Here is a 72,089-nt window from a genome sequence, read left to right on the forward strand (position 1 = left end):
GTAGAAAAGTGTCGATTTTAAGGCTTTGGGTTGAAAGTAATGTATCATAATTTCTGAGCCACACAATTACTAACATAAGACCCTAAATAACATAGTTAGAACGTTTTTGTGGATTTTGGTTTCCAGGGACTTTTTACAATGTGAAAACAATCCCAGCAACGCAGCTGGTAGTCATGATACGGTCATAATGTGCTTGTGTATCAGTAGACAGCAGAATCAGGCTACAGTGTTAGATTTATTTGACTGACAATGCAAGTTGGGGCTCTGCTGTGTTGCAGGGGACACTGGCCAGCCGACAGAGCCTTCCTGACCTGGAGCATACTGCTTTGCACGTGCGTCTGTCTAGCCAACGGCCCACAGCCACGTTTCACTCAGGAGGCCAATCACAACGTCCAGCACAAAGCTTTGATTTCTTTGGCTGATCCATGTTGTGATTGGTATTGTTCTCCCTCACAAATGAGCCAAGATTGAAAATGTATAAAACTAGAAGAACCATGCAGAAATTAGCATAATGGACTATATAGCTGGATGTTTTCCCCCTAAATTAATCTGTATTGTATAATCCTTCTACATTGCAAGTACATGGGTTTCAGACTGTCCTGCACAGCCGAAAGGACTGATGCGTGCATGTCCCCCCCCCCCCCCCCGGTTTTCTCCCCAGAGCTACAACGATTAATCAATGAATTAATTAGATCGACGGACAGAAAAATTAATGGACAACTATTTTGATAATCGTTTTGAGTAATTTTCTAAAGGAAAAAAGTAAAGATTTTCTGATTCCAGCTTCTAAAATGTGAATTCTTTCTGGTTTCTTTACTCCTCTGTGACAGTAAACTGAATGTCTTTAGGTCGTGGACAAAACAAGAGATTTGAGGACGTCATCTTGGGCTTTGGGAAACACCGAACGACATGTTTCACCATTTTCTAACATTTTATAGACCAAACAACTAATCAAGTAATCGAATTTAATATGTACATATATGCATATGTATTATGGACATATATAGCAATTAACTAGATGTATGTTTACATGTATTGATACTATATGGACATGTATGTCTAATTAACATAAAGCCATACATGAATAATAACTATATTGTACATATATATTTTATATGTCATGGAATTGGAACGTTTCATACATGGTGCATACATGTGTGCCCTACATAATTGTATATACATAATATGCATACATATTATATGGACATACAGTATTATGCTGACATAGGTTGCCGGGTATAGGTATGACTTATATTGCCTTTCCGCAGCACGGATGTTCGAACCTGCGACCCTCGTGTTGGGTAGGCAGGGACACTAGCGCTGCACTCCTCAGACACCAGACTCTCCATGTAGTTGAATGATAACTACTGTCATTGGTTTTAGTGCATTAGTAAATATAATGAACGTGCCGTGCCTTTCCAGTCTCCTAATAAAGATGTGAGGAGAACAGAGCTTCTGCACCCCGCTGACTCTATTCATTACTGCTCCACTAATACAACTAGGCAGTCAAATTTACATAGCGAGAACATTAAATGTTAACGTAGACATCCCCAGTGTCGTCCTTCAGGGGACTTTGAGCACACGTTCCCCTTTCAATGCAAGTCACTCTCCTGTAGATTGAGTTTCCCTGCCAAACGCCACGAGTTGAGATCCGTCTCTAATGAAATGCACATGCCTTCAAGAGGCTCGCAGCGAAGTCCAAGGTCGTAATATGGAAAATGACTTGTTATGGATCCCTGGATGTGTCACTTTACTTTCTGTTTGACATGTAAATAGCAAACGACACGAGGTAGGTTGTACCCGTCAACCAGGAATGAACCCGTTTGTCCCCGCTCAACTCTTCACATCAGAATTCATTAGAGACATTGGCCAAAAGCCAGTTTGACACACTCAAGGTTGTATTTGATGGATGCGTGCGTGTGCTTGATAGGGGTGAGGGAGCATCATTACTCTGTTCCTCTCATACGAATAAGAATGAAGCCAGTTACTGTACTTTAAGTTACTCTGAGTTCATTACTGATTCTAATTCCGTGACACGTTTTTCTCGGGCGCAGTCAAAATGTGTGATGTTCAGTGTTGGGCAAGTTATGTTCAAAATGTAATATACTCCATATTACTAGTTAATTTCATTTGAAAGTAATACGTTACTTTACAATATTTCTGTCTGTGTAGAGTAACTCGTTACTTATTACACTACTTTACTTTTGCATTACTGTCACCAAAGTAACAGCAGTAGCAGAATGACATCGCCGCCCCAGAACCATCAAACCGTCAAAAATTCGAAATGTTATCTTTTTGCTTTGTTATTGTCATCTATAGTGGTTATTTGCATAAAAACACACAATTTGATTAGGAAATGATTGTGTCTTGACTTAAATATATGCTTTGATTAAAAAAAGGTAACTCAATTTGTAATTTTTTACTTGACAATGTAACTGGTTTAATATTACTGAAATCCTATTGGCAATAAGTTATATGACTGAGTTACTACTAAAAGTAATATATTACATGTAATATGTTACAGTACCTTTGTAATGAGTTACCCCAACACTGGTGATGTTGCGTTTGCTTCTTTCGCCACTTTTTGTCCCAATTACCACTCGCTACACTTTGTTCGTCAGGGAAAACCTCCTATTCCATGACCATGTTCAACAGTGAAACGCCATAACAAATAACACATTTGAGGGAGGTAAATTAGGAGCGGTGTGTTATTTCAGTGCCTATTGCATAACTTATTTTATCTTTGTTTCCACCCTAAGATTTTGAATGACCCACATCATGCATCTCGACTTCAGGATAAAAGCCATTTCCTTTTTTGTTAATTATAAGGTGGCAAAGCAGCAGGAGTGAGGGAGAAACGCTGCTGAGGCTCTAACCTGTCTTTGGATGCTGACATCCAATTAATGAGAATTCAGCCTGGGATTTGCCCCTCTGTAAGAGCTTAGAGAGGGGGGCAGAAGCCATCACTCTCCTACCTTGGGTGTTCTTCAGTGACAAAGACAGCTATTGTCACAACATCCCAGCCTCAAGCTGCTTTGCTCCACAGCCTAATCAGCTTGATACGGCTGCTTGAGTCTCTTTTACCAAGCTTTTGGCACCATGTTATTCTATAGAGAGCCAAAGTGAACGTCACTTCCTGCCTTTCTCTGTGTACCAGCGTCTGAAAATATAGGAATGGTGGTGAACGGAGAGAGACGTGACTTGTTTTGATCCCGTTTGAATTGCGCCACGGGGTACACATGTTAAATTTGGTGAATTTAAAAGAGAACTATGCATGTCAACAAAGTCACAGTTTGTCCTGAAACTGAAACATGAGGTTTAATTTTGTCAATCGACTACATCTCTCGTGTCGCACAATATACGCCACACCATCAACAACATGGACTGGCGGGAGAGACGTCACTTATGCGACCGGTGTGCGTAGTCTTTCTGATTTATAACTTATAGTGCCACAGTTTTACCACAAACTGCGACTTTCTTGACTTGCAAAGTTATCGTTTACACATTGACAAACATGACATGTGTACCCGCCCCGTGGCACAATTCAAATGGGATCAAAACAAGTGACGTATCGCTCCGTCCATATATTTTCAGACGCTGGTACGAGAAAGGCAGGAAGTGATGTTCACTTTGGCTCTCTATTGACTTCCATAGTACATTTAGGAAATAATGTATTTTGATGAATGCTGCCTATGTCTGATCCACGTCCATGGTCAATATCAGTGTCTCCTTGTTGATGCCATAGGCAGGTTGTTTGCATACATGACATTAGGCCTCGAGACCGTTCCATTTTCAAAATTGTATTATACCACATAGCTCATACTCATTCAGGCCACGCTGCGGGTGGGCCTGATGAAGCCGCACTAGACTCAGCCAAATCTGTCACATCACTAACTTTAAATTGACTTTAAATCGACTTTAAATTGTAAACAGAAGGGAAGACGCTTGTGTTCTGGTGGCGCAGCTCCTGAACTCTTTCGGCATGCTCTGAGCAATCATCATAATGGAATCCAGTAACGTAGGCCTATCTCCGGAGGCATCGCCGCTGTGCATTTGGAAAAGCCTGACATTGTGCGAGCCGCTGGTTATTTTAAGGTGTGCGGGGAGTGGGTGGGATGGGGGTGGCACTAGATCTTGTCTCAAAGCCTTTGTGTCAAAATCCTGCCGTCCTCCTGGCTCTCCTCCGCCTCTCATCCCTCCTTACTTCCTCCCAGACACTTTGGTTCAGTCGAGAGGAGTTCATGGGTGTAGTCTAAATGAGGAGTAGGCGAGCGAGGGACCGCGCCAGCCGAGCGGTGCTCTATGGCCTCCAGCTGTCCGCCCACACCGGATCCTGTTCTTCTGTGCTCGCCCATCCCCCAGCACCCAACTGCGGACTCCTCAGCTTCTATTCAGCCCAACTGTCTCCGGCTGATACCGCTCGGTCGCACAGGCCGATTTCCGCACGACCTTGTGCGAGATGTTGTGTATAATTCTGTCCGCCCCCCCCTCTCTCTCTCAACACGCTGTCTCCTCCCCTTCAAATAGGTGTAATGAACCAATGGGCTGGATTGGCTCTATATGTCAAGTTTGGGCAGTGTCCAGGCACCTCATTGGCCTGTGGCACGGGGGCCAGCTAGTGGAATCGTATCTTTGCCTCAGGTTGATGAAATGTCAAGAGCTGTAATTAAGAGTTGTGCGATTGCTCTGTGGAATCCCTGTCCTTCTTATGACTACATCTTTTAAGCCTCAGGCTGCTTAGTACCGTAATAACTCCAGATGCTCCACTAGGGAGATGCCAGGTACAACGCTGTGGGATCCCTGCAGTGAAACGCGTTGTGTTCATTGTTTTTGTGTCCCGTTTGTTTTTTTTGCAATTTAGGTCTAAGATAAATCTGTACATTATCTGACACAACATGGCTTCACGCAGGACTTTGTCAGCCCAATGAGGCAATAATACCCTCAGTTATAATGCTGAGTGGTGGCTTTGGGCGCTGCTATTGTTATCTTGTGATAGTGAGGCTGTGTCAGCTGCTGTGGGCATGTTTATGTGTGTGTTTGTCTGAGTGTGTGTGTGTGTGTATCAGAGACACACACACACACACACACACACACACACACACACACAGCTGATGTGATGAGCAGTGACACGCGGGGGGGGGGGGTGTTGGAACATGCCTGGATGCTGCACAGAGACTTGTTCTGTTGAACGTCCACCGCTCATTAATGTGTAAACTACAGCTGAGTCCAAACCGGTCTCGGCTAAGACAAGCCCAGACTCTAAGCTAATTACTCTGCCTGTATAGAGGAGATGATGCAGTCTAATTGACAGCTTAGAAGGTAGTGCCCACTTATAACAGCTGTACACCCACTGTGCTTTATTGCTCAAATTGGTGCAAAACTAGCAGATGGCTGCTATTTGTTTTGTGGGTGTTTTGTTCCAGTGTGGGTTAGTACATGTAACTGTACCCCTGGAGAGATCAAAAGACTCGCCGCTGCTTCTCATCTGGATGCCGCACCGAGTGGGCAAATGGGTTTAGAGCTGCTGAACTCCTCTAGTTCCTTGGTTCCCCCAGCAGCAGAATAGAGCAAACTTTCCTCCCGTTACAGCAGCCACTGCCCCAGACAGAGTGGGAGGAGATGTAGATGAAAGCAGATCCCATAAATAGAAGTGTCAATGCATGCTTCCCAGAGAGCGTCTAATGCCCATCTCACTCCAATTTAAACGACTGTGCAGTGGGTCAGCAGACTAGATTAGTTCAAAACTAAAGACTATAATAAACTTTTCTAGTTGAGCTTCAGCCACCTGCCAACATCTAAAAAGGAGAAAATCCCATACTCCCTATCTCTTCACTCTTCTCTCCTCTCCGCTGTCTCCCTGCTCTCTGGGTGTTTCTCCCTCCCTCCCTGCCTTTTCCCCCGGCTGAGGCGTCCATGGACCCTCTGGCTCCGTTGCTTTCGTCAGTGACTTGGAGCGCTCCGAGAACTTTGTGAACTCCCTGCGCCGGAGTGGGGAAAGGGAGAGGGAAGAAGGGGAGAGAGCAGTTGATGGGACGCAGCCTGGCAGCAGTAGCAGTCTCCTCGGGAGACGGTTAGGGACTCTCAGCCCGGAGACGATGCCCGGGGTCATGGCAGCAAGACAGCGCCTCAGCCTCCTCACCCTCCTGGCTCTGCTGGGACTCCTGGTGGGGCTCGCGGACCTCGGCCGCGGCCATGCCGCGGAGGACGAGGATTACTACATGCAGGAGCTGCTGACCAGGGAGCAGTACACCCGCGTCCAGGGAGCAGAGGAGCCTGTGGCCTCCGTGCCGGACAGGCACCACCAGCACCCCGGCCAGACCCCTGGCAAGAAAACAGCCAAGGGAAAGGCAGACAGCAGCAGGCAGGCACATAAAGCCACCACTGGAGCTAAATCAGGTAAAAGCACTCCCATCTGTCAGCGTGATAACTTGAGAAAAATGGTTTTCTTAATATTTCAGTTAGAAGCTCTCTTGAGGACAGTAAAAGTGTATTTGTGCTCTACAAATCTGTCCACAGATCCACATGATTTTATTGGTGTATCAATCAACAGGGTTGTTAAAATATTACGAGTGTGTGTGTGCATGTGTGTGTGTGTGTGTGTGTGTGTGTGTGTGTGTGTGTGTGTGTGTGTGTGTGTGTGTGTGTGTGTGTGTGTGTGTGTGTGTGTGTGCTTTAAGTTAGTATATCTGTAGAAATAGTATTTTACTTGCTGGGAACTTTAAATCAAAGGCACCTAACAGGAGTGTGTGCGTGGCGGCAACTTCTAGGTTCACAAAGCTGTAAACTTACACACAGTCTTATACTGTAAAAGCTAGCCAAAGTTCCCAACTTCTCAAAACTATCTGAAACTTTTGAAGTGACCCTGTGAAACAATGGTACAACTAGACGACAGTGCATGGCTAAGACTTATGACTTTTTATATAGCTATCAGGATACATTTAGATCAAATCTTCCAATCAGACCCAACACAGTACAAGCTGCAAGATGTATACTAACGTGTGTCAAAACAGATGATCAGACAGCTGACCATATGAATGATTAAATATTGGTATGACACACAAAGCTACAAATTGGCCTACTTTCTCCTCAGAGACAGCTAATGCACCACAGACCTTCTTATGGTGCTTGACGAATTCAAACGGAAAATGTGTGGCTCAGACAAGAACCTCCTGATGTCCTCCGGGACTGCAGAGCAGCAGCTGAATTCAATTCACGTGGTGATGGATGTGCAGAGCAACAATAATCTCCTCACCTAGTCTGGCTCCTTACACCCCCCACCCCCACCCCCACACCCACTCCCGCACACATACACATAGATGAGAGCCAGGTTTCTGCGTAGCTTCCATACAACAGCACTACCAACAGCCTCAGCATGGCAGTAGGGTTGTCACAATACTACAATTTCGATACCGATACCCAGGAAAATATTGACGCTCGATCCAATTTTCGGGTACCACGGGGGCGAGTGGCAGCACATCAAGCGGCATAAAAATAAACAAAGACAGATGGATGGATGGACAGACGCACGTTTCTCCATAATCTAGGCCTAAGCCTATCAGAGCACTTTTAGCTTGTTGAAGCAACAGATACCCACCAATGATAGCGAGGGGAAAATCAGTAGTATGTTTGATTTTTCATTAAGAGAAAGCACTGGTGGTATCGATACCAGTTGCAAATGAGTATTGTATCTAGGGGTGGGGGGGGGGGGGGGGCAATACAGCATAGAATCACAATATTTTGTGGGCAATATATCGTATTGTATCGAATGCCAAGTATCGTGATATTTTATTATACAAAATGTCAAGTGGATGCAACATTTATGACAGGTTTTTCTGAAAGTGTTGGTCAGTCTGTCTGCTTGACAATCTCAATGAAGTGAGATGAACAGACTGGAAACTTTATCTCATTAGATAAAACACATGTTGACAAAGTTTTTTTACTTTGGGGACATCATTTGCAGTTGAAAAAAGGTAATAAATCACAATATATCGCAATGCTCAATATATCGCAATACTAGCACATCACAATACTATTGTATCGTGACTCAAGTATTGTGATAATATCGTATTGTGGGGCATCTGGTGATTCCCACCCCTAATTGTATCCGTTTCAAATTGTTGATATATATTATGACATATTGATGACTTATCGATACTATCGATACGTTTGACAACCTTACCGTGCAGGGCATGCAGTAGCAGGTTCCTAGGCATGTAGACATTCTTCTGCCGGACCATCGGAGGACAGTAACAGGCATGATGGCAGGTCGGTCCGGCCAGACTGGTGGCAGGTCGGTCCGGCCCGGCTGGCGGCAGGTCAGTCCGGCCCGGCTGGTGGCAGGTCGGTCCGGCCCGGCTGGTGGCAGGTAATCTGGAGCAGCTGTCTCCAGTGACTTAATGGTTCAGGCATCTGGCCTCACGTGTCTCAGCAGGGATACCTGCTGCAGGTGGGACTGCAGAGGGAATACATGTAGATGACTACCACAACATACACAAGTCACTATTTTCATGTTCCTGATACCGATTTGTTTACCATATACTGTATCATAATATAAACATTTTTTTGTAGGAATCATGTGTAAAGAATAGCAAGGACTTCGAAGTTAAAATTATTTCCAGCACATTAGCTAGTAATAAGACTTGACCAAGCTGACAACCTGACTATAAGTATTAACCATGTCACAACAAGGTCTAAAATTGCTATATAGGGTGGACTCTCCTCAATCACAATCCACTGCAGGCTAAACCAGTGGTTCCCAAGGACCCCTAAACTGACACAAACTAGACCAATGACCCCCGGATCTGATAGGCTTTTTACTTTTAGATGTTTTATTATAGAACGTGTATGAGATCCATGAGCCAAATAGTCATGCAATCTGTCATTGCGTAACATATGGATGGAATTATAGTGAAAATACTTTATTCCCCTTTTTGCTGGGGACCCCCTGAAACTCACTCAAGGACCCCTGGGGGTCCCCGGATCCCAATTTGGGAACCACTGAGCTAAACCACATGCAGCTTTCAGATGTGAGAAGGATTGTTACCACGTGGGGCCTATCCTGACCTGACACTCAGTCAAATAGAAAGCACGTTCCCCACTTCCATCTTTAGTTCCTCCTGGAATGTGAGACCCCCCCCCCCCCCCCCCCCCACCTCCTTATTCAGGACATTTCCATGATTGCTTTGAACCCTTAGGCGGTCAATTGAAGTGCTATCATAGCACAAGAGCGGAACAATATGACCGTCGGCCAGGATCTAACATGAGGGAGCACAAGTGCAAATTGAAATGCATGTTTGGCTTAGCTACTGGAGGTCTCAAACATGGGAGATATGAACTGAATGCGAGGAGCAAATGGGTTAAACGTTCTCAAAATTCTGTGCCCAGAAACAGGGTGGGAATTATATGAGGCCATGAGGCCATGGCCTCCGTTGCCCCTCCCTCTGGCCGTGATGCCCTGAGATCTCTAAGGCCACCTTGGCAGCAGTGCCCTGCTACCAGCCTGCTACTGTCAGTTGCTTTAAAAGCATCAGTGGTCTCAGTTTAATGTAGCCTGCCCTATGCAAAGGATGTGTGTAATTGGCTCATTTTAACACATTTCAGAAAAATCGCTCTTCACGATGTCAATAGAGCAGTGGCCTTTGTGCCCTGGCATGTGGCCTGGTGCCCTAAGAAAATATGTGACGTCGAAGGCCAAATGGTCTTGCCCCTAAAATGACAAAATTCCCACCCTGCCCAGAAATCATCTCTTTGGTTTCATTCTGATCCGTATGTGTGGCCCAGGATTCAATCCAGCCAGAGCTTCCTTCCCTGTGCCACCCTGTTTCCCTCTCAATAAAGACAATACAAGTGGACGACTTCAACTTCACCAGTTTTCCTTTCCTCCCTTAGTGAAAACAGCCCCCAAAAAGGCTGAGAAGAACAAGAAGAGCGCCTTGAAAACGCCCAATGGCATCTCAGAAGGCGAGGGCCAGTACAACTCCATAAAGGAGGGTGAGTGAAGGACCGACGACGTCTGCCACACCACATAACGCATGATCTCATAAAACAATATTCCAGGAAACGCATCTTGCGCTCCGATGTGCAGGAGCTGTCTCGGTGCTAGCTCGAGTCTCGGGGCAGTTAGGACGAGAGAGAGAAACCGACTCTCTCAGTGATGACAAATGTTTTGGAAACGGGAACGCTTCAAAAAAATACAAAAAACACGTTTATTTTCCCTGAGAGGAAAAATCTGGCAATGAAGATGTTGCTCTCAGAAGCGGGGTCAAGTCACAGAGGCACTGCTGTCCTCTTTGCCGATGAAGCATTGTGTTTGGTTGCCATGGCTCGCTGTATATTTACTACACTGAAGCTGCGGGATGCCCCGGTAGCCTTCCTGTATGGACGCTCTCTGCGTAATGCTGCGAAGATTACATATCCTCACACTGTGGTCCAAGACAGATGACAACATAGACGGTGCATGGATTTTGACCTCAACCTTTCCAGAGCATTGAGAGAACAATATATTGCCACAGTCTCCCAATTTTTTTTTAACTAGTAACATTGGTCCACGGCTTAAAAAGGTTTCTATGTCACAATTTCGGCTCAAAAGCGTTTTGTTTTTTGACGTTTTGGGGGAAGGGGGGGGGGGTGGTTAGGTGTAGGGGTTTAGGGTTAGGGTCTGGGTTAGGGTTAGAGGGTCTGAGGTGGCAGACCCCCCGAGGACCCCTCTCCCACGCCCCATGCCTAACCCGAACAATAAACCAAACCTCTCCCACCCCCCACACCTAAACCTAACCCAGACCCTAACCTCTCCCACCACCCATGCCTAAACCTAACCCAGACCCTAACCTCTCCCACCCCCCATACCTAAACCTAACCCAGACCCTAACTCTAAACCTAATCTCTCCCACCCCCCACGCCTACACCCAACCTCTCCCACCCCTCTCAAAACTCCCACCCCTGTAAGAACTGCCATTAAAAAAACACATAAAAAAACAAAACATTTCCATTTAACAATTTTAGAGCCGAAATTGTGAAATAGAAATGTGTTTGGCTGTGGACCAATGTTACTATTTCACAGTTTTCTAAGAGACTGTGTTGGTATTCATTTACACGGCATCAGGCAGGCTCTTCTGGCATGAATGAGGCACTATATAATGCTGGAAGGTAACAAATAGGCGTGTAAAAGGCCAAGTGTGAATTGATGTGTTTATGTTATATAGCTATTGTAAGAACCCGACCAAGAAAGGTAGAAAAGCTGTCATTTTGGAGTTGGCATTGGGAGGCGAACAGGGATTCTGAGCCGAAATTTGGACGGTGGGTCTCTCCTAACACGTTGGAACTCCATGCTGACACGCCTGGCACAGTGGAGGAGTTATGAAGAAACACAGCACACAGTGAAGATCTGGAATAACCTGACGCTGCCAGATGGACGATTTATCTCTTTTGATCTCGCGAGGTTATCCATCTTGCAAGCAAGGTTAGATCTGGAAGGCCCACACTCCCAAATCCTGTTTTCATGACTGTTTTCTGAATGATGTGAAGTTTGCTTAGTGTTCACGCCTTGGTAGCAGCTGATTTATCCGGACCACACTAGGGGGAAAATCAGGAACGGCGTTTTAAAAATGGCGCCCCCCACTTTTACATTAAGTACTTAATCAGCATTCTGTAGTCTTGAATATCTTTTTGCCTCCACATTTCTGTAATTATTCTGCCATTGTCAGAGCGGAGCTGGAGCAGTACTCTGTGATTGCCACATCAGCAGCACATACCAAAACAATAGGGAATTCATTAAATGCTGGATTTAAGTGCAGCGGGGGTTTTCACCATTTGCTTCAACAGATGTTTCATTATTCCCATTCAGCCATAACACTATTAAGAGTAGTGTTAAAACAAGATGTTTCCGCACAGCACAGAGATATCGGCCATTTGTCAAAGGTACACAGTGCAGTTGCAGTGGCAGCTTGACAAAATGCTGTGTGTGTGTGCGTGCGTGCACGTGCGTGTGTGTGTGAAGGATTGGGCCCATGGACAAGCAAAATATCAGAAAGTTCATTGAGCATGACAAACAGGCTTTTGATGTGCAGCTGTTTGCTGGTGTGAGCGAAAAGCAAAGAGCGAGAGTGCAGTCACAATAATTTTGTCCAATTATTTGATTCGCGATTTTTAAAGTTTCCAGGGCGCCACATGAGATTAGACTGATGCTCACTCTGTGTACCGGACAATATTACACAGTGATTAATCCAGGGCCAAAAGTGTTTGGAAGTGGTCTAAAAGCTTACAGCACATAAACATTACAGTAGGAATGAGTCAGAGCCCTACAATACTGCAGTACTGCAGCAGCAGATGTGAGACACTGACTTGTGACATACATAGCCTGAATAAACTTCCATCACAGGCGTTGTTGTTTTGCCATCAGCAGTAACATGGCAAGTGTCCTTGTTAGCAACACATGAGATCCTGACTGTCTGTTTTGTCATTTGCATGGTGGTGCATTATTTTTTATATTTTTTATTTATTTATTCAGATTTTACCGCTACACTACCCTGCATCATGCATTATTGCACAATACTATGCTCCACTATGACTCTTGTAGAGGACTACGTGCAGATGTTCGATAAAATGACACTAGAGCCTGACCAATATATCGGTCCACTGATATTATCGGCCGATATTGGCCGATATCCGATATATCGGTATCGGCCGATATGTTGACCGATATGCCGATATTTTTTAATTTTGTATTTTTTAAGTCATAGACATGTTGTATATATTTGATCTTTTTTCTTAATTCAAGTTATATTTTATATTTGTTCTATTTGTGTTTTTGTATTTCTAGTTATTTATTATTATTAAATTCCCAGTTCAGTTTACTGTTTCATTTGCATTGATGTCATTTTGGACAATAAAGTTTATTGATAAGCTGTAAAATATCCTGCCTACATTACATATCTCAAGGCATATCTTGGTCAAGTGTTTGATATTTGAGGGATCATTGCAAAAACATTGTGTAATATAATGTGTATATTTAATATAAGAATATCGGCCGATATATCGATATCGGATTTTTTTTAACTCCCTGATATCGGTATCGGCATCGGCCTGAAAAATCCAGTATCGGTCGGGCTCTAAATGACACGCACCCATTCCCCCCCCGTTAACCTTGATCCTGTGGTGTGCTGTGAGGGGGCGAGCTGACCCTAATAAGTTGTGATCCCTCCGTTCAGAGTATGCGGACACAGTGTGCCGCTGGGCCCTAGTAGTGGATTTGAAATATAGGCATACAGGCCTTTTAGCACAGGGTCACAAGTAGGGCAACACGTGCGTTTCATTGCCGTGTAGGCAGGGTTACTGTAAACAACACTATACTCTTATTAATTGGTCACCCCAGTCAGTGGCACTGACTGAGTCTGGCTTGTGAATCAACTTTGACAATACAGGTTCACAGCAAGAATCCACTGGGTTTTAAGCTGTTTGGATAATTCACTAAACATAAATTACATCCTGTAATGGTATGTGGATTTTGGATCTTGTAAGTATTATTTTTTTTAATAATGTCACTAAACTTGATCTTTCACCTTTCAAAGAGTCCCAGCATGATGGATGATATCCTGTAATTTCAGACGCAGCAATCGGGCCACCAGAATGGTTATGTAAATCAAATATATATGAGAGATGCGACTTCACAGATGTCCTGTGGAATAGAAAGTGCACTATATTCTTTAATAAAATGCCTTTGTCTGCTTTTAGTTTTAGTCTAGTCTTGGGATACTGAGTGTCCACTCGTGAAGGCAGGCAGCCCTGCTGGCCGTGTGACAGCGACATGTGCAGCACATGCCGCATGTACAAACAGACCGGTGGCCAATGGGACATTCTTGCTCTGAAATTCCATAGCTGTGGTCTGGGGAAGTCTGCAAACAGCTTGATCTGACCCAAAGAGCTGTTGGCCAGCAGGGATTTCACACGCCAACCCTTATTTACTCTCACCCTTACTGGTCGATATCCATTGTAGTGTAAAGAGATGAGCCAATCTCATACAAAGGCCTCTCTCTTTTCTCTCTCTTGAACAGCATCAAAAGTCTCTGTAAGCACTTAAAGATGGGCATTTTGGTAAATCCATTTGCATATGCCCTTGAGTGTAGTAGAAAATGAAAACATTCAAATCATTCATCATCATCATCATTCACATCATGATGCACAGCTTCTTTTTCATTCAATAAAACCGTTTTTTCTCATTATAAAGACACTGCCTCAAATAAGTCTGCATTCTACCAAATCATTGCTTCAATGTGTATATATATAGCAGTTGGGGTGGGGGTGGGGGGGTTCTCCAGTATAGCATCTAGTCAACAAGTAATTTGGTCTCATATTCAGTTGCAGTGAAACATTCTTCCAATGAGGTGAAATAATTCAACTCGTTTACAATGCAGTTCCAATTGTCAGTGTCTTGAAACATGGCAGAGTAAAGGCAAATCACTCAACTTGTATCAAGGCAATTATACTGAACAGAAATGAATCTCACCCTATTGTCACTCAATGCTAATTTAAGAAAAGTAAGAGTTGATAGGCTACTGACTGTTATTGAATGACATGCTAAGATGGGTATTGTTTGCATTCCTGCATGACCAAACATGGACCGATAAGCATCATGCCTTCAAGACATGTGCACAGTGCACACTGACTGCACACTGACTGCATCATCAGTGCTCTCATACATACTGTACATCTCATACATGCTGCGTACATTATGGTGCAAACTCTCGTCTTTTACCTAGCTAGTTGTTGCAAACTGCTTTAAATAACTACAGTACACGACATTTTGGGAGTTTGGCCCATTGGTCAACTTACCCAATAGATCTGACGAAAGGATTTGACACCAAAATCTTCTCAAGTCTCCAGTAGTGTCCAGTGCGCATGCTAACACTTTAGCATGCAGCATGTAGAGTGTAGGCAATTTGCATCATCAAAAGTATGAAGATAGACCTTTAGTAATCCAAAGTTGGTGTCGTTTTTTTTACTGTAGCATATGGCCTGTAGACTGATAAGAAAATAAAATCTCAAGCTTCATCTTTAGTGAAGTCTTACCCCGCTAGCCGGGCCCTTCTGGCTCATACGAGCGCATTAGCGCCCGGCGAACGTCACGCATTTTCCCATTTTACACTGTGACATTTTCACGTCTAGGTCTAAATGCCGGCTCCTACCTGAGTCTTCACGTGAAGTGAAGACGCTATCCGATGTAAAACATCCTCTTCTTTTAATGACACCTAGTTGTTGCATCCAAATTGTTGCATAAAATCCACTTTTCTGTCTCTCAAAAACCGAAAAGCATTTATCTGGCGCACCGCTTCCTCTTCTTCTCTGATCTGAAGCAACCCGGAACAACGACTTCCGGGTTGCTCGAGGTGCTCCAGATAAATGCTTTTCGGTTTTTGAGAGACAGAAAAGTGGATTTTATGCAACAATTTTGATGCAACAACTAGGTGTCATTAAAAGAAGAGGGTGTTTTACATCGGATAGCGTCTTCACTTCACGTGAAGACTCAGGTAGGAGCCGGCATTTAGACCTAGACGTGAAAATGTCACAGTGTAAAATGGGAAGATGCGTGACGTTCGCCGGGCGCTAATGCGCTCGTATGAGCCAGAAGCGCCCGGCTAGCGGGGTAAAGTGAAGTCCATAACAAATCAGCAGTGCAAAACCTGTCTGCTGTCTAAAGTTAGCTGACTTTACGCTTCCTGTGCAAACAGGAAGTGAGATGTCTCGTGTCAGCTGCTACAAGTTGTATCTTCCCCGGGGGGGGGGCATGTGCGTTGGTCTGGTCTGTCTTCCAGACTCCCAAGACTCATGGTAGGACGTTAGTTAAAGTCGTTTTAACTTGTTAATTGATAGCATTCTGTTACATCACCACAGGGCCATATCTTGGTAGGAAAATAGCAGGTGATTACAATCAAGTGACACAAACAGCATGAGCTGTGTGTATTATAGTGTATATTCGTAGGAAAATGCTTGTGACATGGGAATACTATGAGGCTATGCCTACCTTAAGGCAGCAGTTGGATAATTGTGATAACTTAAGCTAGGTGTTCATAGTCATTTTCAAAATTACAAAAAGGAAGCGTTAATCACCTGTGTAGCTTGACACATTTTGAAATCCATTGCGTGTCTTGCCATCATCACATCACGCAGCAACCGTTTTGAGGCAGTAAAGCAGCTAGGAAGTAAAGCAGCCAGGTGTAACCAATAATAACATAAATGAAGGTCCTGGCAAAGGAACCATCATTAATGGTATTGGTTACACCCGTTTCTTTTAATACGTCCATGGTTACAGCTGCTTTACAACCTCAAAACACGGTGGAAGGGGTCTATTATTCATTTCATATAAGCTCAACTTTTATAGTTTAATTTTCCAGTCAAAATGTGTTGTTTACCAGCTGAGGCGTGTTAGATTACTGGCAGGTGAACTCTGCATCTCTTTACATTTCTCTCAGGCTCACAGTATTGTGGCTAGTTGCTCAAATTAGCATCAAAGGAGAGTTCCTTGATGAATGCTTTCCCACCTTGACTTATTGTTGTACCATGTAAATTGGGTTTAGAGGGAGTGTGAAGAAACACTGACACTGATGGATAATGACTGCTATCGCAACAATCACCCATAAAAGTTCTGCTTTCACCTGTCTGCATTGCACATTAGAATGGTACTGAAACTGTTTGCACTTCAGTGTGTGTCGACAAAGCAAGTTTGCTATTGATGGTATCCTCTTTCATCACATACACAGCCATCTTGGTAGGAAAATAATAGGTGATTGTAATCAATTAACGGGTGATTACAATAAAGTGACACAAACAGCCAATGAGCTGTGTGTATACGAGGAATCAGCGTGACGTCATGACACCGCAAAAACCCCGGAACCGCGGCAGTTAACGAGTTGTGCCAAACAAACATGAATATCTCAAAAACTATACATGACATCGCTTATATTTTAACATTTTGAGTGAGAGCAGAAGTAGCTCAAGAGTCTGATGTATAATATATGCATGTTGTGTTAAAGTTGTGTGAACTGTCGCAGTTTTTAAAATGTAAACAGCACAGCCGGGGACACTCAAGTGGACACTCAAGGCTGGCTCCATAGGGCTCCCATTGCCGTTTCCACCCAGTGATGCCGTTTGTTCACCAAAATGCTTATCGGCTGATCCCTCATATAGGTAGGAAAATGCTTGTGACATCATGGGGAATGCTATGAATAGACAACAGCTGTTTAGAGATGCTCACTGTAATACGTGGTGTTCATCATTAGCTTCACACATTTGAGCAGTGCAAAGTCTGCATAACTCATTATTACTGAGTGAGTCTGAGTCAAGTTATTAACGAGTGTATGAATGGTCCGTGACTCAGGGGCTATAGTGTAAAGAAAGCAGTGCTTCTGTAGCAGCGACAGATGATAGATGAAATGAGCATCGTCCATGTATCGCAGGCCAATTTGTCTTTCTCCTCTAGCAGAATGCCCTCCAATGGGACTGGAGACACTGAAGATTGATGATTTCCAGCTTCATGCTTCCACTATGAAACGCTACGGCCTCGGAGCGCACAGAGGGCGCCTCAACATCCAGGTAAGACAGGAATGTCAAGCCTCGGCGTGGCTTGGGGAAGCCGACAAAGCCTGGGAAAAGTTCAGGCTAGCATTATACCCTGGGCAAAATCACTCTTCACTGGGAACGTTCACGCTTTGCTCTGCATATTTCTAATCAAATGAGTGGATTAATTTCCATTCACTGAGAGATCATATCTTTCGATGTAAGTTTCAACACAATATTATTATGAGAATGATACAGGTCTGAATGATGGTATTTGGTAGCTCCATGGAACAACGCAAGGTGTGATAATAAAATAATACAGTATATATTTTAAAAGTCCAAAGCTAACTCAAGAGAGGATACAAAGAGCAATACTGTAGCCATCAAACCAGCGGCACATCCCCGAACTTAATCAAGTGGATTGGCATGTGGGAGAAGAGGTATTTCCTGTTAGTGCAAGCTCCGCTTTGAGGATATTACACTGGCTACAGTCTGCAGTTTGCCTCATCTCTTGCAAGCTGCATTGCTCCGAATCAGAGGCTACAATTAATGAAACACACGTAGGGTTAATTCACTGAAGAAGGCACGGCATTATGTGTCAAACAACAAGACAAGGCCTTTGTTGTTTTGGCGTGTGTGTGTGTGTGTGTGTGTGTGTGTGTGTGTGTGTGTGTGTGTGCTTACGTGCGCGTGCACGTGCACGTCAGAGATCACAGACGGACGCTGTGTGTGTCCAGTGTTGAGACAAATTATCAGTAGATCTGGACTAAGCACATGGGAAGCAAATGTTGCCTGGGCTGTTGAATCAGGCCAGTGTCCAATAGACTTAGTTTATTTCCACGCCTGTAGCCTGTATCGCTATTGTGATATTTGGGGGTTGTGAATAATATTCATTTGATAAGCTTCCCTCTCTTTTGATGTCAGGAGATTTGGCATATTGGCAGAAAACCCTTGTTGTAAACAAACTAGTAGAACGCTGATGTAGGAGATTGAAGCTGTATGATGTACTTTAGGTAAGAAAAGAAAATCTGATAAAAAGATAATTCGCAAATCATCTTTTCAAGCTAAGTCAATCAACAGTGAATTTCATTTGCATGCTGCTGGACAGTTGCATTCATCCAGTTTTCTTTTCTAAACACTATTTATTCAGGACTAAAGCTAAATCATACTTTTTTTCTCTCCACATTTCCAAGGTTCAAATTACATTTCTAAACTCCATAGTGTGACTTGTATCAAAAACAAACAATGTATTATCAAAAACAAGCTCATTTTAATGGGAGAGAGACAGAGAGAGAGGTGTCAATCCCCATTGTTCTACTCAGGGCTTCAGTGGTGTTCTGTCGGTGTTCTGTGTAAAGTGATAATGGGAGTGGTTTAATTCAAAGTGACTTGACAGTTTTGATTAAGATGCAATGCTATTATACACCCAGGCCATATGGCGTCATAATCTAAGTTTGGCTGAAGAAGATGAACAACGTGGCCTGTCAGCACATTCTGACTGTTAACACACCGCGCTCTAAGCCAACATTCTCAATTCACTATACCAATTATGCTTAGTAGTTCTACTGGCTTTTTTGGATACAGTAGCATTTAATACATTATAATTGGGTTAATTTTCAGCTGTTAATAGCAGCTGCCAAATAAGTGTCAAGAAAGTGTTTATCCTACACTACATCAGTGAAACGTGTGCTTAAACCTTTGGGGGAATATTCAGGAATGCTGGGAAGGGGAGAGAAGTGCAGACAGGGATTTTCAGCACTCTGCCCGGTCTCACACGTTTGGCCTGCATTGACTCCTATAACTCCACTTTATCACTATCTCAGCCATGATCCTCGAATTTACCTGCACTATAACATTTACAGTCTCGTATCCACAGCCGGAGAGGACACGCTTATCTCCTGCTTGTTGCTTCCTACCTGGACAGCATACATTTAGATTGCCGCTGAACCAAAGTTAATCATCTACTTTATTATTTTTACGAGCTTAACATGATCTTAGCCTTGTTGACTTTTACATACTTTCCATCTCTCCTATATCAACAGACTGGAACATGGTAAGAATTAATCACTTTGTAGAGATAAGAGGCAGCAATAAATAAAGTGATTAAACACAGGTGAGCTATACTATGCCATACATGTGTGTGTGTTTGTGTGTGTGTGTGTGTGTGTGTGTGTGTGTGTGTGTGTGTGTGTGTGTGTGTGTGTGTGTGTGTGTCAGAGGTGTCATCATTGTCACCAATCAACTTTTCTTCAGTCCAAGTCAGTCTCAAGTCTTATAGCACAGATCTCAAGTCAAATACCAAGGCATTAATGTCAAATCTCAAGTCTAAATGTAGATCAGCAAGTCAAGTCAGAACAAAAGTCCAGTGTCAACTTAATATCTAGGACTTTTCAATTCTATATGGGTTTTAATTGTGATAAAAAAAAAACAGGTATGAGCATCATGAGTCTGATTTCTATAACCAGCTTCAAATGAATATGGAAACAATAAATTCAATCACTCCATACAAATTCAGAAAAGAGATTATAGATTCAGTTGTCTGGTGGAACAAATCTCATCACTTTCACGTCATTTACAAACACACACTTTTCAAGTCAAGTCCCAATCACCAGAACCCAGGTCAAGTCTCAAGTATTCAAACAGTATTCTCTCAGTATTCTCAAACAATTAAAACTGTGACTGGAGTCAAAGTCACATGACTCAAGGCCCCACCTGTGGTATAGCTATAAGATGCTGCTTGTCTCCGGCAGGCCGGCCTATACGAAGATGACCTGTACGACGGGGGCTGGTGTGCCGGGAGGGATGACCCGCTGCAGTGGATGGAGGTGGACGCCAGGAGGCTGACCAAGTTCACAGGGGTCCTGACACAGGGCAGGAGCTCCCTCTGGTCGTGAGTAGGAACTGAGATGGCACAGGGACTGAGATGTTGATGATGTTGCACAGTTTGGATGAGAACTTTCGCACTCCACGCTGTCTTCTTCAGCAACTTCAGAGAATAATACCACTGTTTGTTTGTTTTTTTTCTAAGTCGGTGGTTCTCAAACTTAGGGTGAAGACCACCTGGGGGGTCACAAGATAATTTTGGAGGTTGGGGAGATGATTTATTTATTTATTTTTCCTCCATTTTCTCCCCAATTGTACTTGGCCAACTTTTCCCCCTGCTGCCCCGGTCGCTGCTCCACCCCCTCTGCCGATCTGGGGAACGCCGGAGACTAGCACCATGCTTCCTCCTACACTTGCGCAGTACAGTATGTGTATATATACAGTATATATATACTATACAGATTTATTATCTTAAGTTTTAGTTTTAATTTTAGCTTCCCCCCCTTCTGAAATACTGAATAATATTCAGCCTTTAGGCCTCCCCTGATAATCAATGAAACAATCTGAAAATGGAAAATATGTTTTTGGTTGAACTGTTCACCACTCTGTAGGCAGCCTGTGATGAACTGTTCACCACTCTGTAGGCAGCCTGTGATGAACTGTTCACCACTCTGTAGGCAGCCTGTGATGGGGGTTGTGAGTAAGCATTGCTTTGTTTTAAGGGGTCACTATCCAAAAATGTTTGGGAGCCACCGTGACCGGTCTAAGTTGCCCCCCTTCTTGACATTTTTCTGTCCGGTGTGACTGCACACACCATAGAGATATATCTCTATGCTGCATACAGCCATTATTGGAAATATCAGGGCTTGTTTTTCTCCCTTCATACGAAGCCGTTTGCTGCCATTCTGCCATTCACAGTGTGAGATAATCATTGACTGTAAATGGAGATAATCCATCACTGCAAACGGCAAGTCTTCAATTGGTCCAATCCTTATTTTGATGTGCCTGAGTTGAGTGTTTTCACCGGTTCCTGTCAATCACCTGACACCCACAGGAACAAGTGGAAGCCTCCATCAAGAAATAATCCATCAAAAACATGTCAAGCTGGGTTTGATATAATAAAGTAAAATTTTAAATAGTAAATTACATACAGGGGCATCCGGGTAGTGTAGCGGTAGATTCCCTGCCTACCAACATGAGGGTCGCAGGTTTGCGCCCTGCGTTACCTCCGGCTTGGTTGGGCGCCCATACAGGCATGAATTGGTTGTGTCTGCGGGTGGGAAGCCGGATTGGGGGTATGTGTCCTGGTCGCTGCACTTCCTCCGGTCGGTCGGGGCGCCTGGTCGGAGCGGAAGGGAACTAACTGCATGGTGGGAATAGCGTGATCCTCCCATATGCTACGGCCTGCCGGTGAAGCTCCCCGCTGTCAAGTGAAAAGAAGCAGCTGGCAACTGCACATGTGTCGGAGGAGGCATGGTGCTAGTCTATTGCTCTCCCCAGATCGGCTGAGGATGGAGCAGTGACCGGGGCAGCAGGGGGAAATTGGCCAAAGTACAATTGAGGAGAAAATGGGGGGGAAATCAAAAATAAATATATGAAGTAAATTACATATGGCATTGCAAAATTATTGTGGGGAAATGTAAAGTAGACAAATAGAGAAGTAAATAGGCTGTAAACCTAAATGATACTGGTATTTTCCTTTAAGTCATTTGGACTTCCCAATAATATTCCTGCAGTGCAAAACAAGCTTTTTCTCTCTCACCCAACACCAGCGCAACACCAGTGAATGTTCAATGCCATATTATGGCATTGAATGTTCACTGGTGTTCAATGCCATATTATGAGCATTGAACGTTGACTAGTGTTGCCCTTTTCACAAGTCTTTTCTCATCCCCACACTCTGGGATAAAGGATTTGTGAGTTTGATTGATTAGAGAGTGCAGCCTCTTCATTCCTTCATCTCTCTTAAAAGGTCATTACATTATCAAAATAACACCTGAGAAAAGCGATTTTTTTTTTACCGCCCTGTAAGCTCATTCATCACATTTTAGTTGACGCCGCGATTTCCATTATTCTTTTAATAACACATTTTAGATTGTATCTTAGGCACCGAGAGCTTGCTGACTATCGTTTGGGATGAGTCATCTAGCGGTAGGCTATTGTGCTGCTGACGGTGTCTGTGAAGAGATGAATTACACTACCATCAGGTCTCCATGGCATCTCATGTGCTTGGCTGCCAAAGAGAGGAGAGATGGGTATCTTCTCTCCTCCTACTAATTTTATTTTTTATTTTTTTACCTTTCCTCTGCCAGGCTCCTCTTATTCTTGCCGAACAATCAATCTCTGAAAAACCCTCCTTTTTTGGATGCTACTGTATGCTAGCCTGGGTAAACCCAGCCTTCAACGTGACGTCACAGGCTATGCCTGTAGCGTAACTGATAGCACATACAGTAGAGGTCACTCACGTGGAGGCTGGGTTTACCCAGGCTAACTGTATGCATTTACAACCTACCTTCTTCCCATCGCCGTCCCAAAGATTAATTTGCTGGAGAGTTGAAGATGAATTTGAAATGTATACAAACTTGTAGGGCAGCACTGTTGTTGATATACTGCATCAAGCACCAACACATGTACACATGCGTTTGCAAGAGCCCCTGAGAAACACACAGGATTATGTGTGCATTTTGGTGTGGAGCAAGGGAGTACTAGCCATAGTGCTTCACCTTGAAGTATTCCACCCGCACTTCTCTAAACTGGACTGTCCATTATGTCAGACCTGTACCTCTAAGCACATAATATACTGTGTTTTAGTGAAGCATAATTTGTGTTTGGCTTTGGTCATGTGGAATGGATCCCTTCCTTTAGTTGTAAGAAATACATTTGTATGCACGCCTTCACAATAATTTCAATAGCACATAATTAATAATTAATCATTAATCATTAATAGTTAATAGTTAATAATTAATCATTAGTAATTAATAATTTAATAATTAATAATAATAATACATAGAAACACAAGAGGGGAGCCTGCCCACTCTATTTGATCTCCTTGAGGACTATGGCAGGTATTCCGGTTATAAGCTAAATATTCAGAAAACGCAGGTTTTATCCCTTAACTTTACCCCATCGACTAGTATCAGACAGAACTTCCCACTTAATTGGAACCTTAAAGCTATAAAATACCTGGGGGTCTGGATAACGCAAGATTTGGATGACTTATATGATAAGAATTATGTCCCTATTAACACCAAAATAAAAGACGATTTAAGTCGATGGTCTCTGCTCCCATTAAACTTCAGTAACAGAATTGAGACCATTAAAATGAATATCCTATCAAGATTACTGTACCTCTTTATGTCCCTGCCAGTTAAAATCCCCTCTAAGCAATTCAATGAATGGGACAAACAAATATCGAGGTTCATTTGGAATGGTAAAAAACCAAGAATTAGATATACTACGCTCACACTGAGCAAAGACAGAGGTGGGATGTCTCTACCGAGTCTCAGAGACTACTATTTTGCTGCACAACTCAAACCACTTGTGTCTTGGTGTGATGGAGAAGTAGTGGCTAAATGGAAGGTTATGGAAACAAGCAGGTTGGAAATCCCTATACAAGCTCTACTGGGAGATAAAAAGCTAGCCAAGTCCAAATTCGATAAACTAGACCCAATCACAACATTTACCCTTCAGAATTGGTTTACCATTGTCAAGCAACTAAAGATAGAAAAACAATCAAAGAAACTAAGATGATAGCACACGATACAGCGTTTGTCCCAGGGAAGATGGATCAAAGATTTCAATCATGGTGTAACAGGGGGATTACAGCTTTTTGTAAAGTAATGGAAGGAGATAAACTGAAGAACTTTCAAGCTCTGAAAGACGAGTATAACTTAGAGAATTTGGACTTCCACAGATATTTACAGTTACGGAATTACTTTCTTCACGAAATCCAGGAACAAGGTCCTCATGTAAAACCAAGTCCATTGGTAGAATTACTAGTACAGACATATACAAAGGGGACAAGGGGAATAGTGTCGAGGTTGTACCAAAGCATTAATGGTTCTAGAAAACATACAACAGACTATATTAAGGAACGATGGGAAAAGGAACTGAGTACTGAAATTACTGCTGAACAATGGTCAAATATTTGTTATACCCAATTCACAACTACAAGCTCCAATACCTGGCGAGAATTCTGCTGGAAAACTATGACACGTTTTTTCATTACTCCCAAAGTTAAATCAATGCAGCTAGGAATTCCACAAACATGCTGGAAGAACTGTGTTGGGGGGGAGGCTAACCATTTCCATGTTTTTTGGGGGTGTCCAAGAGTGGTGCCTTTTTGGAGTGGTGTCTGGGACAAAATACTCGAGATCTTGAAATTACAAATACCGAATACTTGCCTTACCTTGTGCCTGGGGGACATCCCGGATGACATCCCGAGGAGTGATGCTTATTTATTGAAAGTCTTTATAGTGGCAGGGAAAAAGGCCATCACACGTAAATGGCTGCAAACGGATCCCCCAAGCATAGAAAATTGGTTTCAAATAGTCACTGACATTTTTCAAATGGAAAAGCTCACTTTCATCCTAAGACTAAACGTAGTGGGATTTGAGAAGAAATGGGGAAAATGGATCGACTATGTAGAAGAAACGACTAAGGACACTTAAAAATGGGGGCCTCCCCCCTCTTCCCCTATTTTCTATCAATCTTATTGTCTTAAAGTCTTTGCTACCATTAACTGAAGAAAGCTAATTTAATCATTATTTGTAATCATGTATAAAACTGGAACTGTATATGTGAATGAATGCCTATATGTTTGTATGAATATGCCATCTGTTTTTGTGTTTTTGTTTGTTTTATATGTTTATTGAAAGACCAATAAAATCATAAGTAAAAAAAAAAAAAAGAAACACAAGAGGGACCGGCAACAGAGATGGCCCCTAATTAGACTCATATTTTAGATTATTTTCATTCATGCTCAGTTCAATGTCTGGGGGCATCCGGGTAGTGCAGCAGTAGATTCCCTGCCTACCAACATGAGGGTCACAAACATTGCATATCTTTATATGCAGACGATATTATATTCTTTCTAACCAATCTAAAAACTAGTACACCTGACCTGATCACTCTGATTGACAATTTTGGGGCGTTCTCCGGATATAAAATTAACAATTCCAAATCAGTATTGATGTTTCTCAATAAAGAAGAAAGACATAATCCCATAATCAGTACTCCATTTGCAACAACCATGGAGGGATTTCGGTACTTGGGTATTAAAATCACCCCTGAACTCAAGGAGATAATCTCAGCGAACTATGATCCCCTGGTAGACAGTGTAACTGAAACATTGAGTCGCTGGTCCAGTTTACCTATATCTATGGTAGGGCGAATAAATCTAATAAAAATGACCATTTTACCAAATTTTTTATATTATTTTCAAACACTCCCATTGCCATTCCCAAATGTGTTTTATGACAGACTTGACAAATTGTTTAGACAATTTATCTGGAATGAAAAGAGGGCTAGACTCCGCCGTAGACTTCTTTATCTGCCTTATGAGAGAGGAGGACTCCAGCTTCCCAACCTTAGATGGTATTATATGGCAGCCCAATTGACTTCAGCATCATATTACTTCTGTACAACAACACCCCCAGCGTGGGTAAGCATTGAGCAAGAGTCCATTCCAGATCTACCATTAAAGTTGTATATGTACTCCTCGGATGTTAAAACATTGAGGAAAAAAACAAAAAATCCTTTTCTTAAAAACAACATTTTGGTTTGGTATGCAGCACACAAACATATAGGTGACACGCCAGTACTATCACAATATACTCCTATTTGGGGCAATGAACAATTTAAACCTGGTAGAAGGGATGGAGGATTTAAGTTATGGAGTATGGAGGGTATTCAGAAAATTGAAGATCTGTATGTAAAAGATGTTTTGCTTTCTTTTGATCAATTATGTCAGAAATACCAAATACCTAAAAAGCATTTGTTTAAATATTTACAGTTAAGAAGCTTCATGGCATCGAGATGTGAACAGATAACATTTATTCCACCCGTATCAACACTTGAAGCGATGACAATTGCGAATTTAGAAGGGAAAGGCCATGTTTCTAGGTATTACAACATGTTGGTTGAATATAGCACTGAATCAGCACTAGATAAATTAAATGCTTGGAAAACAGACATACAAGAAGACATTGATGAGGAAGATTGGTGTGATGCTTGTTTAAAAGCACAAAAGCAAACAATAAACACAAGGTTTAAATTACTTCAATATAAATGGTTAATGAGGGTGTACATAACTCCGGTCAAACTTCACCACATGTCTGCTAACATTCCTGATGTCTGTACTAAGTGTTTGGAAGAAAAAGGTACTTTAATTCATTGTCTATGGGGATGTTCAAAGATTCAAAACTTCTGGAAGAGTGTCATAAATTGTTTGTCAAAGATCTTTGATACTAAGGTTCCTCTTAATGTCAAACTCTGTGTGCTTGGTATCTATCCGGGAGACTTTGTGCAAACAACAAAACAAGCTAAACTACTGGACTTTGGACTTCTTCAAGCCAGAAGAGCTATTGCACTTTGCTGGAAAAATATGGATGCGCCATCACTAAAAATGTGGAAACGGGAACTTTCTGAATGTATTGGCCTGGAAAGACTAACGTACATTGCTAAGGGCAAAGGAAAAGATTTTGCTCAGCTCTGGGAGCCATAGGAAGTGTTTGATTTGTTTTATCGGTATTTAGTTTGAATTGTTGCAGGTTGATTGTGTGTGTGTGTGTGTGTGTGTATGTTGTAAAATGTCTGGTCTTTTAAGTTGTATTGTCAATGTATGTTGTGTATAAGGAAAAAAATCACAATAAACATATTGGGAAAAAAAACAAAAAACATGAGGGTCACAGGTTCGAACCTGTCCATACAGGCACAAATGCCATGCCATACATGCCCTTGTGCCATGCATGAAATGTCCTCTGTTCAAAAAGAAAACAATTTTCTATCTGCTGATGTGCTGATGTTCACATTTTCTTCGCTACATTCTACCTTCCCTCTGAGTTGGCTCCGTAATCATATTTGACAACTCCTGGCCTTTGTGCTCCTTAATTGGAAAGGGTGGCATAGACTCATGGAAACTGCTGTGTAGCTCCAGAGCAGAGGGAGAGCCTTTATCAGGCTGCGTTTGTAATTTTCCTCCAAGTCCGGTACGATCTCAGGGTGCAGAAGACACAGAGGCCTAGGCGGATGAGACAGAATATCCCCGCAATTAGCTCTGTAGGGCTTGTAGCTGTCTATGGTGCCAGCACCGGGGGTTCTGTTCATAACAGTGCTTTAATTAGCAGGACTGGGAATTGTTACCGGACTGGACCAGCTCAGCACTGAGGTCTTTATCCAGAAGTGCAGAAGCGCCTGCCACCCTATACCGCACATCAGGTAGCACTGTGCCTTGTATGACAGAATGATGTCGTCAGTAAGCCTTTCATTTGCAGATCCAATTACAGACATGAAAGACCCGGTACTGTTCTAACTCCCTGCCTCTGCTCTATATAAGACTTAGCCTGGTTACTGGAGAAAGAAAGTCCACCCCCATCATCTTTGAAAAGTTGTAATACTGAAATTGAAGACAGTAAGATGTCAGTTTTTCATGACGTTTTAAGTTGCCAGTCTTACATTTGTGAATAAGTTATAATTGCCAGTATTCGGGCTTAAATAGGCTCTGTGAGTTACACCAGTCACATAAATAATATGATTGTGTTTTACTGGAATACAGTATGGGCCATTTGTGCTGTTGTGTGGAGTATGTGCTGTGGAATTTCCTTTCCATGCAGCTTTAGTGGTTATTACATACATGTAGGCCAGACTCAAACAAAAGCATCTGGACGCCATGTTTCAGCTTTGCTCTCATTCCAACAGTTGAAGTAATTCAGGTTCAATGGGTGCTACTGGTATAAATGGCATTCTTTGACCTCTTAGCCTATTCATAAAGCAGCTTTCATGCTGTGGGGATTGTGCCTGTCTGGATGAGTGCCGAAGCAATATCCCCCCGGCCACCTTGGTGCACCATTTGCATTGAATTCAGCCTAACAGCATTCTCTTCGTCTCATCTCTCTGCTGTTACCAGGAGCGATTGGGTGACCTCATACAAAGTCATGGTGAGCAATGACAGCCACACCTGGATAACCCTGAAGAACGGGTCAGAGGACTTGGTGAGTAACGGGCATGAGGTTGAAAAGGAAATTTGAATTTAATACAAGTATTTCCTGATGCATATCCGCAATACAGGCAATTATTTTCACAGTATAGAGAACCTTCTCAAGCTTATTATATATCCTTCCTCCTCTCTGCAAACTAGTTGTGTATAAGACAACTTTTTTACTTTGCCCCTCATTAAATGGAACCTGAGAGGAAAAATAATTGTTGTTTGAAAGCAATTAGAATGGAATATTTGAGCCTGCTTATTTGCTAGCTCAGAGGCAATACGAAATACTGATGATCCTCAAGCAGATGGGAACCTCATCCTGGATCATTTTCAGAGCCCTATTGGGTACTTGGCTTTGACTTCACTGAATAGACAGAAATTGAATACAGCATAATCATAACGACACACTACAACAGCCGTTTTCAGTTGAATGTCAGTGTAATCAGTAATAATCCCAATACCACTGAACATATCTTGATTAATGTAATTTTTGTAGAAAATTGTATCCTCATTGCTCTCTTTAGTGGTTCAAATCCACCCACAATGACATTTCATTGTAATTTATACAATCTCTGTGCTGGTGATGTCTAGCCTGGGTAAAGACGCGTAATTGGAGGACCGATTGCTGTGCGCATGCACAAAGTTGAAGTGGTCTGTTTGCCTCTCTACATTGTGACACCATCTGTGATGTCATAAATTCAAATTGTGACATCATGAGTGATGTCATAACTCTTTTTCTACTATTCTATAATTGGAGGACCGTTTGCTCAACTGTGCACTTCTCTCTACTACTATAATTGGGCCCATCCCAGCGAGCATTTTTAGGTTGAAAAGACGTTTAAAAAACGTTTAGGGTCAACGTTGAAAAAACGCGCAAGAAAGGTTCAAGAGTGAAAGTTTTTTCACCGACGTTCACATTTAGACCATATTTCACCAGGATCTTAAATAAAAAATTCAGCACCACACACGGGATTCGAACCACGTTCGTAGAATATGGAGGGAGCCGGGCACATATACATATACTCTATCTTGCACACAACTTGTAGACTACACAATTGTAAGTTATTTTATGTGATGTGTACAAGACTATTATATTATGTAAGAGACTAAAATTATGTTGTGTGTGTGTAGGCTGTACAGCTTAGGTTAAAGGTCCCATTCCGTGCAAAAGCTGTTTTTACTTGTAAATATATACTGCTGTCATCCCTCCCTGTAATGAGTGGTCACAACCTCAGAACTGCCAGAGTTGGATTTGTCCCTATCCAGCTTCCCCCTGCAGTCTCCTTCAAGCCACGCCCCTTACACTCTGTTCCTCCAGACGGGTTAATGTGATGTCACTCGGGTCCTCAAGCATACTGCGCGCGGTCTCTCTCACACAAGCTACCTGCACCATTTTGTCTATAGCCACAAAATTAACACTTCTAGCTGGCGCGACGGCAACTGTACGTGATCCAGCAACTGCGGAGGTGCATTCGGTAAGTCTAGGCATTTTGAGATGTCCTCTTTAGCGTAGCAACCGTTAAGTTAGCGATAGCTCATTGCTAACATTAGTTGTGGACACAACCTAGAGTGCTGGTCCACGGACGCTAATCTGATTGGCCGCTGGGAGCCTGGGGCGGGCTCTCCTAGCCTGGGTAAACCCATCCCCCACGTGACCTGCTCTCAGACCTGTTCTCAGTCACTATGACTGGGAACTGAGAGAGCAGGTCACGTGGGGGCTGGGTTTACCTAGGCTAGGGCTCTCCCTCAGCGGCCAATGGGAACTGTTAGTTCTGAATATATTATAGAAACAGACCATTCTTGGGAAGCGACGAGATGAGGAAGTGACAACTCCGTCAGAACGAACGGGGGTTGCTATATTTTCGACAAATTAATCCAGAATCATGTTTTATGGACCAGAGACACACGTTTTTAAGAGGTTACAGCTGCACGAATTGAGACCTTTAACTTAACACAAGCAACTCAGGGGGTACACTGAGCCTCGTATACAGTATGTTACAATAACATAGCGTGCCCAGAGCACCTCGTTCCGTACTGGGTGCAGACCGGTGCAGACTTGCTTTGGTCTAGTCAGTTACAGCTAGTAGCTAGCGACTAAGTACTTGCGCATGCGCGTTGCTGCAGGAACTCAATTCATTATTTTATAGTATTGCGTTAAACTATTAACCATAGTTGTGTCCTGGAAGCTTTTTGCTGGCACCACATAGCCTATATAGTCCCATATTTATGATATTTCATGTGACATAAAATGCGTTGAAATGTAGTTTTCGTGTAGACCAGATTTCAACTTACAGTTACACAATAAAATGGACAAATGCCAATTCACACACTATCAATATTGTCTCTATTCCAAGCTACAACAAATGTTTTAACAATATGATTAACCAAATTGTGTTTTTTTTACACTTTGACGTTGTAACCGCATTTTAGCCGGTTGAAAAGAGGGTGAAATTAGGTCTTAGACGTTCAAACCCAATATCACCCAGATTTAAACTAAAAATCAACGTTGAAAAAACATTTTGTGCTCGCTGGGATGGTGCATGATTGCTCAACTTCCATTGTGACATCATCATGAGGTATGTCATAAATCCCTCTCCTCATGCATTGTGACATCATCAGTGATGTCATAACTCTTTCTCTACTATAATTGGAGGGCCAATTGCTCAGTTGAGCACAAATTTCACCTCGGTCAGGCATTTGATTGGCTGTAAGTCGGACACGTGGTAGGATTAACGTGGGCAAAATGGCAGACAGCTTTAGATTAGCTAACAAACTAACGCTAAACTACTGATGTTATCAGACATCATAGACATTAAAAATGTGAGTCAGGGTTAGTTAGGGTTATGGTTAGGGGTTAGGGTTTGGGCTAGGGTTCGTTAGACCCATGGGTTAGAGACCCCGTTGTGGACGCCGAGCCGAGCACTTCCAGGAGGGCGAGCTGAATCTGTAAGCCGAGTAGATCCTGTGCTTACACCGGCACGGTCACGATTTGTGTCACCGGGTCTGACTGATGATGTCATACCCACTAATGATGTCATAGACATTGTGACATCATCAGCTTTCCAGTGTCTCCACCCTAGAAATCGAGCGCGCATAGCACACGAGATTGCTGGTATTTATACGAGTACCGGTACTCATTTCTAGTATACTCATTTCTGGTGCTGCACTTTGAGCGCCATTCTGAGAATATACAGTTGTGCAATTGCGCACGAGCTGCATGCCCATCTGCCTTCTTAGTGAGTGAGATAATATAACTGTGTCATGGAAGTTTAAGGACATTCTGGCTGGAAGAAGGCTTACTTGTACAATACTGTATATATGTGTGCATGCATGTTGATTATAAAGTTAACCAAGCCTTAAACCATCACATAAGAGTAGAATATCTTAGACGTAGCTGTTTATTCACTATGGGGATGACTGTGTTTGCCTCAGTAGATCTTCATTGGCAACAGGGAAAAGGAAATTCCAGTCCGGAACATTTTCCCCATGCCAGTGGTCGCCAGATACATTCGAGTCAACCCTTGCTCTTGGTTTCACAGCGGCAACATCTGCATGAGAGTCGAGATCCTTGGCTGTCCTATGCCAGGTGACGGGTTTGTATGGGCCTCCAAAGCAGACACATTACTTCTTCCATTGGCACATACGTAGAGCTACTGACAGTTCTGGGGAATGCATGGCTTCCCCAGAATATCTGATTCATCTAGTGTTCAAGACATCACTCAGTGACCAATTGACTTTTTTTTTTAAGTAATGTGCTCAGCTCACTATCTGTGGTGGCGCTTAGAGCCGAGCATGGATGGATGTATTCGCTTCTGGATATCAGTAACAGTAACTTCATGTTACCTGATTCCCACAGATCCTAATAACTATTACCACAGACGGAATGAAATCACAACCACAGACAACCTAGACTTCAGACATCACAGCTACAAAGACATGAGGGGGGTAAGTTGCAGTAAACAGAGGACAACAGTTGGCTACATATCACCCTGTTAGTGATTCTGATGTTTGCGTGTTTTATTCATAGGAGATTTAGCTCTATTTTTTCCCTGAAAAGTGACAGAACATGGAGTGATAAGACATCTTGTATTACTGTGACAGAACATGGAACAATAAGACATATTGTATTACTGTCAGCCAATTTCAGACAAGTTGTGTCCTTTGCAAGAACAAAACAACATAAAAGAATAGAGCCTGGCCAGCCAAATGAAAATGCAGCATCTCGTGGGTTGTTGTATCATATCATTACTTATTCATATAGTTGTCATGACATGAACAGTAAGTAACGTGTTTGTACTAAGAAGGAAAACAGCTGTAGTTGTCAGTGTGTATGTACACTGTGACTGAGTGGTTATGAAGGTACAAGTGCTGTCTGCTGTGAATCATAATCTCTTGTAACACAGCAGCTCCGCTCTGCCAAGCAGCCGACCACAGGTGTCCCAAACTGCTGTTAGAACAGGGTGTCAAACTCATTTGAGTTCACGGGCCACATGCAACCTAATTTGGGCTCAAGTGGGCCAGACAAAGAAAATCAATAACCTATAAACAAGCGCAACTTTGGCCCAGGACCACATGCGTCATGTAGCAACCAGGCGACCTCAAGAATCTCAAGCCCATTCAAGGAAACTACATCTTTCAACAGCCAAAGTTTGGCACTGATGTCTTCAGTCTGAGGCGATATATAAGTATAAGTATGGAGAATGGACTGACGGGATTGCCGAAGGGGACGAAGGGGTCTTGGACGGAGGACAACGACGAACTGCTGGCCTTGACTTTGGAGGGCGGCATGGGGAAAACGGCTAAAAAGAAGGAGGCTGAGGAAAATAGCATGCACCAGAAGAAGCATGTGGTTTCCCCATGAAGTGGAGATTGTGTATGGATCGGACATCAGCAGTTTGGGAGGTATGGAATGTGATGAGATGGGGCAGAAGGGTGGGAATCGAGGTAGTCAAGGGGGGAACAGTCTTAAAAGATTTACGGTGGAGAGTGGTGGTAGCTCTCTACCTGAGAGTGAAGATGAGCAAGTCCAGAAGGAGATGCCTAAGAAAAACAACCTGGACTTTGGAGAGGTGGAGTTTGTGGATCTTGTGCTGGCCTTTGGGGATCGATACGAGTTTGGTGATCGGCCTACTGGTGCAAGAGACCATGGCCCAGGCAAAGAAGAGGACTCCCTCTTCAAAGTTTTGACTGCCGAGCAGATCCTACAGCATTATGGTGGAGTGTATCAGGAAGGTCAATGAGGTCATCCAGATTGAAGATGATAACTTAGTTCTTAGCAGTTGTATCACAGCACAGCAGCAGCAACAGAATCCTGCAACAATAGCACGCATTCTTCTCAGTCATTTCCACTGGGATAAAGAGAAGCTTATGGAAAGGTATTTTGATGGTAATCTGGACACACTTTTCTTTGAGTGTCACATCATCAACCCCAGTAAGAAATCTCCGACCCGTCCTCCATTCAACACAAGATTACCTGCGCAGGACATGCAATGTCAGATCTGCTATCTAAACTACCCCAACTCTTACTTCTGATCCCTGTGTGGACACAAGTTCTGCCTGCAGTGCTGGGAAGATTACCTGACCACCAAAATCATGGAAGAAGGAAGGGGACAGATCATTTCTTGTCCAGCTCATAGTTGTGACATTTTGGTTGATGACAACACAGTCATGCGTCTCATAACAGATTCAAAAGAGAAGTTAAAGTACCAGCATATAATTACAAGTACATTTGTGGAGTGCAATCCATTGTTAAAGTGGTGCCCTGCACCCGACTGCCATCACGTTGTCAAAGTCCAGGACCCAGACGCCAAGCCCGTGAGGTGCAAGTGTGGCCATCAGTTCTGCTTCAGCTGTGGAGAGAACTGGCATGACCCTCTCAAGTGTGAGTGGCTGAGGAAGTGGAAGAAATACATTGATGACACTCAAAGTTATAACTGGATTGCAGCAAATACCAAGGAGTGTCCAAAATGCCATGTGCCCATCGAGAAAATGAACGAAAATGGGAGAGAAAGAAAAGTGGCTACAATTACATGGTCTGTATGACCCAGAACTGCAACACTGAGTTATGTTGGGTCTGCCTGTGTCCATGGCAATCAGGCATGCATGACTGCAATGACTACAATGAAGATGGCGAGGCTCGGAGACGCTCCAGGGCAGGGCAGCCGAGGTACATCTTCTACTGCGACCGCTACATGAACCACATGAGGGAGCCTGCGCTTTGAGCACGAGCTCTATGCTAGGGTCAAGCAGAACACGGAGGAGATACAGGAGCACGTGTCCTGGATTGACATGAAGAAGGCCGTGGATGTGCTGTGCCAGTGCCGCTCCACCCTCATGTTTACCTATGTCTTTGCCTTCTACCTCAAGAAGAACACCCAGTCCAATATTTGAGGACAACCAGGCAGACCTGGAAAAAGGCCACTGAGGTGCTGTCTGGCTACGTTGAGCGGGACATCTCCCAAGACACCAATCAGAAAATACAAGTTTAGTACAGATACTGTAAGAGCAGGCAAAGAGTGCTGCTAAAACACATGCATGAAGGCCTGTGGGTGTGGGAGTAGTACATTGAGGATTGAGGACACAATTGAATTCATACTGAATTGTGATACATTGTGACATCATCACTGATGTCATCGACTGAATTGTGATTTTAAGGGATTACTTTGTTTTGTTTTTGCTCTAAAATTCATGAGGCAGGCATTTCCAATAAACACAGATTTAAAGAATGTGCAACAATTTGTGCTGGTGCAGTGCATCTGCCACACACCACAAGACAAAAGCAAATTCAGAGGAGACACAGCCAGGACACTCAGGAATGCATTTTTGACATAAAACATTTTACTTAGAAACATGCTATAACTATTTCACTTGGTGCCCTGTTATGCTCTCATTTGAATCAGATCTAAATGTTGCAAATAACTATACATTGTTTACATTGCATTTCCATGTATGCACTGATTTTTTTCTGATTTCCCCCCTCATGTTCTCCCTAATTCTCCAATTTCTCCCCGCCTGACTGCGGGGAGCTTCACCGGCAGGACATAGCATGAGGGAGGATCATGCTATTCCCACTAGTTCCCTCCTGCCCCCGACCAGGCGCCCCAGACCAGAGGAGGCGCTAGTGCACTAAGTGCAACTAGGGAGAAAACGGGGGGGAAATCAGAAAAAAAGAACACGTTTTCACATAGGGTTATCTCTACCATCAAACATGATCAAATCTACTGTCTGCAACTGTGCATTACAATTGACGGCAACTGTGCAATTCTCTACGAGGAATCAGCGTGACGTCACAACAACAACAAATCACCGCAATACACCCGGAACCACGGCACTTAACTAGTATGAGTTGTGCCAAACAAACGTTAATATCTCAAAAACTCTACATCTCTTATATTTTGCCATTCTGAGTGAGAGCAGAAGTAGCTCAAGAGTTTGGTGTATAATATGTTATGTGTTAAAGTTGTGTGAACTGTCGCAGGTTTTAAAATGTACACCGCAGAGCTGGGGCTAGAGTGAGCTTCACCGGCAGGAACATGGGAGGATCACGCTATTCCCACCAGTTCCCTTCCGCCCTGAACAGGCGCCCTGACCGACCAGTAAAAATTATTTCTACCAAAGCTAACTGAACCTCACATCATGTTAACATGATAACTGGAATTTCCATCATCGCGCATCCCGATCCGACCAGACTGCGAGGCCATCTCTTGGCCTCCAGAAAGAGCCTGAGCACCTTGGGATCCGCCCTCTCAGCTGTGCTTGCTCCATGGTCACCAGGGCCGGGTTGGCACCGTGGTCCAGGAGCAGCTGTTATGCAGCACCACCTCAAGCAGGCGAGATACCACGTCATGGGTCAGAACGCCAGTTTCCTGGAGCAGCAGGCAGAAGCAGTCCAGGTGGTGGTGGGCGGCACTGATGTAGAGAGGAGACCTTTTGAGGGTGTGAACGCTATCCATGTCAACAAGAACAGCAGCACGGAACCTGATGAGTTCCTGCAGTATCTCCAGCCTTCCCGCCTTGGCAGCACAATAGACCGGGGTGTCTGGGCAGTGTCCGCTTCCGTTGGGGTCGGCCCCGGCTTCCAGGAGGATTTGGACACAGTCCAGCTGACCGTTGAACACGGCCCCGTACAGAGGCGTCCAGTGGAAGGTATCAGCTAGGTCTATCTGAGCTCCCTTGTCGATCAGGTAGGCCACACAGGCAGCATGACCCCGCATGGCTGCGATACCCAGTGGGGTGTTCCCAAACCTCCACTCATTGACCCGCCTTCTGAAGAGGTCTTCCTGCAGTAGGGTCATCAGTTCATCCAGGTCTCCTGTGTAGGCGGCATCGTGGAGGTGCCCGTCATCATGCTCTGCTCGAGCAGCCATTCCTTCAAGTCTGTGACTGTACCTCACTGTCTATGTGCGTGTACGGTGTAACTGAAGGCTTTATGAAGGGACTGAACAGTGTGTTGGACATGATGACATAACATCATCTTGACATCATGACTTTATGACTTCATAACATTATGACATCATGGCATTGTGATATAACATTATGACTGATGACATCACTCACTGATGACATCACAATTGTTCAAGTGACATCACTGGTGACATCACTCACAGATGACATCACAATTGCTCGAGTGACATCACTGATGACATCACTCACTGATGACATCGCAATTGAGTGACATCACTGAAGACATCACAATTGCTCTAGTGACATCACTGTTGACATCATCTGTGACATCATCAGTGATTTATGACATCACTATTGTAGTGATCTGGCCACCAGCTGAGCTATCTAGAAAAAATCGCTGCCATGTTGGTTCGTAGCGGGAAAAGGCTATGGGGATTTCACTTAATGCATCAAATAAGGTCTGTGGTTAACAAAAGTTTATGGGCGTTGAAGCCCTATCAAAATTCTGTTGCAACTGCAGCTACAAATGGTCACGTGCTGTTTCCACCCGGTTTAATGGCTGAAACCACAAGTCAAACTTCTTATGTTTCTGGAGACATCTTGTTTTAATCATTCGCTATAGCCGTTTCCTTACCAGAGTCTGGGAAATGCCGTTATTGCTAGTGAAAAAGCTGCGAACTGAAATCCCCAAATGCGACCAGTCCTCTCTGAACGTCTATGCTGCTAGCGTAGTTTTGCAGTAGCCTGGGCTACTTTTACAGGGCCTTTCTCCTTCATGGTATATTCTTCTTCTGTGGTACCATCAAAAGTTGAAATGACATTACGCTGACAGAGCATGTTTACAGGCCTCGGCCACGATAACAGTGTGTGTTTACAGGCCTCGGCCACACTGACAGTGTGTGTGACAGTGTGTGTTTACAGGCCTCGGCCACGCTGACAGTGTGTGTTTACAGGCCTCGGCCATGCTGACAGTATGTGTTTACAGGCCTCGGCCACACTGACAGTGTGTGTGACAGTGTGTGTTTACAGGCCTCGGCCACGCTGACAGTGCGTGTTTACAGGCCTCGGCCACGCTGACAGTGTGTTTACAGGCCTCTGCCACGCTAACAGTGTGTGTTTACAGGCCTCGGCCACGCTGACAGCGTGTGTTTACAGGCCTCGGCCACACTGACAGTGTGTGTTTACAGGCCTCGGCCACGCTAACAGTGTGTGTTTCAGCGTGTTTACAGGCCTCGGCCACCCTGACAGCGTGTTTACAGGCCTCGGCCACACTGACAGCGTGTGTTTACAGGCCTCGGCCATGCTGACAGTGTGTTTACAGGCCTCCGCCACGCTGACAGTGTGTGTTTATAGGCCTCGGCCATGCTGACAGTGTGTGTTTACAGGCCTCGGCCACGCTGACAGAGCGTGGAGGGTTTACAGGCCTTGGCCACGCTGACCGAGCGTGGAGGGTCGAGAGACAAAACAAAGCACATGGAAAGAACATTTTCCACAGCCCGCATCCTCTCAAGAGGACGGTGTAACATTATCCTGGCCGTGATCCTTTTGAAGCTTCTTTTTAATGACACCGTTCTTCTAAGTGCATCGTTGTTAGGAGCAGATAAGTGCGCCATCAGCCCCATTAAGTTCATTTTATTTCCCAAAGACCAGATCGCTTTTAAGTGATGATGAAGTGGCAGGTACTGCATGTGAAAAGAAAGACTGCCTTTAAAAAGTGTCTTACGTTGTTCCTGCGGAATATAAGGCAGGTATAATTAAAGTGAGCAGTGTACGTTTTCAGATTGGGAGAACACGGCAAGAGTCTCGCCCTCACGCGCCCTTGTTTTGCGAACAAAAGCAGATGTTTATTGATTTACCAGCCAAATTTTTTCAATCCTAATTTAACACGGGCTTAATTAAAACCCCATCACTCCTGACTTATTAATGACTACTGCAGCAGCTGGGACAGCGAGTAAACAAAAGATAGATTTCTCAAATGAATGCAGTTACATTATTTAACAGGTTGTTATGTGAATCTCTTTTCCTGCCGCGCTTCCTCTTTGCGTCTGCTCTCGGCCATTACGTTTCAATCATAGTTCTTATTTCAATTGGCTCTGCTGTAGTCCAGCTGTTCTACGAGCCTGCTCTCATGAGCGCATTGACCCCTTCGTGCTCTGTCATATTGGTCGAAGCATTATTAAGTCACACAGTCCTCAGAGTCCTGTTCATATTGCTTTTTATTGCCAAGGTGTCTCTCAATGTAACCAAGCCCCAAGGCAGCTGTGCTCGCCTAATGTCAGAGGTTTTATCTAGCATCGTTCCATCGTGTATTAAGAGCTGACACTGCATTATTTTCCTCTCACAGCTTATGAAGGTGGTGAATGAGATGTGCCCCAACGTCACCCGGATTTACAACATAGGCAAGAGCCACAATGGCCTCAAGCTGTATGCCATCGAGATCTCTGACAACCCAGGAGAGCATGAAGTTGGTGAGAATATCTTTAAAAGCCCCCCCCCACACACACACACACACACACATATAAGGACTTTATAAATGCTTATAATGATAGTTTTACTTGGTCAAACCAAGCGATTCAGCTATATTTGGAATCACGAGAGACCATAGAACATTTCACTCAGACCAAAACAGAACAAAACGTCAATTTATTTATTTTTAATCCACTTTTCTTTCTTTTTCTTTTTTCTTTTTGGACGAAGTGAAATGTTCTATGGTCTCTCATGATTCCAAATATAGCTGAATCACTTGGTTTGACCCAGTAAAACTATTTTATACGCATTTTTCGAAATGCAGATGGAAAAAAGAATGGCGGATCAATGGCTCACTGGTGCATATGCCTAAACCAGAAATGGCCGTGACTTTGGCTCTCTATAGAACAGCTAGGCAGTCTAGTTTTAGTTTCAGCCTTTAAAACCAGGAAAAGAGAACACTTATACACTTATAACACTATCAATATTACGATATCCAAAATCTAAGACGATATCTAGTCTCATATCAGAATATTGATATAATATTGATATATTGCCCATCCCTAGTTTTGTGTAATGTTAACATCAAAGAACTGTTTTTCTTTGTGTTGCTAAAGTTAGCAAAATTGCATATTTAATCTTTCACTCTGTCCATCCTTCTCCTGCCCCTTGTGTGAACCTTGTTGACCAGGTGAACCGGAGTTTCGGTACACGGCGGGTTCCCATGGCAACGAGGTGCTGGGCCGCGAGCTGCTGCTGCTGCTGATGCAGTTCATGTGTCTGGAGTATCTGGCTGGCAACCCGCGCATACGCCACCTGGTGGAGGAGACCAGGATCCACCTGTTGCCATCTGTCAATCCCGATGGGTACGAGAAAGCCTTTGAAGTGGTAGGTCTGCAAGACTGCCATTATAGTGACCCCACATCATGCACTGGCTTCAGGCGAAAATACCGCCCTCTCTGTTTGACAGGTGTGTGTGCTCTCCTGAAGAGAGCATACATTAATGTGTTAGCCTTTACAGCATCAAAATGGGTTAGAACGACCAGTGGAATATGTTCATTATGAACAATATAGCTGATTGTACTTATATTTTTTAATAGCCCCATTCCAAAATTACATAAATGTAGATGTGTGATGATGTCTATACTGCTTTAAATATACCACTGAAACACATGTGGATAGGGGTGGTATTAAATCAGCTGCAGGCCTGTCAGATGAAAGACATGCATTAATGAAACACATAGATAAAGTAAGTCAGTTAAAAGCTGATCATGTTTGGCCACTGTCAATGACATCAAGTCATTTGGCGACCTGATGTGTGTGTGTGTGTGTGTGTGTGTGTGTGTGTATGTGCGCAATGTGCATTGGACACATTGCATTGTTTTCTCTGTATCTCCTTCATATTGTCGCCATGTGTTTCCATACCGGCGGCTTTACCCAGGGTTCAGAGCTTAGTGGCTGGTCTCTGGGGCGATGGAGCCAGGACGGGATCGACATTCACCACAACTTCCCCGATCTCAACTCCATCCTGTGGGAGGCTGAGGCCAAGAAGTGGATCCCTCGCAAGATGTTCAACCACCATGTGCCAGTCCCAGAGTGGTACCAGTCCAAAAACGCCACGGTGAGTCTACTTGACTCTGTTTGATAGGCTGTTATTACTGGACTTGTAGCTCCCCAGGTGATGGCCTATAATTTTCACATTAGGTCTAATGGAAGCAGCAGACTTCCAACTGCCTCTTGAACTCCTACATCTCACCAGTTGGATTTAAACTTCAACAGTCAATTTTAATCTTAGAACAGTGTGCTATAACTCAAAATGAAAGCTACAATTCTACACATTGAAATTACTTACAGCTTCTCTGCTTTTCATCATCAAAATGAACTGCAAATTTTTTTTTTTTTATACCAAAATCAATAATGTGGTCTAAATTAGTAGCCTGAAAATGTATCTTCCATGTTCTGCATCTACGACAATGTAATAAGCAGTAACTTCACTTCCACACCTCCAATCTAGCAACGCTAAGTGTTTTGGAAAGGGCAAAGCAGCCTTGTGAGCATATCAGTGTGGTCTATTTTTGGAATGAGGGGTGTATTTTGGTATTTGTGACGAAGTGGCTGGGAGCTATTATAAGCCGAGCAATCTATTAAAAGCTCACGCTCACTTGAGTGTTTTGACGTTACCGAGAGCCATGAATGAGTCACACACCGCCTCAAGAATAGCTGCTGAAGCTGCGGAGCTGGGATCCCGATCTGTGCTCAGGAAGCTGTGAAAACGGTCCTCATTCTCCTCAGCGGCTGGTTCAGCCAGTTCTGGGAGATAGCACGGCTGGTGAACAATATGAGCCCACACAGAAGGGCCAATTTGCTCTGTTTCCTAATTGTAACTTGCATAGAAATACAAGCCGGCTTTTTTGGAATCAATAATAGGGAGTTAGAAGCTTTTACTTTTGAAACCACATGTGAGCGTTGAGTGGTGTGTAATTTATAAACCTTGCTGGAAAATAGTAACATGCCAGTTTGATATCTTTAACCCCCCAGCACACCCGCTCACACTGCAATGAAATTGTTTTCAGCGCGCAGGAGTTAATTTAGCGATCACGGCACTGAGATGATTGCATGAATCGCATTATCCTCCTCTCTCTCCCCCGCGTCCTTTCTCTGTAGGTTGCCGTGGAGACGCGGGCCCTGGTGGCGTGGATGGAGAAGATGCCCTTCGCGTTGGGCGGTAACCTCCAGGGAGGGGAGCTGGTGGTGACCTTCCCGTATGACAGGACCCGCTCCCAGGGGGTGACCAGGGAGCAGACCCCGACGCCCGACGACCACGTCTTCCGCTGGCTGGCCTTCTCCTACGCATCCACCCACCGTCTGATGACCGATGCCAACCGGCGTGTCTGCCACACTGAGGACTTCGCCAAGGAGGATGGCACCATCAACGGGGCGTCCTGGCACACTGCGGCTGGCAGTATGTGTCCATATACCAACCTGGGTTTCGGCTCACTGATCCTAACGCTGTGTTAAGCAGCCCTTGTTCACACAGGACGCCGAACGTAAGCAGAACTGAAGCTTGAAGAGAAGCAGGCACAAGCTGAACGTACGCCTAACCGTTCACACAAGACGCCTTCTCTTTTCCTCTCAGCGCCTACTCTCGCACCTTGAACCCGGCCACAACTCCCATTGACTTCATGCCTGGCTTCACGCGTCACACTTGGAAAATAGGCGTCAATCCTGAGCCTGAGCGTGAGTGTGGCTTCGGCAAGGCGTCAGCGTGGCACGCGCGCGGTGTGAACGGCTTCGCCTGTTAACAACGACGCCTAAATGAAACTTGTGGGTTCAGCGTAGGTAGAGCGTAGGTAGAGCTTAGGTTGAGCGTTGCTTCGGCGTCCTGTGTGAACGGGGGCTAAGCCCGGAGCCTTGGAGCTGTAGCTTTGTTGAGCACCCATGCACACATCTGCATATTCAATATTCTACTCCTTGACTGTTTGATTTCTAATAATCGTGAGATACAGTAACTCACTTATGGGAAGCAGTCCTCTCCGACCTATATTTTATTTCAACGTCAATATCCTCATTGAAAAATTAAAGGAACCACCGCAACACTGAAAATGACTTACTGATATTTATTTATTGTGAACAACGCGTTTCGCGTGCAGCTTCATCAGGTTCACAGAAAACAATATCCTCATATTGAGGTCGGAGAAAAAAAAAACATTTTTTCAATCAAAAAATTTCATTTTCACTTTCCGCCGCTAGGGGTGGTAGCACCGTCTTTTATATAAGGAGCGGCGGTGCATGGTCTCATCATTCTCAGCTTTCTTCTCTCACAGGAAGGAAGCACATCAGCTCTCTGTTAGCTCTCTCAGCTAGCTTAACAGTGAATGTCACTTCCTGGTTTTCTCCCTGTACCAGGGCTGAAAAAATATGAATGGCGGTGAACGGAGAATAACGTTACTGTTTTGATCCCGTTTGAATTGTGCCACGGGGTGCCAACGTTAATTTTGTCAATTTAAAACATAACTTTGCATGTCAAGAAAGTCGCAGTTTGTCGCCAAACTGTTGCACTATAAGTTATAAATCAGGAAGACTACATACACTGTCGCCTAAGTGACGTCACTTTCTCTACCGGCAAAGCTGAAGACCGGCGACATGCCACGAGCTTCCACGAGCTATGTAGTTTTTATACTAAACTAACCCCTACGTTTCAGTTTGACGACAAACTGCGACTTTCTTTACATATAAAGTTATGTTTTAAATTGACAGAATTAACATTGGCACCACGTGGCATAATTCAAACGGGATAAAAAAAGTAACGTTATTCTCCGTTCACTGCCATTCATATTTTTTTCAGCGCTGGTAGCCTACAGGGAGAAAGCAGGAAGTGACGTTTCACTTTGGCTCTCTATTTGGCTGACCGTTGGAACATAAGGTGAATAGACTGGACGTCTTGGCTCTGTGTGTGGCACAGGCGGTCTTGGGACACTGTTAAGGAGCCTGGCATCTTCAGTTCAGAGTGATGAGCTGTCTGGCATACAGGAGCTATCACATCCCATAAGTGAGTTATCTCACGATTATTAGAAATGAAGCTTACGTTTATTAATATAACCCCGGTTTTATGAATAATATGAGTGAGATTACTCACCGACAACTCTTCTTGCCAGGGTGGGTGAGAAGAAGGCTCATTGTGAATGATGAGACCACAGCCCAACGTTCCTTAAATAAAGGACATTGCTACCACCCCTAGTGGCGGAAAGTGAAAATGTCATTTTCTCCGACCCCAATATGAGGATATTGGCGTAGAAATAAAATATAGTGCTTCTGGAGGGTTGCAGAGGACTGCTTCCCATAAGCAAGTTATCTCACTCCTATTCTTCATAAAACCGGGGTTATATTAATAACCTTAAGTTTTAGCGCTTCCTGTTTTCAGCTTGAAGCATTGTATGAGAATCCTAAGGCAACAGACAGAACAACAGACAGAAATCAAGAAATCCATGTCACCTTGAATTCTACCACAACTTCTCAGAAAATAGCTACATGTATGTGCAGTATATGGCTAAAAAAAGATCATTTGAATTGGATGCCGGCGCACAGATTTCTACAGCTCTACATTTTTCTTTGTTGGCAGGTTTGAATGATTTCAGCTATTTGCACACCAACTGCTTTGAGTTGTCCATGTATGTGGGTTGTGACAAATTCCCTCATGAGAGCGAGCTGCCAGAGGAGTGGGAGAACAATCGCGAGTCCCTGCTTGTCTTCATGGAGCAGGTACAGAGCAAAGCGACCCCCGCAACTCACACAAACAAGACACCTCAACACATCCTCATTTGGTGCCATATTATTTTAGTTATTTTAGGGATCTGCAAGGTGACGTTTGACCCTCATCAAGTTTTCAGATTGTTCTCAGTAAGGATGCTTAATTAAAAGTGCTGTACTAGATCCTAGCAACAGCTCACATACTGTACTACACTACCAGTCAAAAGTATGGACATACTTGATTGAGTGCTCTGTTTTTGATGATCTTACAGCCATTTTGATCTTTGATTTTGATCATTTTGGCTTATGCTTAAATGTTTGAAATGTGTTTCGTAGACAAATATAAATAGTGAAGTTGATGCCTAATCTCTTTCTAAAGCTACTAAATTTCCATCAAGGCAAAGGGTGACTAAAAAGTATCTAAAATAAAAGATAGTTCTGATTTGTTTAACTTTTTTTGGTCACTGTGTCCATGTGTTATTTCAACTTTTGACTGGCAGTGTATATTGGATTTGAATTGTACACTGGTCAAACACTTCAATATATATGATCAGAAAACTGATAACAACCGGCTCCCTTCTTGACATTTTACGGATAAACTCCTCAAGTGAATGCCGGTCGGCAAACTACATTTGCCTCAAGATCAAACAAGGTGATTCACCCAATGTTTAAATATTGATGCTGGGTGTCTGTCGAGGGAAGATGTGAGAAAATATTTCTCTGTCCTGCTGAACTTTAGATCATACATTATACATCGTACTTCATATCATGCAGTATACATTGTATCATACATCTTGATGGGGCAGACTTTGGCCAGCGGCAAACACATGGTTGGGTTTCTGAATTTCCCACAGCGCTAGCCAGTGGCCTGCAGGCCCGCCGGGGTCAGAAGATGACAAAGTCATGACACTCACTCACTCACTCACTCACTCATGGATGTTTGGTGAAGGGGGCAGGGCGTGGTTCAGGAAGTGGGTGGGGCTAGGGAATAGGGGCTGTAGGTAGGTATAGGAAGGTGGTAGAAAGTCGGGGTTCAAGGGGTGGCTAGGGGGATGTGGGTGGTGAGAGCAGGCATGGTGCCATTAGGGGTGTAAAAATTAATCGTTTTTAAGATGCAGACGTGGAATCGAATCATCAACATTCTGATTTTAAAGCACTTTCTCAATAAAAAGGGGAGTTGATATTTATCTGACTGCTTGTATTAATTGATGAAAAAGTAGCCATGTGCAGGAACAATATAGAAAATTGAGGATGTGATACTTTGAGCTGTATCGAGATGCATCATGGAATCGAGTCGTTGACAGATGAATCATAATGGAATCGATTTGTGAGGCGAGTGAAGATTCACAGCCCCTATAGGGGCCATAAGGCTAAATGGCCACACCACTGCACCGTGGGCTTAAAGGTACTGTATTTGCGCTTGTTCCTGTGCAGGTGCATCGTGGCATCAAAGGTGTGGTGAGGGACGCGCAAGGTCGGGGAATAGCCAATGCCGTCATCTCGGTGGAGGGCATCGGCCACGACATACGCACCGGTAAGGCCTCTTTTGTCGTTTCCTTGAGCCTAGTTAATGCCACTGTCACCTCAGAGAACACCAGGATTTGTATTGCTGTGTAGACCAAACACACTCAAGGTTTCTTCCAAGTTTTTCCTGCCAAGGCTTTTTTCTTGTGAGTTTTTCCTTGTGTGCATTTAGGGTCTAAATCTGGGGCACCAGGCAGGTTAGAGTATAAGACTGTAGAATAGCTAGATTGTTTGTCTTGCTAAAATCTGCTCTTGCCTGTTTTCTGCTATGCTTGTCTGTTGTGTTATATGTCTGTTGTGTTATATACGTTTGTTAAATTGTGTTCATTCATTGTGTTTAGTTAGATCTACGTAGACACATTCTCTGCATAGTTCTTTGAGGTATGCTTGTGAATTAGGGCTATATAACTAAACTTGAACTTAGCAGCTAATGTATTTCAGCGGAGCCGCGGGTTGGAATTACAGTACACTCAGTTCACAGCCATACTGAGCATCACCTTATACATTGAATTTGCCAATAAATTGTGTATCCTCAAGGCAATCTTTACGGATGCCTAAAAAATGCAGCCTTCAAAGCCAAAGTGGTTTTGTACTTAGGAGCTTGAAATCGAATGTCCACAAGGACATTAGCCGTTATTATTCCTGGAACTTAGTATAAGTCACAGTTTCCTCTCAGGAAACCTTGCTTCCCCTCAGCTGCAGTCAGGGAACTTTAGGAATTTTAGGCTGATCATTGGAAAATTGTGTTGTATTTTCTCAACGGTTTATTTTCAACTGTAAAGTCGGGCTTGAATTGGGAAGACGGGAGCGACAGCCCAGGTGCTGCTGATGCACATCGATAAGATGCTTTGCCAGACAGCTTCTCTGAATCACAGCTCATTAGCTTTTTATATAGGGCGGTTTTCAGGGAAAAATTAGCCCCCTTTCTGCCATCATACAGTCAATGATGTGAACACAGATGTTGACGTGTTGCTGTTTAGCAACAGTTGCGACACAACCGCCATCTTATTTCATTATTTCATTAGTGCCTGTGCCGAGATACTCGGGATGATGGCAAGGAAGCAAAACTGTCATCTTTGTGAGTGAATCAAAGGGTTAAAATGCGACACAAAGTTTACTTGTATTCCCACAGCTGTGACAGCTCACACAAAGGCAGCATTTGGTAGGGACACAGGTTAAATCCAACATGACAAAGCAGAGCTATTTTCTTTATGTCTAAACATGAATGCAGAGTAGCTCGTCTCACAAAAGTAGAACAGCAAAACTCCAACTTTCATTTCCAGTTTTCCTAGGTGAAAGCTTTTGTGAAGCTGACTCTGCCTCAGTAGGTTTGCCATTTGGCTTCCTAGGACACAATTTGCATTTAGCATATTGCTGCTGTTGCAAAACCCCTCCCCCCCCCCCCCCACACACACACACACACACACACACACACACACACGCACACACACACACACACACACACACACACACACACACACACACACACACACACACACACACACACTGTAACTCCTGTTTTGTGAATTCAACATTTACATGGTCCTTCATATAATATAGAACCCTTCAGCTCATGAAACCCATTCAAAACTCACTGTGAAATCTAAGAAATTCATGGTCGTCAATTTAAAAAATACAACAGAAAAGTTGACTTCTTCTGATGGCAGCTGTGGGTTTCTGTCTGCCATGAAATACTTTTGATGTCGGCTCATCTTACGAGTGGTTGGATCTTTCTTACTATGGAACCTTTTTGTTTCCATATTGACAATAGTTTTCATTTTTGATCACTGCAAATCATATTGGGATCTTTTAAAGGCTGAATATCCTCTAAACCAGTGGTTCCCAAATTGGAGTATGCGTACCCCTAGGGGTAGGTGGTGGTACTACAGGGGGTATTTGAGAGAAAAGGTAAATGGAACAATGTGAATAAACCATGAAAATAAATTAAGCGTTAAAATACGTCTGCTCAGGAGGCACTAATTACAGCACTTTCACTTCATTTCTTATTTTGTAATGTTATAGGCCTATTCGTCAAAGGTTATCATTCATTCATTGCATGCATGCTGTAGTTTTCTGAGCAAAATGTTGTAGTGAAGTAAAGGGGGTACTTCGATTCAGAAATCAGGGAAAGGGGGTACTGTCTGAAGCCAAAAAAAGGTTTGAGAACCACTGCTCTAAACAGGATAACTGCCGATCTGAATAACCCACCTCCCCCCGACACATAATGGCCGTTGCATGTGTATAAAACCACACACATGCGTGCAAACATAAGCATACTTATTTTGTGTGTTTTCAGCTGCAGATGGTGACTACTGGCGCTTGCTTAACCCCGGAGAGTACCGAGTAACGGCCAGGGCCGAGGGCTACAGCCTCATCAGCAAGAAGTGCGAGGTGGGCTACGAGATCGGAGCCACCAGGTGTGACTTCACCATCATCCGCACGAACCTGTCCCGCATCAAAGAAATCATGGAAAAATTCAACAAGCAGCCTATCAAATTGCCTGTCAGGCAGCGCCAGGCTCGCAGGGCCAGGCCCAGAGAACGCTATCTGGGAACATAAGAATGAGGGATCAAGAAGAAGAAGAAGAAGAAGAAGAAGCAAATGTCTGCTCTGATCAGACTGGGTTTTGATCAGGACTGCTGGCCTGGGTCTGGACCTCTGTTAGATTCCTCCAGAGTGCTGCCAGTAGAATTGCAGTTTGGAGACAACAGATTGAAAAATGCTGATTGCTTAAAAGGAGATGCTTGTTTCACTTTGATTTGTTTTCGTTTTGTTTTGTTTTTTGTTTAACCCATACATAAGCTCTCTCGTTGTCATCTGATTATTTGCCTCAACTTTTTTGAAAAAAGTGAAAGAATTTCAGTCTGTCATAGTGTAAGCTTACATTTATGACCTTTCTTTTTCAATTTATCACAAATAGTAAGACATCTTCTCTCATTCCTTTTGACATTAACTACAATACAATACAACACAACACAATACAATACAATACAATACAATACAATACAATACAATACAATAGTTCATTGTACCTTAAGGGAAATTTGTTTTCACAGCTTGTACTTTCGGCCTCACATAAATACATGAATAAATACATGAATACATACATACATACATACATACATGCATGCATGCATGCATGCATGCATGCATACATACATACATACATACATACATACATACATACATACATACATACTAGGGGTGGGGGGAAAAATCGATACACCATAGTATCGTGATATTTTGCCTGACGATATTGTATCGATATTTGGACGCCAAGTATCGATATTGCAAAAAAAAAAAAAAATTGCAGGCCATGCCATGCCACCGGGCTGCTATAAACTTTCGTTCCAAGGCCAGCAGTAAACAAACGGTAGCATATTTTCATTTTGTTTTAACAGTAACAGTTTTGTCATAACAGTAATTTACAAATTCCCCAGTTACAAGATGTTTTGTGCAAGTGAAGTGAAGTTGCATTGTTCAAAAACTACCTAAGTACAGTAGTCCACACACACATCCAGTTAAGGTGGACTGTAAGTAGACTGTAACAAACAGTTCAGTTTGTCAGGTGCATGCAACTATGACATGAAAATTGTTGGTCTGTCTACTTGACAATGTGGCTGCAATAAAATGGTTGAAGTCAGATGTACAGACTGGAAAATTGTTCTTATATAAACCAGATGTTGACAAAGTTTTCCTTTGGGGACATAATTTGCAGTTAAAAAAGTAAGAAATCGCAATATATCGAAATATCGCAATATTAAATATATCGCAATATTAAATATATCGCAATATCGGCGATATCGCAATACTATCGTATCGTGACTCAAGTATCGTTTTAGTATCGTATCGTGGGCATCTGGTGATTCCCACCCCTAATACATACATACATACATACATACATGCATATATACATACATACATACATACATACATACATACATACATACATACTGTACATACATATAACCAGCATACAACATGTAACACACCCACATTCAGTGTCTGATTATTCTGTTCAGTGCCTCGATTGCAGTTGGACCGAAACTCTTTTTAAATCGGGCCCATTTCCAGGTCAGAGACCTGTACCTGTGACTTGATGGGAGGAGTAAGAAGAGTAGATTGAGGGTGTGTGTGGGGTTTTGCACTATGGTGAGTGCTCTGCACAAATACAGACCAAACTCCTTTACCCCCCTTTTTAATAAAACTGAAATATAAATTAAAGATGTGAGTATATATACTTATTAACTTATGTAACACACCAACATAAACCATTACATAAGCTTTATTATCTGCAGTTATACAAGCTATACAAGTTATACAAGCATCATCCTTGCAAGCAATCCTTAAAGCCATGTTACTAATTGACTCAGTGACCTTTTGTACGTCATGGATTGGTTGTTTTTTATACCTTTGGCAACTTATTTAATAAAAGAGTATGTTTGATCAAATTAACTGTTCCCTTACAACCTCATGTGTCAAGTAATCACTCTGGAAATCAAACAAGAGTCCCGCATAGACTGGGTGGAAGGCAGCCCATCACAGGGCTAACACACACTGATTGACATCACTTTGCACTCATTCATATCTATAGGCAATTTACAATGTTCATTCATAAAGACTTGCATGATTTGGACTGTGGGAGGAAGCCAGCATTCTGAATAAATAATATAAATATAATAAGTAATATAAATAACGTCAAGTGATTTCCTACAACTTTGTTAGTCGTTTGTGTCATTAGTTTAATTTTCTCAGTCTCACATAGTTGGGTGTCCCTAACAGAAAAGCTACTCAATTGCATTTCCATAACTTCAATGTAATCACTGGAGGTAGTCTGAAGTGTCATTCCATATGATTGTTCCAGTAGAGACGGTGTATTTGGAGGGAGCTGGGGTGGCGTGGCTCTTATTATCAGAGCTCTGCTGGAGCTTTTCACAGATAACTGGCTTGCTTTCTCAACCCGTTACAACAGCCAGCCTCCCTCCTCTATCCAACCTGCAATTACAGGAAGGCCTCCGCCTCTTCTCGCCTCCTCCGCTCCAGTCCAAAGGTTATTGAACGGAGGCTTGCACACCTGTCATCATATCAGAGTGCTGGAGAATATAAGATATACCAGAGCTGCTACTTTATGTTCCCAATTACCCTGCTTTCTGTAGCTGTAGCTGCTTACCAAGGCCAGCGAGGTGTTTCCAGTCTGTGCATATGAAAAAAGAAAAGAAAAAGCACTGGAGGCGTTTTGAAAGTCATTTTAAATACAAGTATAGGTTGTTACATATTGAATAACTCCATAATGGGGTACGGTGGTAGTGGTAGTGCTGTCGCCTCACAGCTAGAAGGTCCTGGGTTTGATTCCCGTCTGGGATACTGTGGGTGCTGAGGGTGTCCACCCCACCCCCATGTATTTCGTGCCTAATGCCCAGGTGGGCTATCTCGTGAAAGGGCCTTTCTGTGTGGAGTTTGCATGTTCTCCCCGTGCTCCCCTGGGGGTTGCTCCATAACATCAATATGAACCCCACTAAAAACATGCAGAAGATCGTCATCTGACCAGGGACGGCTGAGAGGAAGTTGGTCCCCGGGCGCTGAGAGGAAAAAGCTGCCCACTGCTCCTGATGAGGAAGGAAGAGCAAGGAAGAGCAAGGATGGGAGGTGTGTGTGTGTGTGTGTGTGTGTGTGTGTGTGTGTGTGTGTGTGTGTGTGTGTGTGTGTGTGTGTGTGTGTGTGTGTGTGTGTGTGTGTGTGTGTGTGTGTGTGTGTGTGTGGAGGGGACGGGGTGCAGGCACCTGTATGCTTTTGGTGGTCATCTGTGACGAATAAAGACGGGCTTGTCCGTCCTGTCCAACGATTGTAAAAAGGGCAGTGATCTGTCACTTTATAATTCACTATCTTGATGGGGAAATGCTATCATTTGCAGTTTTAACCTGCTTCGAGTGGCAGATAGGTGGGATTTTCTGCATTAGGAGACTTCCAACACTGTCAGGTACTGTAGGTTGTCAATCACAGAGAAATATGCTAAATTGATTTTAAAGAATTTACCTGTGACTGGCCAAACATTATGGGTCTCTCTCATCATTGTATTGTTATATGTGGCAAATTTGGCAAACCCCACCTATTTATGGCCGAAGCAGCTAGGGTCAAACTATTCGACCCATGTCTGATCATGTGACACATGTCTGATCATGTGACCCATGCCTGATCATATGACCCATGTCTGATCATGTGACCCATGTCTGATCATGTGACCCATGCCTGATCATGTGACCCATGTCTGATCATGTGACACATGTCTGATCATGTGACCCATGTCTGATCATGTGACCCATGTCTGATCATGTGAGCACATGTCTGATCATGTGACCCATGCCTGATCATGTGACCCATGTCTGATCATGTCTCTGGTGTGCAAGGTGTGCAATGCAGCCCCCATCGGCCGCAGCTGTGATACCATGCAGATGTGTGAGAAGACACAGGCCCCGGCTGACCTAGCCAGGAGTTCAAAGGCCAATGCTTCCTCAGAAGTCGCTCCAGCCTTTGAAGTGGGAGCAGTGGCGTGCACGGACTCTCTAAGGGGCAGGGACAAATAAATAAATAAAAGGGGCTCCTCGCCTGCCCACACCAACCTGAAACCACACCCACTAAAAACATGCAAGAAGGTCTTTGTCTGACCAGCGGCGGTTGGAAGAAGTTGGTCCCCAGGCGCTTCAGTGCAGCTGCCCACTGCTCCTGCCCAGCCCGTGGAGGAAGGACGAGCCAGGATGAGAAAAATGTGGAGGACAAATTCCACGGCACTTCTAAGCATGTGTGTGCATAATGTGTATGTGCATGCATTGGTGCATTGTGGCAAAATAAAGATGGGGTTGTACCTTTTGGGATGGAATTTCAAAACATCCTGAATAAAGACCACCATAGGCTGAATTGGTCCAGGCTGAAAGCCAAGCATGGAACTCAGCAGAGCCAGAGCTGAACACCCATGACAGGACAGCTAGCAGGAAAGACCTTGAAGAATTGTGAGTTGATAAACTGTTATCTTTACCCTCCTAGACAGAGTTAACTTGCCAACACATGAGTGGTTAAGCCAGGGGTTAAGGTTACTTTGGGGGATGCTAATGGTACAGGAGCTAAGCCTTGGACGTTAGATATGATTTAATCACTTCCTAATCCTAATAATCTAACGTGATACCATTAGCCTTTCGCTAATTATAACACAGGGCTAATTCTTTTCCACATGGAAAATGGTCCTACACCTAACCCGAACCTTAACCTGGCCTAACCCTAACCCACCCACATCCCCCCAGGAGAACTCAGGCTGACTTTATGGAATTGTGGTGGAGAATCCAGATTTCCTCTCAGCTGCATGTCATTAAAATTTATGGGGATGTTAGAACTTCACCAAGCCCCCAGAATGTAGTTCGCTAAGGTTTTGGAGTTTGCATGACACAAAAGCGGCATTCATATGGCAAAAACAGCGTTTGTGGGAAAGAGACAGTTTGTTGACTCTTTTGTGCATTTTGACATTTCTTTGTGGTTTGCTGCACACACAAGAATCCCCAAATCACAACATTCATTGTTTTCTGTGACTGTCCCTTTCACTGTTCATTCATCTCTTCAGGCCTATCCACCTGTCATAGAAGATGTGTTCTATTCTTAAATTACAGATTGGATGTGATTGGATAAGCTGCCCACAATATCACCCCAGAAAGGAAAACAAGTCTGCACTATTCAACCAAGTGAACCATTTTCTTTTTCTTCTAACAAATTATTGTAAAAAAAGAAAAGAATATGGGCTTACTGACAACTTTCTGAAGATTTGCTTTCAATGCCCTGAAATCATTTCCTTTGCTTCCCTGCCCCAAGTCAACGGTTTTATGATGCGCAAACAGAAAGAAACCGTCCTTTTTTTTGGACAGGGAAGTGTTCACTTTCTTCTCTGAGCTGAGGTTACTTCTCACACAGTCAGCTGACCCAGCGGGTTGAGGCCAGCTGTTACATCACCGTTGGTAGCATGAAAGCTATGATTAAGCAGTGTCTTATGGTCAATACCTCCTGATGGTAATCTCTGGCTCCTGGGGTGTGAATCACTGTTGAGAATCACAGTCATTTGCAGCTGGGTCTCTCGGTCTCTCTCTCTCTCTCTCTCTCTCTCTCTCTCTCTCTCTCTCTCTCTCTCTCTCTCTCTCTCTCTCTCTCTCTCTCTCTCTCTCTCTCTCTCTCTCTCTCTCTCTCTCTCTCTCTCTCTCTCTCTCTCTCTCTCTCTCTCTCTCTCTCTCTCTCTCTCCTCTCCATCAGCTGCTGATGTTGTTTCATTACCACCTGCACTGTGGTGTGAACAGGCCAAACACTTCTCTCTGGCACAGGTGAGACAATCCGGATAGACGCGTGTTCGCGCCCCAGCATGTTCAAAGTGTACATTTCAAATTGAAGTCACATTCAATATTTTTGTTTTTTTAACCCTAACCCAAACCATAATCCTAATCTTGCTTAACCAAGTTGCTTGTTTGCCTAAACCTACTCAAAGTTGTCTTATCTGTCTAAACATAACCAAAGTAGTTTTACAGTTTTACAAATTATTTTTATTTTTTAGACGTTTTATTTGAAATGAACGTTGAGATTGTACGTATCCCTGGTTTGCAGACACGTAAAATTCCAATGTTTTATTCCGGCGATTGGGTTGCCAGCCTCCTTCTGCGTAGTCTCAATGCCACACCCATGAGAGTTCTTACGCTGATACATACACTACGTTTCTGCATGCTGCAGATCTCTCTCTGGGTCTGGGACACTTTCCCCCAGCCGGCTGGTTATGGGAGGGAACCGTTCACTTGGCCAGTAATATGCCAGTGATGGATTCAGTCCTCTCCAATCAGTAACAACTTTGCAATCAGACGACACGGGAGCATGCACGGGAGGCGCAGCCCATTTTTCAAACCGCTCTCTCATCGGTGCTACGACCTGTCACTCATTCAATTTCAACCCGCCTTCAAAACCAGCAGTGGCTATGAAGTGGCAAAGACTCATTTATGTAGTATGTGGAGCGCAGCGATTCAACATAATATTTGAGTCTGGGGAGAGACTACCTTCTGCGTGGCCTTCCTTTATTGCGCCACCATAGATGTGCTGCACAGGTAAATTTCATGGGAACTCTGGAGGATAAGCTTAATAGGCTAACAGCTTTGTTTGCATTTTGTTAAATCAGAATTTCAATATTTTTCAAACCGATTTTGATATTTGTTTATGTATAGCCTAACTGTTTATGTATAATTGTGTGCAGACATTTTTGAAATTGGTGCAGTATTGACCAAGATAACTTCAGACGGTTTCCTACATGCCCCTCCTGCCTTGGCAGCGTGCACTACGTCCAAGCTTCTTTTTGCAACGGACACAGCCTCAGATTGTTATTGTGAAAGTGAGAGAGAGAGAGAGAGGGAGAGAGAGAGAGAGAGAGAGAGAGAGAGAAAGAGAGGGAGAAAATGAAGCAGAGTGTTAACCCTCTATCTGCCTCCTGTCCGTCACATTGGTAGAGATAGAAGCTGCCGTTGCCCCCACTCTTCAGTTTGTAATCAATTTGTAACGTTAGTCCAGCTCAAATAAATATGGGCGGCCATTGAATTCAATGCTTCGTCCATATTCTCAAAATCAGATAAATATTCAGCCATAATTTACAAAATCATTCAGCTAAGGCTAGGCTATCTGTGTTACCCCAAACAAACATGGCAGCTCCCAGTCACAGGTTTCCGCCCCGCCACACAGCTGACTTCCGGCAAACAACACAACTCTCGTGAGACTCTCACGAGACTTGGATCAAGCGTAAGGAAGATTATATATCTTTATATAATAATGTCATGATGGAATAATCTGATCCTGTCAGTGGTTAAAACAAGCTTGTTTAGTGCAGTAGGGGCATGTGGGAAAAGCGGCTGCCAACTGAAGCGAACTTGGTCAATACTGCACTTATATAAAAAAGAATATGAAAATAGGGTCCAGGTTGAAAAATACCTAAATTCTCCTTTAATCAACGAATATACAGTATAATGAATAATCAATGAATAATCAATGAAAGGTGAAAGCCTGACTAGAATGTAAATTTGTAGTCAGGACAGCACTGGACCACACAGGTAAAGTCTATAATCGACTTTAATCATCATACTGTATCATCATCACCACCGCAGTCATCATAATCATCATTACAATTGTGTTGTGGTCTGCAAAAACCCTCCACATTGTGAAAATTTGAAATTTTCTTGTTTTATTTCCACATAATAGAAACTCCCATACTATATGTATTTGACTGACTGAGATAGCTCTCTCAGATCAAAAGTTGTGATTTGAATCTGTTATGTGTCTAAAAGTAAAAACGTGAGAAAATGGCTTTAAAAATTCCACAACATTCCATTTTCTACAGTGGCATTCCACCAAAAACATAAAAAAAACACTTTCTCTTTTGTTTTATGAAAATAATTATTCACAATAAACTCGTTTTCGATCGTTTTTCATTGCCAAGAATGTGTAGCAGCGACATGTGAAGGGTTCTCCCACACCATCATACAATTACCATCAAAATAACATCTACATACTTTCATCTAGCCATCATCATCATCATCATCATCATCATCACACAAACATATGTTCACTGTCTTTGTTTATCACCATGAGGAACATCTTAAAGGGATAGTTCGGATTTTAAGTGGGATTGTATGATGTGCTTATTGATAGTAGAATGCACCCAGCACGCTCTGCAGTTTGGAGCAGCGGAGAGCAGCAGCGACAGGGAAGTAGAGCTGTGTGCTTCTGTGAATGGGGTCACGATGAACAAAATTTTAATTTAGCCACCTAAAAGAAGGCTCACCTAAACAAATCAATGTCATTGTACATGTATGATGGTAAATGGTAAATTGACTGCATTTACAGGGAATGCATTTACTGCATCATGTAATACTGCACTGTAATACCCTTGTCTCCACGGTGAACAGCATTTCATCGTCGCTATCATAATCACAATTTTTATCTTTCTTGTATTTGTTGTTCACCGCTGAAAGTCTGAGCCAGCAAACAACTGATCTGTGGCATAATACAGCACTCGGCACGGTGCTTGCTTTATGCGTATAGGAATATACGGTAAGGTAGTTCTACGGTTAGTGACAAATGAAAGGGCTGTTTGACCACAAAGTGAAGCACTGAAAATTGTCAAAATATAGCGTACATGTACACTGACATTGATTTGTTTAGGTATGCCTACTTTTAGGTGGCTAAATTACATTTTTGCTCGTGACCCCGTTCACCGCTGCTCCAATCTGGGAGCACGCTGGGTGCATTCTATTGTGGGTAGACCACTGATTATCGATAAGTACCTCATACCGTACAACCCAACATCAAAAAATCCGAACTATCCCTTTAAGTCATCATCTTTAGCAGCAGCAGCATCAAGCCAACCAGGTTGAATAAATTAGGAGGTACATAAATAAGGTATATAAATAAGTTTGACAAAACGCTTGAAGCATTATAATTAACAACCATAATAAAATGAGGTGTAGTACACTCAGTTCATTGTCAACTATCAACAACGGCTAAAACATATAACTCAATACTTGCATCTGAAGCAGCACATTCTGTAACACGCTAACAAATACAGTATTGTCATAAATTACATGGATATCAAAAAACACAAAAATACTTCTTCACACATTTTCAACCATCTAACTCTTCTTGCATACATTGTTTCATATTTAGCTTGTTTTTCACCAACTATTGACATATTAATAACCATATTCATAATTATGCAAAAAATAACTATTCTACATTAGTGCAAAACATCAGCAAGAAATTACCATGGAAAGCAGAATGAGGGTAGCCTACAGAATAACAGAGGCGGATTCTGGTTAATGATGTGAATAAATAAGGCAATGACAGATTCTATCTATAATTAACTAATCTCCGGCGTCATCCTCTATAAGGATTTCTATCCAGATCTGAATGGTAATGTACTGCTATGTTACAGAATTTAAGGCATCATTTGACCTGGAACACCATACAGTACTACTGTGCATCATATAGGCTAACCAGGAAAAACACACAACTGCTGCCATAATAATTACAAATCTTCCAAATCATGGACACAAAATTAAAGCACATAATGTTAATCATGAAGTTAAATGAAGATTAGTAGTCAGCATTTCATCTGAAAATATTGAGACATTTCTCTTGCCATATCTTCCATCGTGTTTTCAGGAAATGAGTTGCAGCTACTAATATTTGGCTCACTAGGCATACACATAGTGTCAGTCATTTTGGCACTGTGTGTAGGCTAATAATGTGTCTTAACTGTGGGTATCTCACTGTTATCTCACGGTTGACACTTTGCTGTCATGTCAATCTGAATGCATTTTCTGAATGCCATTGCCTTCCCATCAAAATCCCAAATTTAACTGTATAAACTGTATAAATTGAAAACAAACAGGCATATAAAAAAAAATCTTTCAAGATATTTTCTGTAAAGATTATTCTGTTCTCCACAAAGCTGTGACCCACCTCTATCCACTTCAACTCTAGAACAAGTAGGAGCCCAAACAAAAAGCCCTCTGATACAGAGTTGCCTTTCTTCTGATACAGAACACAAAGTGTATATAGATATAGTAGTAGATTACACTTTGCCAATCAACAAGGGTATTGGGCTTACATCTGTCTCCAAGAAATGCATGGAAATTAATATTATTACACTGTACAAGCAATGGAGCTAGATTAATATATACAGTATGTGCGTCAATTCAATATGGGAGCCAAGGGTCTATCCATCTAATTAAAATATGCATAATGAGTTAAATACCACTGTGACTACTTGTATTATTATTATTATTATTATTATTAATAACCATATTGCCATTAGTTCACATGTGGGCGACCCTGTGTATAGCGAAGGACAGATCGACATTTTCCTTTGAAGTCCATCTAGCCCAAACGAGTGAGAAAGCATGAGGCATCTGCGATGGGCTAGCAGCACACAGAGGAAGCCGCGGCGAGCGCCGTCAATCAGGCTCCGCTCGACCGAACAACCTGAGGGCCACTCCTCAGTCACGACAGCATGGCAGCCGCTTTGAAGGCCCATTTTCCCATTCAACTCTGCCTGGCCGGGTTGGTAAGACCTTCAACTTGACTCTCACGCACACATACAAGAGCACTGTTTCACACTGAACTCAAAGAAAACAGATACATCAAAGTGTTCCCTTCCATACTCTCTAATGCTACAAGGCAATGTACTGTATCTTTATATGAACAGTTAATTAGCACAAACTGCCCTATAGAATTTGTTTAATTGGGAGAGTGCTTTATCGCATGAAGTTTGAAATACCTGAGCCAAACTCTACAGTAGCATTCAAAGCTGTCTTGTGTTTCCATCTGTAATACAGTTAGGGAACTGATCTCATTGGGTATCAAGTTAAGGTGAAGCTACTTTTCAGTGCTACATATGAACGTGTCACACTAACTTCCTTGCTTGCGGCCATTCCCTATCCCTTTTTAAACGTGGTAAAACACATATGGTCATGTCGTAATAAACCAATGCAACAAAATAAATACATCTATCCTACTTAAACCAATGAGCTCGTAGTGAGCTGGCCTTTCTTGGGTGAACGCATCTGTCTGTCCAGGTGGTTGCGAAATCTGTCTCTCCAGGTGAATGTGAAATCTGTCTCTCCAGGTGGATGTGAAAACTGTCTCTCCAGGCGGATGTGAAATCTGTTTCTCCAGGTGGATGTTAAATCTGTCTCCAGGTGGATGTTAAATCTGTCTCCAGGTGGATGTTAAATCTGTCTCTCCAGGCGGATGTGAAATCTGTCTCCAGGTGGATGTTAAATCTGTCTCCAGGTGGATGTTAAATCTGTCTCTCCAGGTGAATGTGAAAACTGTTTCTCCAGGTGAATGTGAAATCTGTCTCCAGGTGAATGTGAAATCTGTCTCCAGGTGAATGTGAAATCTGTCTCCAGGTGGATGTGAAAACTGTCTCTCCAGGCGGATGTGAAATCTGTCTCCAGGTGGATGTGAAAACTGTCTCTCCAGGCGGATGCGAAATCTGTCTCTCCAGGTGGATGTGAAATCTGTCTCCAGGTGGATGTGAAAACTGTCTCTCCAGGTGGATGTGAAATCTGTCTCTCCAGGTGGATGTGAAATCTGTCTCCAGGTGGATGTGAAATCTGTCTCTCCAGGTGGATGTGAAATCTGGCAGGATCTCACCGTCTTCACTGCACTGATCTGTGGTTCTGGGCACAGTCGTATCCCTATTTAGGAATAGATTTGTGCTAAGTCTGACCAAGAACAACCACTATTTCTCGTCTCCTTCATCGACAATTAATCAAGCCTAGTGTTTTCATGACAGTCACTGGATCAGACCGTGTCCCCTCACTCCTCTCTCTGTCACTCTGTGGCCGGCATGCTGCTGCCCCGGGTCTCGTGCCCGCGGCCGGATGCATTCAAGGAGCTCCGCTTCAGCAGCCTGTTGATGATGTCGGCGTATGTCTTCCTGTACTGGTTTCGGAGCAGAGAGTACACGAAGGGGTCGCAGGCTGCCTTGCTGTATGCCAAGCACTTGGAGACGATTCCCCAGTGAGGGTTGATAGGCACCGCTGGAAATAACTCCACGATCCTGCAGGCAGAGAGAGAGCAAGAGAGAGCTGCAGACGAAAATGCTGAAAATAGCCATAACAAAAAAAAATTAAATACTGTATGGACCTTTCTATACCTTGTGATCTATACTCTACAATGATTAGATTCAGTATGGAATTCTCAAAACAAAGGATTTGGAATAATGGAAATAACTAATTTCTGGAATAACACCGCACATGTTATTTTCCCCACTGGAAAATACAGGGGCTCCTTCTCTCTTCAGTTTTTGTTTGCTGAAAAATCAACTCAGCTTCCAGTTCCTTCAGCTGTAACGGCTTTAAGTAAAGTCAATAACCCTCTAGACAGAATGTGGGCAGCTGTCAAAAGTGAAACTATGTGAACAGTTTCCCCCTATGTTTTGTTATGAGGCTATTTTTCATCTGCACCGAAGCTCCCGTTTCTCATTTGCAGCCAGCAGAATTATGTGTCAGAAGTCAGACCCACTGGGAAAATGAAACCGACTTATCTAAGCAGTAGCGAGTGTCTAGAAACGAGCCAATTAAGTTGGATTATTATTTAATACAGTATCTGACTCACAATTTAGCCCAGCTCCTTTAAAGACAAGACAATAATGAGGTCTGAAACAGCAATTCTCAGGTTCTTGATATACTTAAAGTATATTATATCTGATTTGATGAGGCACCTGATTAGCTTTTACACATATTACATGCTGGCTATAAGGCAATGTTGATCTCAGCCATGCTCAGAAAAACTTAAAATTGCCAACATTTTGATAATGCAATATACTGTATCCTTACACTTGTATTGGTGATACTTATGTGGTGTGAAAACCTATAATAACCCCCCCCCCCCCCCCCCCCTGCACTCTGGATGATTACACTAACTGCAATCAAGCTGCATCAGCACATTAACACTGGCCTCACATGGTCCAGTAGCCATCACAGCATGTGCCCACACCCACTCCACGGCACTAACAGTGAACACCAGGTTAAGTAAACGTCCTCACCATACAGTGGTGCTTTCACTATACACAATTATGCACCATGACCCTGAAAACAAATGGCCATTAGTGAGGCAGTGGGGACGCTTTTAGTGTATAATATATTGAGTTAGTAATTGGTAAACTGCCATTTACTCTGGGGAAATTGGTTTGTATAATAGTGCTGCTATGGAGTCAGTCGCTCATCCAATCCATCAAGACAACCGTAAAGGACAAATTGTTGGTGCTCTTCATCTGAGTGGATGAGAAAGACGTTAATGTCAAAGTAACACCAATTGGGTCTCCAATAGCATTTATTTTATTCTCGTGTATGTGACTCTCTCTGGGCTTCATAAGCCGGTGATGGCTGTGAGCAGAGGGGATTCTACCTGATTAACTGTGCTGCATCCATGGAACACAAGGGGAGGGGAGGGGGGGGGATTGCTAATACAGCAGCAACACCAGAGCAGAGAGGCATATTACTTATCACAAGGTCAGACAATCTCATCTTCCAACTCTGGACTCTGCAGAGTGGAGGCGGAGGCGGAGGGGGGTGGGGGTGGGGAGAGGTTTGGGGATATACCAGCAGCATCAAAGGGGCTGTCTGTGCGTGCCGCAGTGTGGCCGGCCGGCGCCCTCTCTCTCCCCCGCTCACCGTGTGATCACGTAGGGAGCGAAGCAGAGCATGAAGGTGCCGATGAAGGTGCTGATCTTACGCGTGGCTCTCTGCCGTCTCCGTTTCTGCTCCTCCAGACAGCGCTGGCGAACGCTGACAAGGCAAAGCACAACAGTCATGCCATCAAATGGGACGCATTTGGAAAAAAGACCACAGAATATCTCCAAGAATATGTCCATGTCTGATCTGGGCCTGGTGTGCTAGACTTAAGGAGGACTTTGAGCAGGGACCCCCCCACTTCCAGAATTATAATGTAAACACTGTTTGTTTGTGTGTGTGTGTGTGTGTGTGTGTGTGTGTGTGTGTGTGTGTGTGTGTGTGTGTGTGTGTGTGTGTGTGTGTGTGTGTGTGTGTGAACGAACACGAGTGTGTCAGGTTTATGTAGTCATGGCACACACACTCAATATTTTGGGAGGTGGGTGATCAACAGACTTCACAATGGATTTACCAGCATAAATAATACATATAAAGGCATATTGCACCAGCTTTGCTCTGTGTTAATTCCCCAACTGACATTGATGGACAAACTCAAGAGACATATCATGATTATCATTAGTCCTATTTCTTCACAGGCTATGTAATTTCCTGTAGCCTGTGTAACCATGTGTAGCCATGTGGTAAGCAAACTAAAGCAATCATTCAGGGTGACAGTGTAGCATTTCACCACAATTATATCCGGCTTCCCTTGCAAGTGCAAAGATGGCACAGCATCCTATTCCTTTTTGCATCCATTACAGTAGCTGACCCCACCCCCCCTCGTTACATGAATATATTGCATATTAATCTGAGGGTTGCTTTGTACAGTTTACTCATTCTGTCCTCATGTCCTCAATCACACTGAGACTACCATAGCAGATAGATGGCTGATAGGAATAGGATCAGTGGTGAGAGGTGAATCTGAATAAACAAAAAATCATAATGATTCAGTAAGCTGTGAAATCATTCATTAGGACAACAAATAATTTGCTTGAGCAAGGAGTTAAAGGGACTCACGTGGGGTGTATATCCACCAGCAGCACTAAAGTTTGCATTGTAATAACGTCGATCCTTTTACAGTGGAACCTCGCCACTTTGAGCACTTTGAGGTAAGTGACACACAGCACTATAAAAGAGAGGAGAAACGTGAAGGAGTGGAAAAACACGGTAAAGATAACGAACTGGGTCCGACTGCTCGCCCGCGGGTTGGCCAGAGTGCAGGACGCGTAAAGCCGGTGATATCCCACCCAGGAGAGGCAGGTGGCCGCCGTGGAGAAGGACATGGAGTGCGCCCACGTGTATCCCAGCACGAAAGCCGCGTCTTTGTGCCGCATTTTGGAGTGGTACCTCAGCGGGAAGACCACCGCGATCCACCTGTCGATGCTCAGAGCTGCCATGCTCAGCATCGAGTTGGTGGACAGAAAAGTCTCCAGGAAGCCCACGGTCTGGCAGAAGCTGTCACCCCCGGGCTGCCCCTTGCTGACGAGTCCCACCAGAGTCAGCGGCATGTTGGAGATGGTCAGCAACAGGTTGCAGAAGGTGAGGTTGAGCGTGAACAGACCCGGGACCTGCTTGCGGATCTCCGGGTTGTACAGAAAGCAGATCAGCACCAGCACGTTGGACAGCAACGACACTATAATAATTACGACTACCAGCACAGAGAGAAGCACCTCCGCAGTGTCCATCATGTGGCTCCCAAAACTCACTTATTTCCACTTTTGGTATCCAATCTCCATTTGTAGTTGCAAAATTGCATTATGATATCTGTCACCCAAAACCGTGTCCATGCATCCCCAGTTCTTTCCAGTGGGGATCCTCTTCTTTCCACTACATTGTCCTCCTGAGACTTTATACCTGCGAGCCAGCAGAGATGATGCGAGCCTAGTTAGGACGATCCCGGCATGATGAGGAGTGTTTGTGGGGAGATCTCCCATCGACCAAGTGGCAGTGCAGAGAAGCTCTCTGCCTATCTGTCCTGCCACTGCGTCTTGCAGTCAGATCTGTCGTGCTGTGATGCGCTCTCAAGGCATCACCCCTCCGCACTCTCCACACTGTACCCGCTGATCGGTCTCTCCTCTTGTAAGAACATTACAGGACTTAAGAGGGTATTCTTTCAAGGGATATATATAGCCTATATATATATATATATATATATATATATATATATATATATATATATATATATATATATATATATAGGCTATATATATGTGTGTGTGTGTGTGTGTGTGTGTGTGTGTGTGTGTGTGTGTGTGTGTGTGTGTGTATATATAGGCTATAGATATATAGGCCTATATATCTATATATATACATGTATAGGCTATATATGTGTGTGTGTGTGTGTGTGTGTGTGTGTGTGTGTGTGTGCTTGTGGATTTATAGCCTATATATGCGCTCACACGCACATACACACACACACACACACACACACACACACACACACACACACACACGCACACAAAGAGTATATATGGATTTAAATATAGCCTATATATAGCCTATATGAGCTCACACACACACATGCACGCACGCACACACACACACACATGCACGCACACAGACACACACACACACACACACGCACATGCACACGCATGCACACACATAGCCTACATTGATCCCCTGAGTCCCTTCATGATCCATGGTCCATGGTCCAAAACATACACATTTGGCCTAATCCCTGTAACATTTTAGTTGTGATTTTTTGGGGGGAGGGGGGGGGGGGTGGACTTAAAATACTGTATTTCTGATTACCACTATGATGCAATGTTAAATGATGCCTAGTTTCTGGTGTCTACAAGATCAAGGTGTGTTTTGCTGATCATGGGTTCAACTGCACTGTATAATTCATCTTCATATTCTGCTTGTTTACAATCCAACCTTGAACCTCCTATCCTATACTATAGAATGAAGGAAACTCTGTCCGTCTGCGCAACATTTACCTCCGCAGTGAGTTGGCCATTCAATCTGAAACTGCACATTGGCCTTAAGCATTGGCTAAGCAGGAACTGATTTCATTTCCCCAAATGTAAGCTGTTTTGATGCACACATCCACGGAGGTCTGCACGTATGGCGGTTATGGAATTAGCTCAAAATAATCAAAGTGAGGGATAATAGAAAACTAATAACAATCAATTGCTGTTGCCTTGCTTTATATTACCACTGCATTCCAGCATCAGTTTTTTGTTTGTTTCCTTGGCTCAAATATCTAAAGTGTGCTCCATCATATTGATCAGATGCAACACCTTCAGACACTCCCACCCTGCCCCTCTGGACATCACTGCAGGATTCCCTCTGTCTTCTTCTGAAGCGTACGACTGATGTGAGGGTGCTGCTGCATGATGCCGGGGAGGGGATGGAGTAGGTGGTGGTTGTGTGGTGGTGACACAGGGAGGGGGGAGGGAGTCTGCGTGGGTGGGTGGAAGGAGTCACTGTTAACATTGTTTTATGGTATGAAATAAATGCCATCGTGTAACGGTGACTGTGAAGTAGGCCTATATGGTTGCTGATGGTTGCTCTCCATATACCAATGCACGCGGAGGCGGCTGCAGGGCGAAGACAGGCAGCTCTGCCAGCTGCTGGGTATTATTTCCGAGTCGAATGGCAGATCTATACCCTGGGCCTGAGCAAGGCTTTGTCAGGGTTGGACTACGATGGATGCATTTCCACAATATAGTGTTTCACATGAGGGGGCAATCACCCTTCGGAGGAAGATGCACACAAAAGCTGTCATGCAAGCGTTCTTGCGGCTCTCCACTACTGTCAGTTCAGAAAGGCCTCATCAGCACAGAGCCACCAGTTGATCATAATGTCATTCAGGCTCTTAATGCCAGTGAGACACTAAGTGCACCTTGTTAGCATCACATTATATCTTTTCATGTTAAGCACCGTCTCAACAGACAAACATGTCATATGAAGTCAGGCAGGCTGAGAAAAGTTATTCTAAAAATACAATTTACAATACATGCAATACTCCCCCCGGTGGCTCACCTGGTAGGGGTACCACAAAAGCTTAGTCCTTCATGCGGCCGCCCCGTTCGAATCCAACCCGTGGTCCTTTGCCGCATGTCATCCCCTCTCTCCCCCACTTTTCCTGTCTGCCTATAGCCTACTGTCCTGTCAAAGGCAAAAATGCCCAAAAAATAATAAACAATAGGTGTCTCCAGGACCACATTTTGCCATGATCACACACACACACACACACACACACACACACACACACACACACACACACACACACACACACACACACACACACACACACACACACACACACACACACACACACACACACACACACACACACACACTCACACTCACTAGGTGAAAACAATACCATCCGAGGCTGTCGCGGCTTCTAATAGGAGCTCAGAACAAAGCCATAAAAAAATCCCAATTGAGGACCATGCCACAGTAGACAGATGGGCTTTTGTTAAATATGGATGCTGTCTTTCAAAACTACAATATCTCCTCTCCCATTGCACCTCAAAGACCCTTTATTTGAGAGGAGCATTGTGTCTATGCAGATTCATGTAAATGAGCCCTGGTTTGACAGATACATGAGCTTCAACTCCTGGCCGCAGCTAATATCACATTGGAGGAATCCTGCAAAAATGCAGTCTGTCCTATATCAACAAATCACAATTCACTTCAGTGCACTTCTGCTAGAAGTGCAGAGGGAATGCCTTGGCTACATGTTATCTTATTGGAAAACTATATCATTGTCAATATTATCTATTTTCATGCCTGTGAAGTTTGTGCAGAACGGGTGTTAGGTAATCTGAAACCAGAAGGCTTTGAGGAATCTTATGCATTTGTCTCAAGACAAAATATTTTTTTCCTTCTGATTCTTCCTCCATTTTCTCCACAATTGTACTTGGCCAATTTTCCCCCCTGCTGCCCCGGTCGCTGCACCACCCCCTCTGCCGATCTGGGGAGAGTCGTAGACTAGCACCATGCTTCGTCCGACACGTGCAGTTGCCAGCCGCTACTTTTCACCTGACAGCCGGGGGCTTCACTGGCAGGACGTAGCATGTGAGAGGATCACGCTACTCCCACCAGTTCCCTTCTGCCCCGAACAGGCGCCCCGACTGACCAGAGGAGGCGCCGGTGCAGCGACCAGGACACATGCCCCTAATCCGGCTCCCGGCTTCAGACACAGCCAATCGTGCCTGTATGGACGCCCGACCAAGCCGGAGGTTAGGTAACACGGGGGTGCGAGCCTGCGACCCTCGTGTTGGTAGGCAGGGAATGTACCGCTACACTACCCACATGCCCGTCTCATCTGATGACATCACTGGTCCACACTTAACTCCACTCCACTTTTAATTTGAGTAGTATTTTAGTAACACCATGTGTCACTGTGTTGTGGTAATTTGAGTAGTATTTTAGTATTTTAGTAACACCATGTGTCACTGTGTTTAGTAGTATTTTAGTAACAGCATGTGTCACTGTGTTTAGTAGTATTTTAGTAAGAGCATGTGTCACTGTGTTTAGTAGTATTTTAGTAACAACATGTGTCACTGTGTTTAGTAGTATTTTAGTAACAGCATGTGTCACTGTGTTTAGTAGTATTTTAGTAACAGCATGTGTCACTGTGTTTAGTAGTATTTTAGTAACACTATGTGTCACTGTGTTTAGTAGTATTTTAGTAACAGCATGTGTCACTGTGTTTAGTAGTATTTTAGTAACACCATGTGTCACTGTGTTTAGTAGTATTTTAGTAACACCATGTGTCACTGTGTTTAGTAGTATTTTAGTAACAGCATGTGTCACTGTGTTTAGTAGTATTTTAGTAACACCATGTGTCACTGTGTTTAGTAGTATTTTAGTAACACCATGTGTCACTGTGTTTAGTAGTATTTTAGTAACAACATGTGTCACTGTGTTTAGTAGTATTTTAGTAACAGCATGTGTCACTGTGTTTAGTAGTATTTTAGTAACAGCATGTGTCACTGTGTTTAGTAGTATTTTAGTAACACCATGTGTCACTGTGTTTAGTAGTATTTTAGTAACACCATGTGTCACTGTGTTTAGTAGTATTTTAGTAACAACATGTGTCACTGTGTTTAGTAGTATTTTAGTAACAACATGTGTCACTGTGTTTAGTAGTATTTTAGTAACACCATGTGTCACTGTGTTTAGTAGTATTTTAGTAACAGCATGTGTCACTGTGTTTAGTAGTATTTTAGTAACACCATGTGTCACTGTGTTTAGTAGTATTTTAGTAACACCATGTGTCACTGTGTTTAGTAGTATTTTAGTAACAGCATGTGTCACTGTGTTTAGTAGTATTTTAGTAACACCATGTGTCACTGTGTAGTATTTTAGTAACAGCATGTGTCACTGTGTTTAGTAGTATTTTAGTAACACCATGTGTCACTGTGTAGTATTTTAGTAACAGCATGTGTCACTGTGTTTAGTAGTATTTTAGTAACACCATGTGTCACTGTGTTTAGTAGTAGTTTAGTAACAGCATGTGTCACTGTGTTTAGTAGTATTTTAGTAACAGCATGTGTCACTGTGTTTAGTAGTATTTTAGTAACACCATGTGTCACTGTGTTTAGTAGTATTTTAGTAAGAGCACGTGTCACTGTGTTTAGTAGTATTTTAGTAACACCATGTGTCACTGTGTTTAGTAGTATTTTAGTAAGAGCACGTGTCACTGTGTTTAGTAGTATTTTAGTAACACCATGTGTCACTGTGTTTAGTAGTATTTTAGTAACACCATGTGTCACTGTGTTTAGTAGTATTTTAGTAACACCATGTGTCACTGTGTTTAGTAGTATTTTATTAACACCATGTGTCACTGTGTTTAGTAGTATTTTAGTAACACCATGTGTCACTGTGTTTAGTAGTATTTTAGTAACAGCATGTGTCACTGTGTTTAGTAGTATTTTAGTAACAGCATGTGTCACTGTGTTGTGGTAATTTTAGTAGTATTTTAGTAACACCATGTGTCTCTGTGTTGTCGACCGTTCCCTGTCAGTGCTATCCTGTATATGTGCTGACAGTAGTTCCTGCTCTTAGCCTGTTCGTTAATATTCAGATCATTCTAAAAGCAGGGGACTGTCATTATTATCTTAAGGCTGCATGGCTTCTGCAAATATTTGCTGTCCAGCCTCTGAAGGGTAATTTCAGACTCATGGCATAATTCAGTCAAATTGTTGAACCCAGATACTGTAAGCTAATAGACATGTAACAGACAGATGTTTTCATACACGCACCCTTGAAGGTGGCCTTCTAAGTCATACAGCAACTCAAATATGGTGCTATTTCATCTCTTTATTTCACAGATGAGTTCACAGTGTCATTATCATCTGTTCTTTGAGGTCTGTGCTACATCAAACAGTGACAGCAAACACAATTTGCGACGTATTGATATTTTTTCACAGCTATAATCTTCCCACTCTTTATTCTTCTCATTGCGTACATCAAGGGATGTAGTGTTCAAACTTAGCACTTTCTGAACTCTACTCTTTCATACTTTCATTTAGAAGCTTCATTCCAACTTCAAACTCCTCAGCTTGTTTAGGACATCACAACTCATATTCAACTTTTTTTAAATATCTTTTATACTTTTTGAATTATTGAACTTTTTAATAGCCTACCTGTTTTTACAATGTAAGTCTATGGGAGGACTGTTCAAACCATGCCCTAGCTGTGTCAGTGTGACAACCCTCCCACTTCTCCATGGCCCTGTCGTGCAGGGGCCTGGTGGTGCTGGAGTGCACCTGGGCCCAGTGTACTGCTGGGTTCTTAAAAAGCCTGAAGACCAGTGTGTCTCTCCATCCTCACCTTTTGTTCTGTTCTTTTGTAGTTTGTGGTGTCTAGTTATTTCCCCTTAGTTTTAGTTAATACATTCTTGTTTTAACTTTTACTTTGGCACATGACTCCCTCTTTTGTTACAACATAAGAGTCATACACCAAAGTACCGTAAACGTTAAAACAAATAATTTATTAATTGAGAATAAGGGAAAATGGACAACACAAAAGAACAGAACAAGCTGAATGGTCTGCAGGCTTTTAAAACCAAATGAGTGCACCGGGCCCAGGTGCACTCAGCCTAACGACCCCAACCACCGGCTCCTGCATGACAGGGCCAGGAGAGTGGATCATCATAGCTGTTTGAACTATTCCTTCATATTTTGTAGTGTACTATAAACTTGATTCAAACTTTAAACTGGTCACCAAATCACTGTAATTGCTTTGGAGACAACAACAGAATAGAGTACCGCAGGGATGACGTATTTTTGTAGGTTTACATAGAAATCGCCGCCATGCTGGTTCGTAAGGGGAAAAGGCTATGGGGTGTAAGAATGGGGATTTCGGTTAAATGCATGAAATAAGATCTGTGGTTAACACAAGCTTATGGAGTGTAAATTTGTGTTCAGCCGGATATCCTTCACAAAGGAGGAACATTTTTATGACTTTTGAAGCGTTTTCTGAAGATTGCGTTTAAAAAAACACATGTACGCAAAAGTCATAAAAGTGGTCCTCGTTTTTGAAGATTAACTCCCATAAACTTGTTAACCACAGACCTTATTTCGTGCATTTAACTGAAATCCCCATTCTAAAATGCCATAGACTTTTCCCCTTACGAACCAGCATGGCGGCAATTTGCTACTTCCGACTCATTCCTGCGGTACACTATTTCCCTATTCTGTCCTGTCTAGAGATAAACATACAGTGGAGGAACACATTTTTAGAAAGAAATCTACCAAATAGGTGCTTTCTCTTATGCACATGATAATCAACCTGAATTAGATTTTTCATCCAAGCTATCAAACAAAAGTCTTTCTTCATGCAGTTGACTGAAATCCATATACTGGCATATATAATTGCAATAAATTGAAGGGGAATGCGATTACCATCCTGTTTACACACATTATTTCTTGACTATTTCTAGGATAGCAAGGTGAATCGGCTCAAACCTACTATAGAATCCAAAGACCTGATCTGACACTCCAAGATAATCCTACTATTATAATAAGGCAGCAGTCCGTGGTGCGGCGCACAAGTGCTCAACTTGAGCGGGCAAGGCCGCGCATGCAGTGGGCGAGGTCGCGCAACGGCCGAGCGGCCTCTGCGAGGCACAGTAGAAATGATCGCTGTCAGTTCAGCAGGCGAGCCAGCGAGGGATGCTAGAAAGAGCCGCGCTCAAGTTCTACTTCTAGTCATTATAATAATGTGTGTCATCTAGCGATAAAGCCTGCATACTAAATTGGGGTACAAACTTTGACCTTTATTTTGCCATCATGCTGAAACAGAACATGTACCCAATACCATATCCCCAGAAAATATCCTTAATTATTCTCACAGTCATCTTTTCTACGTACTTCTATGTTACTGTGTAGTTAATGTGAGATCTATTCTATCAGTTTGGTCTATGGGGGCCAGCAGTGAGTGTTCACTCATACTGTGTTTAATACACGCTGAGTTGTTGCCACAGTCTAGAGCTCTAATTTCCCCTTGAAGTGCAATTATTTTTTATGGCCCAGGACATTCAATCAGTATTCGTCAATATTAACAACTTCCTGGAGCTTGGAACCAGTGGCCTATAACTCAGGTGTGGTGTCTTTACTGTCTTACTGTGTCTTTTTTCCTGATGCACATCTCGGAGCTGCTCCACAGACCTTGGA

At 43.3% G+C, this 72,089-nt stretch overlaps 2 protein-coding genes and 1 pseudogene across 3 annotated transcripts; 2 read left to right on the plus strand and 1 right to left on the minus strand.

The window, feature by feature from the left end:
* Positions 1 to 4,256: 4,256 nt before the first annotated feature.
* Positions 4,257 to 50,625, plus strand: cpxm2 (carboxypeptidase X (M14 family), member 2; the record flags this gene model as incomplete). Its single annotated transcript, XM_083635830.1, has 15 exons — positions 4,257 to 4,402; positions 5,945 to 6,396; positions 9,889 to 9,990; positions 17,474 to 17,583; positions 20,298 to 20,437; positions 28,496 to 28,580; positions 32,009 to 32,159; positions 32,430 to 32,518; positions 39,321 to 39,444; positions 40,134 to 40,330; positions 40,884 to 41,063; positions 42,107 to 42,404; positions 44,562 to 44,701; positions 46,124 to 46,223; positions 48,510 to 50,625. 15 exons carry the CDS (start codon positions 4,257 to 4,259, stop codon positions 48,770 to 48,772), a joined length of 2,577 nt encoding a protein of 858 aa, XP_083491956.1. The 3' UTR covers positions 48,773 to 50,625.
* LOC310774887 (E3 ubiquitin-protein ligase arih1 pseudogene) lies at positions 33,418 to 35,133 on the plus strand (annotated as a pseudogene). The gene is made up of 2 exons: positions 33,418 to 33,805; positions 33,864 to 35,133. The product of its transcript is annotated as an E3 ubiquitin-protein ligase arih1 pseudogene (transcript).
* A 9,982-nt stretch (positions 50,626 to 60,607) lies between the features above and the next one.
* On the minus strand, positions 60,608 to 64,145 carry LOC310774817 (G-protein coupled receptor 26-like; the record flags this gene model as incomplete). The annotated part of the gene is made up of 3 exons (XM_083634957.1): positions 63,466 to 64,145; positions 62,452 to 62,565; positions 60,608 to 60,836 (listed from the first exon to the last, which is right to left on the minus strand). The coding sequence occupies exons 1-3, from the start codon at positions 64,134 to 64,136 to the stop codon at positions 60,608 to 60,610; spliced, it is 1,014 nt and encodes a 337-aa protein (XP_083491083.1). The 5' UTR covers positions 64,137 to 64,145.
* Between the last annotated feature and the right edge of the window lie 7,944 nt (positions 64,146 to 72,089).

Source organism: Poromitra crassiceps (genome assembly GCF_964638095.1).
Source record: "Poromitra crassiceps genome assembly, chromosome: 4".
Taxonomy (NCBI): Eukaryota; Metazoa; Chordata; class Actinopteri; order Beryciformes; family Melamphaidae; genus Poromitra; species Poromitra crassiceps.